Here is a 51,068-nt window from a genome sequence, read left to right as displayed (position 1 = left end):
GGATGTGTTCGTGTCACGGTGAACGCGCAGCGCTACGAACCTGGCGACCCGGGTTCGATTCCCGCTCACGGCCAATACCAGTGACGATTATCTGACCCGGTCCTGGGCTTCCCCTAGGTCGATTCAGCCTCCAATGAGTACCTGGTGCGGTGTGTAAATATCGACACTGGGGAGACAAAGGTGGCCGGGCGTGGTGCTGGCCACGCACCCCCTCGTGTAACGTTCCGGCCTTCATAGGTGCTCGCTAACAGCACTTGCCCCTACAGTCTGTTAAGGCTACACGGGGGATCTTTGTCTTTTTGTGTGTGTATATGTATGTGTGAGGACACGTGTGTGTGTGTAAGGACACGTGTGTGTGTATACACGTGTCTGTGTGTACACGTGTGTGTGTGTACACGTGTGTGTGTGAGGACACGTGTGTGTGAGGACACGTGTGTGTGAGGACACGTGTGTGTGTGTACACGTGTGTGTGTGAGGACACGTGTGTGTGTGAGGACACGTGTGTGTGAGGACACGTGTGTGTGTGTACACGTGTGTGTGTGAGGCCACGTGTGTGTGTATACACGTTTCTGTGTGTATACACGTGTGTGTGTGTATACACGTGTGTGTGTGGACACGTGTGTGTGTGAGGACACGTGTGTGTGTACACGTGTGTGTGAGGACACGTGTGTGTGTGTGTACACGTGTGTGTACACGTGTGTGTGTGTACACGTGTGTGTGTGTGTACACGTGTGTGTGTACACGTGTGTGTGAGGACACGTGTGTGTGTGTACACGTGTGTGTGTGTGTGTACACGTGTGTGTGAGGACACGTGTGTGTGTGTGTACACGTGTGTGTGTACACGTGTGTGTGTGTGTGTACACGTGTGTGTGAGGACACGTGTGTGTGTGTACACGTGTGTGTGTGTACACGTGTGTGTGAGGACACTGTGTTCTTCACAAGTTGCGAACCCCGCCCGACTCGGCCCGAGGCCCGGAGCTGTGAGTGAGGAGAGGCGGAGGGGAGAGGGAGGGGGAGAGGGAGGGGAGTAATCCCCCTTCCAGGGGACTCTAGCGACCCCCTCCCCCCACCCTCGTGTCGCTAGACTCCCTTCGTCTCGGGGGGGGCTGCATCAAGGGACCCCCAAACTTGCTACCCAGGGCCCCTTAGAACAAGGGGGACCCCGGCTTAATGGGATCCAGGTCGGGTTAATGGGATCCAAGGTCGGTTTAATGGGATCCAGGTCGGTTTAATGGGATCCATGGTCGGTTTAATGGGATCCATGGTCGGTTTAATGGGATCCAGGTCGGTTTAATGGGGTCCATGGTCGGTTTAATGGGATCCATGGTCGGTTTAATGGGATCCAGGTCGGTTTAATGGGATCCATGGTCGGTTTAATGGGATCCATGGTCGGTTTAATGGGATCAATGGTCGGTTTAATGGGATCCATGGTCGGTTTAATGGGATCCATGGTCGGTTTAATGGGATCCATGGTCGGTTTAATGGGATCCATGGTTGGTTTAATGGGATCCATGGTCGGTTTAATGGGATCCATGGTCGGTTTAATGGGATCCATGGTCGGTTTAATGGGATCCATGGTCGGTTTAATGGGATCCATGGTCGGTTTAATGGGATCCATGGTCGGTTTAATGGGATCCATGGTCGGTTTAATGGGATCCATGGTCGGTTTAATGGGATCCATGGTCGGTTTAATGGGATCCAGGTCGGTTTAATGGGATCCATGGTCGGTTTAATGGGATCCATGGTCGGTTTGAAGGGATCCATGGTTGGTTTAATGGGATCCATGGTCGGTTTAATGGGATCCAGGTCGGTTTAATGGGATCCAGGTCGGTTTAATGGGATCCATGGTCGGTTTAATGGGATCCATGGTTGGTTTAATGGGATCCATGGTCGGTTTAATGGGATCCATGGTCGGTTTAATGGGATCCATGGTCGGTTTAATGGGATCCATGGTCGGTTTAATGGGATCCATGGTTGGTTTAATGGGATCCATGGTTGGTTTAATGGGATCCATGGTTGGTTTAATGGGATCCATGATCGGTTTAATGGGATCCATGGTCGGTTTAATGGAATCCATGGTCGGTTTAATGGGATCCATGGTTGGTTTAATGGGATCCATGGTCGGTTTAATGGGATCCATGGTCGGTTTAATGGGATCCAGGTCGGTTTAATGGGATCCAGGTCGGTTTAATGGGATCCATGGTCGGTTTAATGGGATCCAGGTCGGTTTAATGGGATCCAGGTCGGTTTAATGGGATCCAGGTCGGTTTAATGGGATCCATGGTCGGTTTAATGGGATCCATGGTTGGTTTAATGGGATCCATGGTCGGTTTAATGGGATCCATGGTCGGTTTAATGGGATCCATGGTTGGTTTAATGGGATCCATGATCGGTTTAATGGGATCCATGGTTGGTTTAATGGGATCCATGGCTGGTTTAATGGGATCCATGGTCGGTTTAATGGGATCCATGGTTGGTTTAATGGGATCCATGGTTGGTTTAATGGGATCCATGGTCGGTTTAATGGGATCCATGGTCGGTTTAATGGGATCCATGGTCGGTTTAATGGGATCCATGGTTGGTTTAATGGGATCCATGGTCGGTTTAATGGGATCCATGGTCGGTTTAATGGGATCCATGGTCGGTTTAATGGGATCCATGGTCGGTTTAATGGGATCCATGGTCGGTTTAATGGGATCCATGGTCGGTTTAATGGGATCCATGGTCGGTTTAATGGGATCCATGGTTGGTTTAATGGGATCCATGGTTGGTTTAATGGGATCCATGGTCGGTTTAATGGGATCCATGGTTGGTTTAATGGGATCCATGGTCGGTTTAATGGGATCCATGGTCGGTTTAATGGGATCCATGGTCGGTTTAATGGGATCCATGGTTGGTTTAATGGGATCCATGGTTGGTTTAATGGGATCCATGGTCGGTTTAATGGGATCCATGGTCGGTTTAATGGGATCCATGGTCGGTTTAATGGGATCCATGGTCGGTTTAATGGGATCCATAGTCGGTTTAATGGGATCCATGGTCGGTTTAATGGGATCCATGGTCGGTTTAATGGGATCCATGGTCGGTTTAATGGGATCCATGGTCGGTTTAATGGGATCCATGGTCGGTTTAATGGGATCCATGGTCGGTTTAATGGGATCCATGGTCGGTTTAATGGGATCCAGGTCGGTTTAATGGGATCCATGGTCGGTTTAATGGGATCCATGGTTGGTTTAATGGGATCCATGGTCGGTTTAATGGGATCCATGGTCGGTTTAATGGGATCCATGGTCGGTTTAATGGGATCCATGGTCGGTTTAATGGGATCCAGGTCGGTTTAATGGAATCCAGGGTTGGTTTAATGGGATCCATGGTCGGTTTAATGGGATCCAGGTCGGTTTAATGGGATCCATGGTCGGTTTAATGGGATCCAGGTCGGTTTAATGGGATCCATGGTCGGTTTAATGGGATCCAGGTCGGTTTAATGGGATCCATGGTCGGTTTAATGGGATCCATGGTCGGTTTAATGGGATCCATGGTCGGTTTAATGGGATCCAGGTCGGTTTAATGGGATCCATGGTTGGTTTAATGGGATCCATGGTTGGTTTAATGGGATCCATGGTCGGTTTAATGGGATCCATGGTCGGTTTAATGGGATCCATGGTCGGTTTAATGGGATCCATGGTCGGTTTAATGGGATCCATGGTCGGTTTAATGGGATCCATAGTCGGTTTAATGGGATCCATGGTCGGTTTAATGGGATCCATGGTCGGTTTAATGGGATCCAGGTCGGTTTAATGGGATCCATGGTCGGTTTAATGGGATCCATGGTCGGTTTAATGGGATCCATGGTCGGTTTAATGGGATCCATGGCCGGTTTAATGGGATCCATGGTCGGTTTAATGGGATCCATGGCCGGTTTAATGGGATCCAGGGTCGGTTTAATGGGATCCTTGGTCGGTTTAATGGGATCCATGGTCGGTTTAATGGGATCCATGGTCGGTTTAATGGGATCCATGGCCGTTTTAATGGGATCCATGGCCGGTTTAATGGGATCCAGGGTCGGTTTAATGGGATCCTTGGCCGGTTTAATGGGATCCAGGATCGGTTTAATGGGATCCATGGCCGGTTTAATGGGATCCTTGGCCGGTTTAATGGGATCCATGGCCGGTTTAAGGGGATCCAAGGTCGGTTTAATGGTATCTAGGTCGGTTTAATGGGATCCAGGTCGGTTTAATGGGATCCATGGTTGGTTTAATGGGATCCAGGTCGGTTTAATAGGATCCATGGTCGGTTTAATGGGATCCAGGTCGGTTTAATGGGATCCATGGTCGGTTTAATGGGATCCATGGTCGGTTTAATGGGATCCATGGTCGGTTTAATGGGATCCATGGTCGGTTTAATGGGATCCAAGGTCGGTTTAATGGGATCCAGGTCGGTTTAATGGGATCCATGGTCGGTTTAAGGGGATCCATGGTCGGTTTAATGGGATCTAGGGTCGGTTTAATGGGATCTAGGGTCGGTTTAATGGGATCCATGGTCGGTTTAATGGGATCTAGGGTCGGTTTAATGGGATCCATGGTCGGTTTAATGGGATCGAGGGCCGGTTTAAGGGGACCGTGGTCCACGCGCCTGGCGCATGGTGGAGTTCATGACACCGCGCTCCCTAATAATACCCACGGAGAGATGAGACCCCTGCCAGAGGCCCCCTCCCAGCGGGGTACTTATCGGATACCCCCCCCCTCCCCCCACGTGTGTACATACACACACACATACACGAATAGACATACACACGTGCATACACACGTGCATAACGTAGACACACACACACACAGATATATAAAGACACACAGACACATACATACAGAAATACATAAAGACACAGACATAGTACACACAAGGACACAGACTCCGCGCCAGGAACTCATTTGTGGCTGAGCCGACCTAGAGGAGGCGCAGGACCGGTTCAAATATTCGTCACCGGTGTTGGCCGTGAGCGGGAATCGAATCCGGCTCGCTGGGTTCGTAGCGCAGCGTAGCGCTAACCACTGCACCTCCACTCCCCACAATGTGCACAACACACAAAAAGATCCCCCGTATAGCCTTAACAGACTGTAGGGGCAAGTGCTGTTAGCGAGCACCTATGAAGGCCGGCACGGCACACTAGGGGGTGGGTGGCCAACACCACGCCCGGCCGCCTTTGTCTCCCTAGCGGCGATGTTTACACATCGCACTAGGTACTCATTTTAGGCTGAGTCGACCTAGGGGAGGCCCAGGACCGGTTCAGATAATCGTCACTGGTGTGAGCAGGAATCGAACTCGGGTCGCCGGGTTCATAGCGCAGTGCGCTAACCACTACACTACCGCTCCCCACAACACACAACACACACAGAGACGCGCAAACAGAAACACAGACACGCGCCTACTGCAGCAGGTCTTTCTTGCTGTGGTAGTCCCACCTGATGACGATCGCTTGTGTTGCGATCGAAACGTCGGGATATATTATTATTATTATTTTTTTCTTCTTGGTTCTTTCGGTAAAGTAACGTAGAAAGGAAAGTAATATTTTATTATGTTTTTTTATTGTATTACTTCCCTTCTACGTGACTTTACCGAAAGAACCAAGAAGATGAATCCCTGCAGTCACGAAAGCTTTAAATCGAGATCTATTATTATTTCTCTACCTACGTGACTTTACCGAAAGAACCAAACAGAAACACAGACACGCGTACGCAAAGATTTGCTGTTCGCCACTAAATGGTGGTGACGTCGGCATGGCGCTTGTGCCAGGCTAGGTGCACACCTTGAGACCACGTTTGGTGTCGAACGAGGTAATTGGACAGACCCAGGTGCCATGGGTTGACTGACTGAGATGACTGGCAAATGCACCACCTGTGCCCACCGACTGTGCCAACTTGCTGCTCTTTAGACGCCCAGCGCTCTGCGCGTTGTTGTGAGCGTCGCCCCTCTGTCATCCGCTGTTGCTGGAGGGCGACTGCCTCCAATTGCCCAGTCGTGACGCCCTTCACGAGCCTCCTCGACTCATTCAATCATCTCCACCGTCCTCTTGTACCCGATCAGCTCATCTCTTCTCAAGCCTGTGCACTCATTCACCCACCCACTTGCTCGTTCATCAGCTCACCTCTTCCGCAGCCCGTGTCGTGCAAGCCGAACGCGCGTGTATACAAATACACCCACAATTCGCCACTAAGTGACGGTGACGTCACCACGGCGCCCGTGCCAGGCCAGGTGCACTTTGAGGCCACGTGAATTGTCGAAGGCTCGCTGACAGGAGGTCTCGGGACAGAACCAGATGCCATGGGTTGGCTGACTGACATGACTGGAAGATGCACCAGCTGTACCCCCTACTGTGCCAACTTGTTGCATTTTATCCGCCCGGCGCTCCGCTCGTTGTTGTGAGCGTCGCTCCTTTGCCCTCCGTTGTTGCTGGGGGGCGACTGCCTCCAATTGCCCAGTAGCAGCGTCCTTCACGAGCCTCCTCCACAGAGGCCGATCTTAACACCGCTGGTACCGGTCATCAGCAAGTCCACTCAGCTCCACATCCTCCTGTACCACATCAGCTCCATCTCTTCACCAGCACCTTGCCGCGCCCGTTTAGCCCCATGTATGCGGCCAAACAGAAGCTGCTTGGGCATGCGGTGGCTGGGCATGCGGGTTACATGACCCAGCCAACACAGCCTTGCCTGCCAGAGGAGCTCACTGATGGGAATGTGTCCAGACCTTAAAGCATTTGTGAGCTCCTCACACAAACATGCTTGGTTAAACCCAGGATAGATCGTAGGCATGCCAGCCTGAATGTTTCTAACCGGCGCAAATGCACTATTAGAGGGGTCCACGTTTCACAAGCATAGATAAGGGACGGCATGACTGTGGCCGAGAAGATCTGAAGCTTCGTGTGGAGCAACAGACCAGGTAGCTCCACACACAGCACTGTGCAGCCGATGAAAATATAATGCCACCAGACTAATTCGGAGTGAGACCTCTGCTGTCAAACCGGAGCTGCTCATAAGCACACTGCCCCGGTAAGGGAAACTCTCCACTCTCTCCACAACTACTCCATCACCAATTGGGAGCTGAAGGGGAGGAGTGTTTGGTGGCACACAATACCGAGGCATTTGCTTAGTTTTGGTGGGGCTGATGGTAAGGCCCCACCGTTTAGTGGCACACTCCAGGTTCAGCAGCAACGCCTCTAACTCCTCCTCTGAGTGAGCAGCAATCACCAGATCAGCATACATAACATGGTTGACCAATAAGGAGCCATCCCTTGACCGCACCCGGGCATCGATCAGCCTCCCATTGAATCTGTACCAGATATAAATTCCTCCGGTACAGCCATAGAAAGCTTCTCGAACTATGTGGTCAAAGATAATGTTAAATAATGTGGAGTCCAGAGGACTTCCCTGTCGCACCCCAAGGTGAACAGGGAATGACTCCGACTCCCGGCCACGTAGATTTACCCGGGCCTGCTCACCATCATGAAGGTCCTTAATGATCGTGAGCAGAGGGTCAGGGACCCCGCAAGCACGAAGAACAACCCAGAGCCCAGGCCTACTGATGGTATCATAGGCCTTGACCAGGTCAATAAAGCAGAAATGTAGGTCTTGTTGGAATTCTCTACACCTTTGCTGTAGCAGATGGGCAGAGAATATGGCATCTGTGCAGGACCGCCCTGGTCTGAAACTACATTGAGGCTCCGCAAGTCTCTCCTCAGCGTACCTGGCAAAGTGATGTCGAACAATCCTTGCCAGGACCTTTCCCGGCACACTGAGAAGAGAGATGCCCCTTTCGTTGCTACAATCTGCGAGGGGGGTCCGCCAGGGCATCCTCCAATCCTGCGGAACCCGTCCTGTGGTCCAGACAGTTGTGATGATGTCATGTAGGGCAGTCTGCACACAGATGCCACCCTCCCTCAGCATTTCGCTTGGGAGATCGTCTCTGGCCGGCGCTTTCCCTGGTCTCGGACTTCGGATCACACTTCGAACGTACTCCACAGATGGCACCTCGTCGAACCATTCACAAGGGGTGGCTACTTCTGCCAATATTTGAGGCACGGCAGCCCTAGTAGGGTCGTCCCCACCTTGCCCCATGCTGTTGTCCGGGCTGAGGGAATTCCCCTCCCCCAAGACCTCACAAAAATGCCCTTCAAACCTGCAGACCTCTGAGGGTCGGAGATCCATGTACACCAACACACATGCACACAAAGATCCCCCCCTTGAGCCTCAACAGACTGTTGGGGCAAGTGCTGTCACAAAGCACCTGTAGAGGCCGTCACGGTACACACACTCAACGCACAGGCGCGTGTGTACACGTGTGTACACGCGCACACGTGTGCACACACGCACGCACACACAAGCGCAGAAAAACATTGTGTCTCCCACGAAGCTATTTGAATAATGTTATTATTCACATAATCATGACCCGCAAGGCAAGCACACGGCCCTCTTAAACACCCACAGCACGTGCCGAGCCAGGCGGTACACTTGTACACACTCACATACACAAACACACTCACATACATACACACTGACATGCATACACACTCACACGCATACACACTCACACGCATACACACTCACATACATACACACTCACATACAAAGATGCCCCGTACAGTATTGACATACTTTCGGGGCAAGTGTTGTGAGCGAGTAGCAACTATGGGTATCCAGGACCACGCCCGGCCGCCTTTGTCTCCCTAGTGACAATGTTTACACACCGTACCAGGTACTCATTTGAGGCTGAGTCAACATAGGGCAGGCCTAGGACAGATTCAGATTATTGTCAGTGATGTTGGCCACGAGCGGGGAATCGAACCCAGGTCGCCGGGTTCGTAGTGCAGTGCGCTGACCGCTGCACCACCGCTCCCCACAACCCTCACAACATCCACTCACTCACCCCTCATTCCACACAGACCGACACACTACACCCCCCCCCACACTCACCATACCTACACCCTATCCACACACGGACCCCCACACACACTCAACCCTCACACACTCACTCAACAACAACCGCCATTCACCATTAAGTGGCAGTGACATCACCTTGTGCCAGGCTATGTGCACGTTGAGGCCATGTAAAGTGTCGAACGCCGGCTGGCAGGAGGTCACGAGGCAGACCCAGGTGCCACTGGTCGACTGACTGAGATGACTTGCCGGTGCACCACCTGTGCCCCCTACTGTGCCAACTTGCTGTGCTTTAGCCACCCGGCGCTCCGCTCGTTGTTGTGAGCATCGCTCCTCTGCCCTCCGTTGTTGCTGGAGGGCGACTGCCTCCAACTACCCAGTAGCGTCCTTCACGAGCCTCCTCCACAGAGGCCGATCTTAACACCGCTGGTACCAGTCATCGGCAAGTCCACTCATCTCCACGTCCTCCCATACCACATCACTCCATCTCTTCTCTAGCCCGTGCCGCGCCCGTTTAGCCCCCTCTATTCGGCCGAACAAAAGCTGTTTACACGTGCGGTGGCTGGGGATGCGGGCTACATGACCCAGCCGGGCATCGATCAGCCTCCCATTGTATCTGTAATTCCTCCGGTACAGCTATCGAAGGCTTCACGAACTACGTGGTCGAAATATATGTTAAATAAAATGGGAGCCAGAGGACATCCCTGTCGCACTCCAATGTGAACAGGGAATGGCTTCGACTCCTGGCCATGTAGTTTTACCCGGGCCCGCTCACCATCATGAAGGTCCTTAATGATCGTGAGCAGAGGGTCAGGGACTCCGAAAGCACGAAGAACAACCCAGAGCCCAGGCCTACTGATGGTATCATAGGCCTTGACCAGGTCAATAAAGCAGAGATGTAGGTCTTGTTGGAATTCCCTACACCTTTGCTGTAGCAGACGGACAGAAAATATGGCATCTGTGCAGGACCACTCTTTCCTGAAACCACATTGGGGCTCCGCAAGCCTCTCCTCAGCCTGCCTGGCAAGGCGATGTTGAATAATCCTTGCCAGGACCTTTCCTGGCACACTGAGGAGTGAGATGCCCCTGTAGTTGTTACAGTCTGTGCAGTCCCCTTTGTTAAAGAGGGGGACCACCAGGGCATCCTTCCAATCCTGCGGAACCCGTCCAGTGGCCCAGACTGTTATTATGATGTCATGTAGCGCAGTCTGTGCAGAAATGCCACCCTCCCTCAGCATTTCGCTTGAGAGATCATCTCTGCCCGGTGTGTTTCCTAGTCTCAGACTCTGGATCGCCTTTAGTACTTCCTCAACAGATGGCACCTCAGCCAGCCACTCACAGGTGGTGACTACTTCTTCCAATATTTGAGCCAGGGCAGCCTCAGCAGGGTTATCCCCACTTTGTGACATGATGTTTTCCAGGCTGAGGGATTTCCCCACCCCCAAAACCTCACAGAAATGCTCAGCAAATCTGCAAACCTGTTCATCGGGGTCGGAGATTGGATCACCGTTCTTTCCTCTAATGATGGTGATAGGTGTGGTGCCACAAGTTACTTTGTTGATGTAATTAAAGAGTGATTTGTGATCGCGGGCCACCGAGGCAGATTTCTTGTCCTCAGCAACCCGTGACCACCACCCATCATCCTCGCAGCGCCTCACGGCTCTCCGAACCTCTGAGCGAAGGCTAAGGTAAGCCTCGTTCTCTGACGTGGGATGCTGTAGATGATGAGAGTGGGCCTGTTATTTTTTCTCAGCCAGCCTGAACACCTCCTCTGTCAGCCAGGGTCTCTGGGGAGGTCTGGACCGTGTACCGAAGGCAGCCATTGCAGCTGCATGAGCCACAGTCCTAAACCTCGCCAATTTCCCCTCGATATTAGAAGTGGGGGACGATGCCAACCCCAGCTGCAAGTGATGATTAAATTATTGCTTGCAACTTTCATCAGCTAGCTGAGACAAGGCCACTATGGGTTTGAATGGGGTTCTGGGTGTACACCCACCACTGGAGTAGAAGAATGGCAGGCACATCTTACAGATGACAAGTCGATGGTCAGTGGTCAGATCAGCTCCACAGTAGGTCCTGGTGTCAAGGACATGGGCCCGCATCTGCTGTTCCGTCACTATATAGTCCAGCAGATGTTCTTGCTTGGACCCAGCATGCATCCATGATGTTGTGTGGATGCGTCGATCCCGGAACAGCATTTTAGTAATTACAAGCCCATGGTTTGCTGAAAAGTTTAGTAGCGTCCTACCATTATTATTGAGCTGATCTGGCCCATGCCTTCCAATCACTCCAGACCAGGTGCAAGCATCATGACCAACTCGGGCATTAAAGTCACCCAACAAGATGACTCTGTCCCGAGGGGCCACTTTAGCCAGCACCTGTGACAGGAGGTCATAGAAGGCATCTGACTCATCGGCCTTGCCTGCATCTCTCCACGGATGTTCGTCTTCGGTGGGGGCATAAGTATCCACGACCACCACTCCTCGCCTCTGGTTGATGGGAAGGCGAGCCCAAAGTAGCCTAGGGCTTACAGCTTCCTACACCTCACCGCCACGCTCCCACGCCCCCTTCATTATTTTGTTCAGAAGAGCCACTCCCTGTTGTTTGGCAGTCTCCTGCCCCGAGTAGAGGACTGTCCACCCCTCATGGTGGCAGGAGCCAGAGCCGGTCCACCGGACCTCCTGAATACCACAGAGATCCAGGCGGTACCGGTCCAGCTCCCGACAGAGGAGTGGCAGCCTCTCTTCCGCAGTGAGCATTCGAACATTCCACGTGACCATCCGAAGTGACTTTTTGTTGTTTCTGGAGGCGCCCCGAGGGTAAGGATTCATTCTCCTGGCTCTGCCCAAATGGAGTTTGGCCAGTAGACGTCATAAACGCCCGTCCCCTCGGGGTCTCTGGCACAAGCTTAATACTTTTTTACATTGTAGTTTAGTGGTAGTTAATTGAAGGTGGAGGGGTTACCAGCCCCTCACACCCGTCCAGAGCCCCCATTTGGCCGCTGTGGTAGTTACAAAACGCCACAAAGGGAAAGGCCAATCTAAATCGGCCCTCCCCCCACGGCACTGCCCACCACAACGTTGCCGTCCGGCACCACGAGGAGGTAGGGGGTTGTTTTTGCCGGACCCCCACACACACTCACCCCCCACACACACTCACCCCACACACACACTCATCCCCACACACACTCACCCCCACACACACACTCACCCCCACACACACACTCACCCCCACACACACACCCACCTCCACACACACTCACCCCCACACACACACTCACTCACCCACACACACTCACCCCCACACACACACTCACCCACACACACACCACACCCCCCCCATACACACTCACCCTCACACACTCACCCCCCACACACACTCACCCCCACACAATCACCCCCCCCCCCACACACGCTCACCCCACACCCTCCCAACACACTCTAACTCCCCACACGCACCTTAGACCGCCCGCCCCACCACCCCTCCACCAGCCCCCCCACCACCCCCACCTCTCCTCCACCAGCCCCCCCCCCACCACCCCCACCTCTCCTCCACCAGCCCCCCCCCACCACCCCCACCTCTCCTCCACCAGCCCCCCCCACCACCCCCACCTCTCCTCCACCAGCCCCTCCCCCCCCCCGTACGTGAGGCGGGGGCCTCCCGGTCCCATTAGCGGCCCCGCGTGGCGCGGCGAGCACACAACGCCTCTCCAATTAATCCCGCGCCGTGGCCATAGCGACGGGGACACGCAGGGGGGCAAGGGGGGAGGGGAGGTGGGAGGGAAGGGGGGAGCAGGGGGGGGACGCATCCAAAACCTGAACCCCGACTCGAACTGTAACATTAAAAGGACCCCCCCCCCTCACACACAGAGTCTGGCCCTGACAATAATCCCGACAAGCCGCAAGCCCAGACCCCCCCTATCCCCCCCACGACTCCAACCCTATCATTGACACCCCTAATCCTAACCCTGAAACTAATCCTGAATCTGACGCTAATCCCAATAACCCTGACCCCCACCCCCCCCCCCCCCAAACACTGACACCCCTGCCCCAACTTTACCCGGGCCCGAACTCTCACCCCGATCCTAACTCGATCCTAACTCGATCCTAACCCCGATCCTTACCCCGATCCTAACCCCGATCCTAACCCCGATCCTAACCCCGATCCCAACCCAGATCCTAACCCCGATCCTAACCCCGATCTTAACCGCGATTCTAACCCCGATCCTAACCCCGATTCTAACCCCGATTCTAACCCCGATCCTAACCCCGATTCTAACCCCGATCCTAACCCCGATTCTAACCCCGATCCTAACTCCGATCCTAACCCCGATTCTAACCCCGATTCTAACCCCGATCCTAACTCCGATCTTAACCCCGATTCTAACCCCGCTCCTAACCCCGATTCTAACCCCGATTCTAACCCCGATTCTAACCCCGATCCTAACCCCGATTCTAACCCCGATCCTAACTCGATCCTAACCCCGCTCCTAACTCCGATCCTAACCCCGATCCTAACCCCGCTCCTAACCCCGATTCTAACCCCGCTCCTAACCCCGATTCTAACCCCGATCCTAACTCGGATCCTAACCCCGATCCTAACCCCGATTCTAACTCCGATCCTAACCCCGCTCCTAACCCCGATTCTAACCCCGCTCCTAACTCCGATCCTAACCCCGATCCTAACCCCGATTCTAACTCCGATCCTAACCCCGCTCCTAACCCCGATTCTAACCCCGATCCTAACTCCGATCCTAACCCCGATTCTAACCCCGATCCTAACCCCGATTCTAACCCCGATCCTAACTCCGATCCTAACCCCGATTCTAACCCCGATTCTAACCCCGATCCTACCTCCGATCTTAACCCCGATTCTAACCCCGCTCCTAACCCCGATTCTAACCCCGATTCTAACCCCGATTCTAACCCCGATCCTAACCCCGATTCTAACCCCGATCCTAACTCGATCCTAACCCCGCTCCTAACTCCGATCCTAACCCCGATCCTAACCCCGATTCTAACTCCGATCCTAACCCCGCTCCTAACCCCGATTCTAACCCCGATCCTAACTCGGATCCTAACCCCGATCCTAACCCCGATTCTAACTCCGATCCTAACCCCGCTCCTAACCCCGATTCTAACCCCGCTCCTAACCCCGATCCTAACCCCGATTCTAACTCCGATCCTAACCCCGATCCTAACCCCGATCCTAACCCCGATCCTAACCCCGATCCTAACCCCGATTCTAACTCCGATCCTAACCCCGCTCCTAACCCCGATTCTAACCCCGCTCCTAACCCCGATCCTAACCCCGATTCTAACTCCTATCCTAACCCCGCTCCTAACCCCGATTCTAACCCTGATCCTAACTCCGATCCTAACCCCGATTCTAACCCCGATCCTAACCCCGATCCTAACCCCGATTCTAACCCCGATCCTAACTCGGATCCTATCCCCGCTCCTAACTCCGATCCTAACCCCGACCCAGAGGCACGGGACGCTGGGGTGGCAGAGACAAAGGTCCCCCGTGTAGCCTCCACACGCTGTTGGGGGCAAGTGCAGTTAGCGAGCGGCAAGGCACACGGAGTTGGGGTGGTTAACACCACGCCCGGCCGCCTTTACAGACACTTCACATGCACCGCACCGGGTACTCGCTCAAGGCAGAGTCCCAGGACCCGTTCAGATATATTCGCCACTGCCACAGGTCGCGGTCGCGAATCGAACTCGGCCCTCCGTTGCTCGGCAGTCGCCCGAGTTCCCCAGCAGCAGCAGCGGCACGGAACGCGTCCCATCAGCGCCCCCCCCCCATCAGCGCCCCCCCCCCATCAGCGCCCCCCCCCCATCAGCGCCCCCCCCCCCATCAGCGCCCCCCCCCCATCAGCGCCCCCCCCCATCAGCGCCCCCCCCCATCAGCGCCCCCCCCCCATCAGCGCCCCCCCCAACTCCCCTTCCTGCAAGTCAACGGCCACAACAAAAACAAGGGTCGCTAGTAGCGCCACGTGAGCGATGTGCGGCCGTCACGTGGCACCCCCCCCCCCCCCATGGCACGTGACCTACCCACGAGCACGCGCGCGGTCTGGCCCCGTTAGCGTAGCGCTACCACAACCCCGGCGATCATCTGAATCGGTCCTTGGCTTCCCCCTAGGTCGGCTCAGCCTCAAACGAGTAACCTGGCGCGGTGTTCATCTTCTTGGCTCTTTCGGTAAAGTCATTCAGACTCTGTCTTCTCGACAGACCTGTTCTTCACCTGAGGACGGCTGCTTGCGTTGTGGCCGAAACGTCGTGAGAATTATTTTATTATGTTTTATTTTTATTATTTTATTATTTCCATTCTACGTGACTTTACCGAAAGAACCAAGAAGATGAATCCCTGCAGTCACGAAAGAAGCTTTAAATCGAAATTTAACTGGCGCGATGTGTTAAGCATCAACAAATGCGGCCGGGCGTGGTGTTGGCCACCCACCCCCTCGTGTGTCGTTCCGACCTTCATAGGTGCTCGCTAACAGCACTTGCCCCAACAGTCAGTTAAGGCTATACGGGGGATCTTTGTCTGTATAAGTGTGACCCATTGACACTGCTGGGGGCACAGGGGGCGCCGGGAATTCAAGAAACGTGACCGCGGGCACGCAAGTGGACGGACTGGGACGAAAACAAGAATCCTGCCCGAGGCATTTTGTAAACACGCCAGGCCCCCCCCCAAAAAAAGTTGCCGCGTGATCTTCACCTGACCCATTTGGTACTGAACTCAACCAAAAACAAACGGGGGGGCGAGTCGGTGCGGAAGAATCTTTGGGGCTGCCGAATATGTGACGTATTGGCAACTGAGAGCGTAACTAAGCAATGCAGCGTGCAACATTCGAGGTCATAAAATATAGATTTTTAATTAAAAAATGTTTATACTGTAATCACATTTGGCAATTTCCCCCACGCAGACCGCCCCCACCGGGCCCTCGGAATGGACCGGCCCCACCGGACATTTGCCCTATGAACTGCTGCCCTATGAACTGTTGCCCTATGAACTGCTGCCCTATGGCCAGTCCGCGCCTGGCGTGGTGTCAACCTGCCCTGCCGGACAACGATGGTTTCCGAACCCGTGACCAGAGCCGTCCCTAGGGCACGACTGCCCCGGGCCCCGCGCTTTGGGGGGCAGGGCGCCGGTGTCAGGTGTTATACTTCCGGCTTCGTTTGAATTTTGAAGGCGTCGGGAACAGCCCCCACTTCGTGGGGGTTTGCCCCCCGCCCCGTCCCCTATGGACGGCCCTGCCCGCGACCTTCTGGGCTACAAGTTCAGCGTGCTGATGATGACCATTGCACCGGAGCCGGTGAGCTTAGGAAACGCGCACCACTGTTTCAACTGCCGCGCCCGGAGATCCACCCAGGGCGGTGTCCCATTGGTGGCCACCTGTTGACGGGGCTCTACAATCCCAGGGGAGGTAATGGGGGGGAGGGGAGCATTGATCGCGCCGAACGATCATTTGGGGGGAGGGGGGGTGTACACGGGCGAGAGAGATTTGGGTGTTGTTTTTGGAACCCCTAAATAAATATATAATGCATCCCAGAGAGTGAAGAAGAAGAATCATCGATCCCACGGCGACACGGAGGCAACAACAACAGCAGCAGCCGTAGGGGAATCGGTGCGGGGGCGTGTACACGGGCACACGTGTACCCCGTAGAAGAACAACAACAACAGTTTATCCCAATAGCACGTGTACCACAGAGCACGTGTGACAAGGAGCACGTGTACCACAGAGCACGTGTGACAAGGAGCACGTGTGCCATGGGACACGTGTACCAGGGAACACGTGTGCCAGGGAACACGTGTACCAGGGAACACGTGGGCAATGAGACACGTGTACCAGGGAACACGTGGGCAATGAGACACGTGTACCAGGGAACACGTGGGCCATGGAACACGTGTACCAGGGAACACGTGGGCCATGGGACACGTGGGTCATTAGACACGTGGGCCAGGGAACACGTGGGCCAGGGAACACGTGGGCCAGGGAACACGTGGGCCAGGGAACACGTGGGCCAGGGAACACGTGGGCCAGGGAACACGTGGGCCAGGGAACACGTGGGCCAGGGAACACGTGGGCCAGGGAACACGTGGGCCATGGGACACGTGTACCAGGGGACACGTGTACCAGGGAACACGTGGGTCATTAGACACGTGGGCCAGGGAACACGTGGGCCATGGGACACGGGTACCAGGGAGTACGTGTGACAAGGAGCACGTGGGCCATAGAACACGTGTACCAGGGAACACGTGTGCCAGGGAACACGTGGGCCATGGAACACGTGTACCAGGGAACACGTGGGTCATTAGACACGTGTACCAGGGAACACGTGGGCCATGGGACACGTGTACTAGGGAGTACGTGTGACACTCGAGGTTGTGGTGAGATGGTGAGTTGTGGTGAGGCGTGGAGAGAGCAGGCAGGGTTCACTCCGCCTGGAGAAGCCCGCCCCCTGTGGGCCGATGTCAGAACTGGCGACACGAGTGGTGAGGAGAGCTGCCCCTCCTCACCTGGTGAGTCTGGGTGAGCGCCCTGGCGCGGGGCGTGAGATGGAATTTAATCGCCGCGTTACCTCCACGTGATAAAGGATCCCTCACGATTCACAGTAACGATTCCATTTAAGTGAAGCGAGATGATGATGGGGGTCTCAGCCTGGTTACCGACGACTCACAGAGACCCATAGACTCACACATTGACCCAAAAGACACACAGAGACCCACTGACTCGCACAGAGAACCATAGACTCACACCGACACCCACAGACTCGCACAGAGACCCCATAGACTCGCACACAGTCCCACTCACACAGAGACCCATAGACTCACACAGACACCCATAGACTTGCACAGAGACCCATAGACTCACAGACACCCACAGACTCGCACAGAGACCCCATAGACTCGCAAAGACCCATAGACTCACAGAGACCCATAGACTCGCACACAGCCCCACTCACACAGAGACCCATAGATTCACACGAGACTGAGTTGCGTTTAAACCAGGTTCTCAAGTGCATCGAGTTAATTGTCTGAGTCTGGTCAACAATGACTGCACAAATAACCTTGCTCACATTGAATTCGCTTCTACACTTAATTTGTCCGAATTCCAGCTCAGAGATTTTAAAAAATTAACCCGTAAAAATAAAGTTTTTCACTATAAATCCTTTATATGCGTGGCGGCTAGAGTCCTCTCGTCCTCTAGCTTGAGATGGCTGCCACCTATGGGTCAGATGATTGCCTGCCACCATTAAGCAATTGGTAATTAAATATAAAAAAAAAAATCCTAAAAAGTGTAAAGTTATGGAAAAAAATTTTCACGAAAATAAATTGTCACACACAACGAGTCTGTGTGCAAAAATGTCAGCTCGATTGGATCACGGGAAGTGGGTTAAAAAACGACCGAAAGATTTACACGGTCGTAAGCGCGCAAGCAATCAAGCAAGTGAACTTAATATAAAGGATTTTAAAATATATCCATGGGATTTTCTGTCATACGACCAACACAACTCATGGAAGGGGGGAAATGGAAGGTATACTGCCCTCTGCTGTGCGTGAACCGGAGTGTCACTTGAAGAATGAGATCCTCAGCAGCAGCTCTGCAATATTCACTTCCGTGGCCCGTTCTCTTCGCGAACGCTGCTCGGCGAGTTTTCCGTCTCGTGGCGTGACGTCGATAAGCAAGCGCGATCGGGATGACATCGGTGGGGGGGAAACGTGAAAGTAATTTTATTCCACAAACGCATAAATACAGGGTGCTTAAAAAATGTTTGTGTTAAAATACTTCTGAGAATTTGCAACGACATCACAAGAATTTCGATTTAAAGTGTTCGTGACTGCAGGGATTCATCTTCTGGGTTCTTTCGGTAAAGTGACGTAGAATGGAAATAATAAAACGAAAATAAAACATCATAAAATAATATAAAAAGTATTTTATTATGTTATATTTTAGTAAAATTGTAATTATTTTATTATTTCCATTGTACGTGACTTTACCGAAAGAACCAAGAAGAACATCACAAGAAGTTTGTCTCCGAGCTCTGGAGACCACCTGGAGAAGATTCCAGGCCACGCGTTGACAACGATGGCGAACAAGTTGAGACTCCTTGACTTTTTGAAGCCATTAACGTTACATTTGTTATCATGTAACAATGTATTATCGGTTCTTTTCCCCATTAAAAACGATAGCCCCATATAAGTGTTTTAAAAAATGTTCATCACCCTGTAGGGATCAAAGCATCGACCGAGCAAGTAACGCTTCGCAACCGTTGATGCGCGCGACTCTCCGTTGACAAGCATTAGCTTTGTTCTCACTATGAGACATCTCCTTTACCAGTGGCAAAATATAGTAATAGGTTTTTACCCTTTCAACTGGTACAAAAACTGACACCTTTATACAAGGCATCATGTTTGCAATAACCACAACACAAGCAGTCAAAATGCAAACAAAAAGAAACAGCTCTGATGATGATAATTATAAAATAATTCTCACGACGTTTCGGCCACAACGCAAGCACGGCTGCTTGCGTTGTGGCCGAAACGTCGTGAGAATTATTTTATTATGTTTTATTTTTATTATTTTATTATTTCCATTCTACGTGACTTTACCGAAAGAACCAAGAAGACAATGCCATTGTCAAGTTGCCACGGCGTGGCCGGCGAAAGACAACAAATGGAACAGTTCACGTGTTCGTCCCAGGAGAAACGCCGCTTAAGTGGTTGGGACTCTCCGTCAGGACGGTTCTGCTGCTGATGCCGCTACTCCTGCGACGACGGACTTTTGTCTTAAGATGCCTTCGGCCGATTCGTGACGAGTTGCGTCGTCATCCGCGTGGGGGAAGAAACCGGAGCGTGCGGAGAAAACCCACGCCGTGCGCTCGGAGGAGGGGGGGAGCAACGCTGTATACCCATACGGACAAAATAAACAGATGCCGATGAGTCTATACTAGCATAAAATGACTTTGAGACCCCCACCGCCCACACATTCCACAAGGAGTGGCTAATCCCATATCTGCATTTGTCATCAATATGCTAAATTCCTCTGTTGATATGTAAACTCCTTTGTCAAGGCTCTCTCCTCCTCCCACCCAGCTTAAAATACGCTGCCAACTTTAGCAGTGTCCATTAGAACGCTGTCTTTCCGACAGCTGTTTCTTCACCTGAGGACGGCTGCTTGCGTTGTGGCCGAAACGTCGTGAGAATTTTATTTAATTGTTCTATTTTTATTATTTCCCTTCTACGTGACTTTACCGAAAGAACCAAGAATATTAGTCTACACTCGCTGTACCGGCTTCACGGGGTACGGGCACCTCGAAGACACGCGCGGGAAGAAGGGAGTTTCACGTCGTCGGTGTGAGCTGATCCACCATCCCTCGCTACCGCCTCCATTGTGCCGGACTACAGGCCGCATGCGAAGCCACCACTGGATACCTGCGAAGAATAGCTTCATTGGCTCATCGGATTCCCACTGTCTAAATAAAGATTGAGATTCACGGCTGCCCAGATGAGAGGACGCAACGAGTGGCAACGTGACTGCTAGTGGTGGCGCCGCGGTGGCTAGGAGATGTTAACTCCTTCGCCTGGTATGCAGGAGGTTGTGGGTTCGATCCCGACCCTGAGGCCTGTATTTTTGGAGATGTTAACTCCTTCGCCTGGTATGCAGGAGCTCGTGGGTTCGATCCCGACCCTGATGCCTGTATTTTTGGAGATGTTGACTCCCTCGCCTGGTATACGGGAGGTTGTGGATTCGATCCCGACCCTGACACTTGTATATTTGGAGTTTACGTGTCTCTCTCCCCGTGATCGCGTGGATTTTTCTCCGGGTCCTCCGGTTTCTCCCTCCACATTTAGAATCAACATCACGCGTTTAGAGTATTTGGCTGTTTTTGATTCCATATGATAAGCCACTTCGTTGAGCTATCATTTGTGGCCAGGTCGCTTCTGAAAAAGAACTAGGGCGCTCAATTGGATCTGACCTGGTAAGATAAAAAAAACGTTTTTAATTGTAACTCTTTGAATGAAATTCATGGCCAAAAATCCCAAATGTAGCAGAACCCTCCTGGTTAAACATTTGAGGCTTTGCTGGGTAAACATTTGGCATTACGGTATTGTCTTTTTAAATCCTTTATATTAAGTTCGCTTGCTTGCTTAGGACCGTGCAAATATTTCGGTCGTTTTTTAACCCACTTCCCGTGATCCAATCGAGCTGACATTTTGCACACAGACTCGTTGTGCGTGACAATTAATGTTCGTGAAATTTTTTTTAAAATATTACACTTTTTAGGAAAAAAATATTATATTTAATTACCAATTGCTTAGTGCTGCCATGCAATCATCTGACCCATAGGTGGCAGACTCTAGCCGCCACGCATATAAAGGATTTATAGTGAAAAACTTTGTTTTTACGGGTTATACTTGTTTGCGTCGAGGAAAGCCACACCAAGCAGTTCCCTCCAATCGCTACCACTCCACCATCAGTCTCAACCACCGCCGTCTCCTCTTCGGGCCGGGACGCATCCTGCCCGAGGCCCCTCCTCGAAACTAAACAATTTTCATCTTATTTTGACTTAAAACTTTCGTAACTGCAGGAATTCATACTGGTAGGAACCTCCTGGTTACACCAGCCCACGGGATTATTGTGTCCGTCCGTCCGACCTGCATCCAAAAATGGGAGGGGTGGGGCTGGGTGGAGAGGGGAGGGTGGGGAGAGGCTGGGTGGGGAGGGGCTTGGTGGGGAGGGGCTGGGTGGGGTGGGGCTGGGTGGGGAGGGGCTGGTCACCCCGTGGTGCCCTTATAAAACTCAACGTTTAACCTTCTCACGCCGGCTTGTGCCCGCCCTCACAGTCGGGCATATTTGCGGAATACACCACGCCGCCGTTGACCCTGGCCATTAACCGAGCAACCCAACGTTCCTACCAGCTCCCTCCGCAGGAATGTGTTATATGGTTCTTTATAATTATGTTTTTCTATCTACGTGACTTTACCGAAAGAACCATAGAATATGATTTTTATTTTAGTTGACCAGGTAAGGCCAACTGAGCTATACAGCTCTTTATCAGAAGCGACCAGGCCACAATTAATAGCCCAATGAAATGGCTTATCAGGTGGAAATGTATCACATCCATATACTCTAAACGCATGTTTCTAAACGAGGGGAAAAACAAGAAACCTGAGAAAAATCCACGCGACCACGGGGAGAGAGACATTGCAAACTCCAAATATACAGCAGCAGGCGTCAGAGTCGGGATCGAACCCACTACATCCTGCATACCAGGCGAGGTAGTTAACATCTCCTAGCCACCGTGATGATGATGAGAGAGACGCAAACTCCAAATATACAGCAGCAGGCGTCAGGGTCGGGATCGAACCCACGACCTCCTGCATACCAGGCGAGGTAGTTAACATCTCCTAGCCACCGTGATGATGATGATGAGAGAGACGCAAACTCCAAATATACAGCAGCAGCAGGCGCCAGGGTCGGGATCGAACCCACGACCTCCTGCATACCAGGCGAGGTAGTCAACATCTCGCACCACCGCACCACCTCACACGAAGTTCGGCTTCCGCGAGAGGGAACCGGAGAGACACTCGGCACCGCTGCCATCTCCTGGCCACACCTCCCGGCGTCGCTTCTACAACACCTGGCAAGTCCTGGTGATGGTGGCGGCGGTCCCCCGATGCGAGTATAGTACGAGCCAGGCTCCATTCTGCTTCGCTTTCGAGATGCGCCGCACTTGGCACGAGTTGGTTGCTTGGGTGTTTTCCTGTTACAGCGTCGGTAATGAATGCTACGTTTTGTTACGAACTAGAATTTTTTATTTATTGCTCCGTCCCGAGTAACTTAACGCATGCGGCACGGTAATTTGTCTTCCTGAACCCCCCACTCGGGAGCCCTTGGTGTTGTTAAAAGAACGGCCCGCAGAAAGCGGATAACGCAGAGCTACCTCCGAGACATGTTCACGTGCTCTCTGGTGCACACACAGTAGGGGTCAGCACTTTCTCACCCACTCTACAATAGAGTAATGTTCATAAACACGACGGTAAAAGCAATATATCTTGTTTTATTACTCAAGAGTTGAAATGTAGCCAAATTAAGCGCATTACAATTTTTATTAATGGGATTGTTTGTTGTTGTTGTGCAGCCATTGGAGACACGGCTGCGACCATCAACTCACAACACTTGACAACTCTGTTTAATCACAACCCAGTCTAAGTCCATGGGTCTCTTTAAATCTATGGGTCTCTGTGTAAGTCATTGTTGACTGGGCTGAGCCCATCAACTCACTGCGTACCAAGAGCCCGGATTAATCGCAGATTTAATCACCTGGTTTCGAACCCAGACTCTCAGCTTTGCCAGCTTTGCGAAATTACATCTTGAGCCATCTGACCCACCTCAAGTGGAAAAGTGCTTTCCGATGCATAGATATTCAACATTTCAAACTTAACCATTCTGATCAAGAGTAAAAGTCAATTTAATAATCATAACTCCACACAATAAACAGGTTCGAAAAATCACGCACGCCCATCTGATTACACGCGCATCCACACAATTGGTCCACAGCAGAGGTCGCAAACGGGTTTTGAGTCCTTATCCGTACCCGGCCGCACCAGGGTCGCAAACGGGTACCCGTACCCGGCCGTACCCGTACCTGGCCGGGTATGGGTATCTGATTGCGACCTCTGGGATGAAGCCATGTTGTAGTAGCGGGTGGGTTGATTCTAGGAACTTGAATTGTAAGAGACAAGACGTTGGGAAATGAGTGACAAACGGTTACTCACCAGTAACTCACGGTCTACCCGTACCCGGCCGCACCAGGGTCGCAAATGGGTACCCGTACCTGTACCCGGCCGGGTACGGGTAGCCGGGTATCGGGTAGGGTACGGGTATCGGGTAGGGTACGGGTATCGGGTACCCGGTTGCGACCTCTGGTCCACAGTGCAATCCCGGGTGTGGGCTGGGCAGTTGGTGGTCTAACGAGAGGGCGGGGCTATGATGTAAAGGGGCGGGGCCAGACATACCGCGTCATCGACGAGCTGCAACTACTCGCCAAGACGCGGGCAAAGCTGTTACAGGCGGCGATTAAGTTGTGCGATTGCCAAGTAACGGTGCCCTCGTGTGTTCACACATTAGTGCAAGAATCATCCTAAATGCGTTTGCATGTGTCGCTGTTAATATAATTTTGTATTTGTCCAAACCATTGTTAGAGGAAACAATTTTATTTAACAGTGATTTACGTTTGTCCCCCGTTTTCGATTTCTTCTGTACCACTGCTATTTCTGTTCCGACTTCTAATTGGTTGATTTTTTGCTGTCCTTTGTTTTTGCTCTCGTCATTAATTGCGGCCCAGGTCAATCTCTCGTGCAAATGCGACTCCATCCCGGTCTCTCCGAGTTCTTACTTGGACGAAGGATTGTGGTCACCCGGAACGGAACCGTGCAACATGTAACGTCGACTCAACGCCCGATCCACCAATACGGAGGAGCCATCGTCAGTGACACCCCACTCTCTGCCACTCTTGACGCAATCATCTGGCTCAACCACCTCAATATAAAATTACAGCTGTTACTTGAAAATCAACATCAGCAACAGAAGATGTATAAATTCACACCGAGACGCATACTCACAAAGAGACCCACAGACTCAGGTCTATAGATTCACATACAGAACCATGCTCACACAGAGACCCATAGCCTCACACAGAGATCTACAGATTCCCACACAGAGCACCATAGACTCATAGAAATCTATAGATTCACATACAGAACCATACTCGCAAAGAGGGACCCCCACAGACGCACAAGATATATACAAGGAGGCATCATCTGAGCGGCGATGCACCACTCCGCTACTACTGACGCAATCATCCGGCTCAGCCACCTCGATGTAAAATGACAGCTGTTGCTTTACAGCGGCGTCAGTCACACAGAGAAGAAGAATTTCCGATTCAACAAATGAACACATTGGATGAAACTTGGGGTTTCGAGAGAGCGATTTGGTTCGAGCGACTGATCAACTCAGCGGTGGACAGCAAGTGACCAGTTCGGCAGACGGCTACAGACGCCGAAGCAGCAGTCCCCCCTCGCCAGGAGTTGATTGCGGACGATGGGCGAGCGCCGCCGGTTCATCGGTGGCGCCGGTGAGCAATGGCCGACCTCCGACCCGGGCGATGCTAGTCCAGTGCTCCTGGGGGCAAAGTGCAAGTGGAGGGAGAGAGATGACCGCTGGGCGCGTGACGATGATAACAACAATAACAAGGCTCCATACTGCTAGTTATTTCGGTAAAGTCACGTAGGTAAAAAATGAAATAAAAATTAATAAAAAAATAATAAAATCAGTCACGAAAGCTTCAAATCTAGAAACAATAACAAGGCTACGTATTTACGGGCCTTTGCTTTTTAAAAGGCACAGCGACCCAAAGCGCCGTACAGCCCGTTCACCTCTAACGCGTTGCTTTGATAACGCGAATTGCACATCACGCGACGAATGTAATTAGGGAATGCTTTTTTTCACAAGGCGGAAGCTAATTGGATATAACGCGCTTGAGTGAGCAGAACTGTGTCGAGCGATAGGAATAAGCGGTTTGTACGGCTGCCTCGGCGTAGCTTCGCACAAGGCGGGATGCTGCTGGATGCTTTTAGCCGCTACCCACGCACCTCAAGCTTTGTTCAGCCTGCGTACGCATCTCACGCGTTATCGCGGACTGTGCTTTACCACCCTGTATTATTTATTACAACGCAATTTTTCCATAACGCGGCGTTCTTCAGGAACGAAACAACCGCGTGATATGAGAACAGACGGTACGTCGCATCTCGCCTCGAACGTTGGAAGGGCGCACCCATTGGCAGCTGTCCATACACGGCAATCTGCGGGCAATTTTCTGGCAGATTTGTATCGCGGCGCGCGATGGCTCGCTTGTCACGCGAACTTTAACGCCCTCCAGGCACCGAGACGCGCGCGGTGCTCGCGGTTAAACGCACGCACTGCGGCGATTGTAGCGGGTGCTAATAGCTGTGGGGGGGGGGGGGGCACGCGAACTGACTGCATGCGTCGGACAAAAAAATACGCTAAACACCGGTATCTGGACGCACGAGTAGTAAACAATCATCGTCTCTTTTCTCCAAATGCTCTTACAACAACCTCCCTCGATTCAAGAAACCCCGCCAACTCTTTTATCAAATGATGGCTGCAAGAGCGGCGCTGCTCGTTGCTGGCCGCTCGACGTTTTGTGCCTGCGCCCAGAAAACTGCGAAATGAATAAAAATCAAGCTGTCAGCTCCTGGTGATTATCTGGGGAAGCAGGGACGGCCCGGATAACACACATCCGCAAATAACGCAAAACCTGCCATCAATTAGCCGCAAAATACACGCTGCTGACCCGAGCCACGGACACACGATCGCACGTCTTTATGCGAATCAATTGCGGTGTATAGGTGTGGCCGCGGCGTAGAAATTGATACCGCACGGGGTGCGCGTGACGGTCATCACTCGCGGGAGAGGGGCCCTGGCGAGACGCAGAACCCCCCCCCCACCACACCTGCCACCCCCGTGGCCCCTAACGCAAGCGGTGACCCATCTCCTGATCTCCTGTGGTTGTCGGCGATAAGTAACAATCTTAGGCGAGACGTGGAGCTGTGTGTGGAGCCTCAACGGAATACCTGGTGCGGTGTGTAAACATCACCACTAGGGAGACAAAGGGGGCCGGGCGTGGTGTTGGCCACCCACCCCCTCGTGTGCCGTGCCGACCTTCATAGGTGCCGCTCGCTAACAGCACTTGCTCCAACAGTTTATTAAGACTACACGGGGGATCTTTGTCTTTGTGCGTGCGTGTGTTTTGCCCGAGCTATGGCGAGCGGGCGAGCGTGGAGACGCGGCAAAGGAGGTCGTTGTTCACCTTCTAGAAACGCAAACTCGTCCACCGCATCCACCGCGTTGTCTGCGGCAGGAACGACGTCGAGGGCAGCGGCACCACAAAAAAAGGGAGACAAGGAGGAGGAGGAGGGGGTGAGAGCAGTCGGGGCGCAAACCAGAGGTCGCAACCAGGTACCCGATACCCATACCCTACCCGATACCCATACCCTACCCGATACCCGGCCGGGTACGGGTAGCCGTTTGCGACCCTGGTGCGGCCGGGTACGGGTAGGCCGTGAGTCACTGGTGAGTAACCGTTTGTCACTCATTTCCCAACGTCTTGTCTCTTCTCACAATTCAAGTTCCTAGAATCAACCCACCCGCGCCTGCAACATGGCTTCATCCCAGAGGTCGCAATCAGGTACCCGATACCCGTACCCGGCCGGGTACGGGTGTAGGGTACGGGTACGGCCGGGTACGGGTACTCGTTTGCGACTCTGGTGCGGCCGGGTAGGTATGGGTAAGGAATCAAAATCCGTTTGCGACCTTGGTGCGGCCGGGTACGGGTAAGGAATCAAAACCCGTTTGCGACCTCTGGCGCAAACACAACCTCACCGCACTCACGCTCGTAAAACGTGCGCACGCGTATTCTCAGCGGCCATCATCATCATCAGCCATAATCAATCCACTGTTAGATGAAGGCGGTGGTGAGATGTTAAATCCCTCGTCTGGTATGCAGGAGGTCGTGGGTTCGATCCCCGCCTGCTGTATATTTGGAGTTTGCGTCTCGTGTCTACCCGTGGCTGCATTGATTTTCTTCCGTGTCCGCCGGTTTTTCCCTCAACATTTAGAATCAACACGAGCTTAATATTTGGCCGCTAAAAAATTCCACATGAGCTATCATTTGTGATAGCCAGGTCACTTCCACAAAAAGAGCTACAGAAAAAACACTTTTACAGTTTAGTTTACTCTCCAAGCCACCGCCACCTGTCATGATCCTACGATCCAACGATCGACCCGGCACCTCGCTCCATCTCCTCCGCGGTGGTTCCTCCTGACGGACGGGTGCCGTTCCTTGGCTGCCGCTCCATTATTAGTCTCAACCGTCAGCCGTCATTGTCCCTTTTGGCCGCGAGGCGTCTGGCTCGAGTTCCCTGGACTTCTCTCCACCCAGCATAAGGGAGGTGACGGAGTAGTAAGGTAAAACAAAAATACTTCACCGGGTAAGTCCCATTGAGCTATAGAGCTCTTTTTCAGAAGCAACCTGGCCACAAATGACATTTATAGCAGCCAAATACTCTTCAACGCATGTTTCTAAATGTGGAGGGAAAAACTGGAGGACCTGGAGAAAAATCCACGTGACTACGGAGAGAACATGCAAACCCCAAACAGGCGTCAGGGTCCGGCATCGAACCCATGGCCTCCTGCACACCAGGCGAGGTAGTTAACATCACCACCACCGAGAGACCGGCCTGACGGCACACATCGTCCGCGTGGCGACGTCGCGCCGACCGCTGCGCCACCGCTCCACCCGGCACGAGGGAGGTTGGCGGCGGTGTGCGGCCTGGCGGCACATCGCGTCCACGTGGAGGGGAGAGACAATGGGCCGGGCGCGCAGAGCCGGGCGACGCCGGATCCATCAACAACCCTCGGAGCGTGCGGGTTTGAGTATCGCCTCGGCTGACCCTTTCTCTGGGAGTTGGGGGGGGGATGAGGGCACGTGGGGCGGTAATTTTCGGGTGGGGGGGGGATTTACGGTGTCATCGATGGCCACACGGGTGACGAATCCCTCGTCGCGAGGGAGATTTTTTTCCAGGTAATGTATTTCCATTCGCAAACAAAATACGAAGGTGAGTTGAGGTGAGCGTGGCGGCGTGACGCAGGATGCTCGTCGGCGAGGTTTGAGTGGGGCGAGCGATGATCGGGGTTGTGAGGTGAGCGAGGTTGGTGCTGGGGGATGGCGAGTGAGTTGGGCGAGGGGTCAGGTGAGGCTGGTGAGGCGGTAACTGATATCTGGCCATATGGGTGAGGCGCGCTGGGCGAGGGAGATTTTAATCGGCGGGTGGATCAGCTGGTAAGGCATGGGCGAGGTTAGTTCCGGGGTTGTCTGGGCAAAGCAAGCCGAGGTGAGGAGGGCGAGCTTCTGTGCTTGGTGAGGGTTGTGTACGCTGGTGCTGGTGCGGATGGCGAGGCGAGCGAGCCGGCTAACGTGAGCGAGGTGGTGAGTTCGTGTTCAGCGACCAATGCCGCGTGACATCACGCCCACCCCCCCCCAGAATGCCACGTGGTTTCCGGGGGATTTAACAAGAAGCGACGGTTCGATGGCAAGGGGGTGGAATTGTCAGTTTCATTGATTTGGTGAGGTGAGCTGGTGAGTGAGGTGAGTGCCCTCACCCAGGTCCTTCCTCTGCAGGGTTTTCCGCTTTCCCTGCAGCGCAAATCCGTAGGCGTCCTTGGCTATGGCCTCGATGAACAACTCCTGCCACGCGCGCACACAAAGACAAAGGTCCCCCGTATAGCCTGAACAGACTGTTGGGGCAAGTGCTGTTAGCGAGTAGCACCTATTAAGGCCGGCACGGCACACGAGGGGGTGGGTGGCCAGCACCACCCCCGGCCGCCTTTGTCTCCTTAGTTGTAGATGTTTACTACGCACCGCACAAGGTATTCATTTGAGGCCGAGTCGACCTAGGGGAGGCCCAGGACCGGTTCAGATAATCGTCAACGATATTTTCCGTGATCGGGAAACGAACTCGGGTCGCCTGTACACGCCACGCACATGTGCCAGGCTAGGTGCACCCCACAACACACGCACACACGTGTGCACGTGCCAGGATAGGTGCACAACACACGCACACACGTGTGCATGTACCAGGCTAGGTGAACCATACACGCACACACACGTGTGCATGTGCCAGGCTAGGTGTACCACACAAACGTCATCCGTATAGTCTTAACAGACTGTTGGGGCCAGTGCTGGTAGAGACGGTAGCATCACCTACGAAGGCCGGCATTGTGGCACACGAAAGGCGGCGGGGTGGGTGGCCAGCACCACGCCCGTCCGCCTTTGTCTCCCCCAGTGGCGAAGTTTATACAACACACCACCACCACAACAACACACCACCACAACAACACACCACCACAACACACCACCACCACAACACACCACCACAACAACACACCACCACAACAACAACACACCACCACCACAACAACACACACACCACCACCACATCAACACACCACCACCACAACAACACACCACCACAACAACACACCACCACAACAACAACACACCACCACAACAACAACACACCACCACAACAACAACACACCACCACAACACACCACCACAACAACAACACACCACCACAACAATACACCACCACAACAACACGCCACCACCACAACACGCCACCACCACAACACGCCACCACCACAACACGCCACCACCACAACTACACACCACCACCACAACACACACACACCACCATCACAACAACACACCACCACAACACACCACCACCACAACACACCACCACAACAACACACCACAACACACCACCACCACAACAACACACCACCACCACAACACACACACACCACCATCACAACAACACACCACCACAACACACCACCACCACAACACACACACACCACCATCACAACAACACACCACCACAACACACCACCACCACAACAACACACCACAACACACCACCACCACCACCACAACAACACACCACCACCACCACAACACACACACCGTGGCCTTGGCGATGAGGAAGACGGCCTCATGGGCTGCGAGCGCCACGTCGGGGTCTGCCTTCATGATGCTCTTGACGCGGCTGAGCGGGAGACGACTCAGCCTGGGCCTCTCCTCCTCCCCTACAACTACGACTGCCGCCTCCGCCATGGGACTGACTGTGGTGGTGGTGGTGGCCAAACCGATTCCTCGACTCGCTCACGACACCGCCGACACGCGAATCGATTCCCGGATTAGAAGCCCAAATTTAGACTTTGGTTTAGCCAGCGAGCGCATTCGAATCCGTGGCAAACTGTATCGATTATCTCGACGAGTCGAGGAGAATGGTGGCGGGGAAGGGAGCCAATAATATGCCCAAATGGTTTGTGTCAAAGAGAATCGATCACCAAAACGGAAATTAAGTCCGTGGATCGGAACGCATGAATCGGAATCGAGAGTCGTTGACGTTTACCCTCGCGCGGCCCCCCCCCTTCCGATCCCGCCACACGATTGGCTCCGCGCCAGCACGTGGTGCGCTCCAGTCTGCTTATCCGTGCTATGCAATGCAAAGTGAACGCTGCGCGGGGTCTCGTAGAGAACGCGACGACCTCGGAAGCGCGATTGGATTTTCTATCACGCATGAGCGCGGCCTATCGTGATTGGCCGGAGCGCGCGCGACATGAAAAAACGCGCGAAAGCCCAAAAACGCGGGAAAGCGTCCACGTGGTCGCGTGCGAGGTGCGTTCGTTGTGTCTGCAAGTGCTGAGCCGGTACTGTGGGGCCGTCCATAAATGACGTCACGCGATTTTTAGACGATTTTTGACCCCCCTCGTCACATGGCGTCACAAAAAGTCAGACCCCCCCTCAAATACCATATTTCCATTTTGAAAATAAAACATGCTTCAAATCGCTTTAAACTATTGTCATTGTGGTGCGAATTTAATGTGGCGCTGCACTCTGATGTCACATTTCTCAACCCCCCCCCCTCGTCACAAATCGTCACAAATGTCTGACCCCCCCCCCCCACCTAGGTGCGTGACGTCATTTATGGACGGCCCCTGCAGAGTCGGGCTGAACGATTAATCGATTTCAAATCAAAATCGCAATTTGAAACAATGCGATTAGTAAATTTCAAATTCTGCGATTTTTTGAGATTGAAAAGTCCTATTTCTTATTGGAATTGTTTTATTTCTTTTTATTATAACTTTATTTATTTAACTTAACAATTGTTCTATGTTTGATTGTTCTATTTCAATAAAAAAAATGTTCATGAATACATGTTGGAAGCAATTCATATCTTTAAAGTTCTCATCCTTGCATTGGAATATATAGGAGCAGTTCATATTTTGATGGTATCACGTGGTAATGCTCCATCACATGTTTTAAATCTATTACACACTGAATATTGAACTGAAGCTTGACTTTGAAAAAATTAATCGCAATATCTGTCAGAAAAATCGCAATTAGATATTTCCCACAAATCGTTCAGCCCTACTGTAGAGTCGTGGGAATTCCACGTTCCTATGACGGGGTGGAGTCCATCCACAGGCAGGGTCGTCTAAAGGGGGGTCCGGGACCCGGAGTAAATCTCCACCGTGTGGGGGGGGGGGGGTCCTCCGACGCCTTCAAACTAAACCAGAGCTGCTTTTACACTATGAGACATCTCCTTTACCAGTGGCAAAATATAGTAGTAGGTTTTTACCCTTTAAACTGGTACAAAACTGACACCTTTATACAAGGCATCATGTTTGCAATAACCAACTTCAAGGACAGTGCATATCATTATCAGAGTTGTTTCTTTTTGTTTGCATTTTGACTGCTTGTGTTGTGGTTATTGCAAACATGTGCCTTGTATAAAGGTGTCAGTTTTGTACAAATTTAAAGGGTAAAAACCTACTACTAAACCAGAGCTGTTGCATCTAACACCGTGACGCCGAAACGCCCCCTCCCACCCCCACCAAAGCGGCTCTCCTACGCACTGCGCACTTGTATCAGTCACAGTGTTGGTGAGCCCACAAGCTCTCGCCTCGAGCAGCCAGAATGAGTCAAAAAACAAACGTCGCCGGATGGAGAGCTTTTTTGAAAAGGGGGAAAGACACAATGATGACCGCCCCCCCCCCCGGTCCGTGATAAATTGTGTCTTCCACAAAACCGGTCCCTGGTGCCAAAAAGGTTTGGGACCGCTGCTCTAACCCCACGTGTTCCTCTTTCTGCCTCCCAATGTGAACATTTATTAATTAATAATTCCCTAAGCCAAATACCACCACGATTGATTACGGGCGTTTTTGTATCGTGGGTTTTACAATGTGTATTTCTATTGTTTTAACTTGATTTGGCACACACTACTTATTTCGGCTGCGAAGTCTAGTTTTGTTTGCCGTGTACCGAACCCCATTCATTATTTAGGGAAAGGATGAAGTATTGAATATCGCCGTTTTGGCTTTCGCGGCACTTTCCAGGAATGTAACCCGTGCGATATTCAAGGGTCTCCTGTATATATATAAACAAATAGCATCCATAAGAGGTGTTTTGGATTAAATATAAACGTGTCGTTAAACCTGCCACTACCAGACAGCCAATTAGTAAGGGTTGTCACGTAAACAGAACGTGCCATTTCGTTACTAGTTCAGCACACCGGTGTGTTGGAGAGTAAACACACAACATTTACAATTTGAGGACGACATTTCGCCGGTAATTTCAGCGAGCATCATCAGGCGACAGCCAGAGCTGTGGATAATTTCTTCTGCTCGGTTCTTAAACACAGGGATACATGTGGTGTCGTCACTTGTGAGCAAATCCCGGGCTTTGTTGAATAAATAAATCTGCATATATGACCACGGGGCCCACCGTTACAAGTTGATCCTCATTGCCTCTGTCGGGTGGTGGAGGGCGATGAAAACGAAAAAAAAGGACCTACACAATAATTATACTCACACGACGATCTAACCCAACAGAAACTAATTATGAATCGTAACTCAGAGGTCAAGGCTCTGATCCTGTTGTGCATCGCGCTTTTGCCAGCACAGCTCTCAGATGATGGAACGCTTTGCCTTTGCTCGCAAGACAATCAGAATCGTTCGATATATTTGCGTCTCCCATGAAAACGCACCTCTTTAAACTGGCCTTTACCCCCTGCCTAGTTGTGGCCGTTTACCCCGGTTCTGGGAGAGTGGTTGCGTGGGTGGGTGAATGGGTGGGTGGGTGGGTGAGTGGGTGGGTGGGTGAGTGGGTGGGTGAGTGAAAGGGTGGATGAGTGAAAGGGTGGGTGGGTGAGTGAGTGAGTGAGTGGGTGGGTGAGTGAGTGAGTGGGTGAGTGGGTGGGTGGGTGAGTGATTGGGTGGGTGAGTGGGTGGGTGAGTGGTGAGTGGGTGAGTGGGTGGTTGAGTGGGTGGTTGAGTGGGTGGGTGAGTGGGTGAGTGGGTAGGTGAGTGGGTGGGTGGGTGAGTGGGTGGGTGGGTGAGTGATTGGGTGGGTGAGTGGGTGAGTGGGTAGGTGAGTGGGTGGGTGGGTGAGTGGGTGGGTGGGTGAGTGATTGGGTGGGTGGGTGAGTGGGTGAGTGGTTGAGTGGGTGGTTGAGTGGGTGGTTGAGTGGGTGGTTGAGTGGGTGGTTGAGTGGGTGGGTGAGTGGGTGAGTGGGTAGGTGAGTGGGTAGGTGGGTGAGTGGGTGGGTGAGTGAAAGGGTGGGTGAGTGAAAGGGTGGGTGGGTGAGTGAGTGAGTGAGTGGGTGGGTGAGTGAGTGAGTGGGTGAGTGGGTGGGTGGGTGGGTGAGTGATTGGGTGGGTGAGTGGGTGGGTGAGTGGGTGAGTGGTTGAGTGGGTGGTTGAGTGGGTGGTTGAGTGGGTGGTTGAGTGGGTGGGTGAGTGGGTGGGTGAGTGGGTGGCTGAGTGGGTGAGTGGGTAGGTGAGTGGGTGGGTGGGTGAGTGAGTCAGTTGGTGAGTGGGTGAGTGAGTGAGTGAGTGGGTGGGTGGGTGGGTGAGTGATTGGGTGGTTGAGTGGGTGGGTGAGTGGGTGAGTGGGTGAGTGGTTGAGTGGGTGGTTGAGTGGGTGGTTGAGTGGGTGGGTGAGTGGGTGGGTGAGTGGGTGGGTGTGTGGGTGGGTGAGTGGGTGAGTGGGTAGGTGAGTGGGTGGGTGGGTGAGTGAGTCAGTTGGTGAGTGGGTGAGTGGGTGAGTGGGTGGGTGGGTGGGTGGGTGAGTGATTGGGTGGGTGAGTGGGTGGGTGGGTGAGTGAGTCAGTTGGTGAGTGGGTGAGTGGGTGGGTGGGTGGGTGAGTGATTGGGTGGGTGAGTGGGTGGGTGGGTGAGTGAGTCAGTTGGTGAGTGGGTGAGTGGGTGGGTGGGTGAGTGGGTGAGTGGGTAGGTGAGTGGGTGGGTGGGTGAGTGAGTCAGTTGGTGAGTTGGTGAGTGGGTGAGTGGGTGAGTGGGTGGGTGAGTGGGTGAGTGGGTGGGTGAGTGGGTGGGTGAGTGGGTGGGTGAGTGAGTGGGTGAGTGGGTGAGTGGGTGAGTGAGTGGGTGAGTGGGTAGGTGAGTGGGTGGGTGGGTGAGTGAGTCAGTTGGTGAGTGGGTGAGTGGGTGAGTGGGTGGGTGGGTGGGTGAGTGATTGGGTGGTTGAGTGGGTGGGTGAGTGGGTGGGTGAGTGGGTGGCTGAGTGGGTGAGTGGGTAGGTGAGTGGGTGGGTGGGTGAGTGAGTCAGTTGGTGAGTGGGTGAGTGGGTGAGTGGGTGGGTGGGTGGGTGAGTGATTGGGTGGTTGAGTGGGTGGGTGAGTGGGTGAGTGGGTGAGTGGTTGAGTGGGTGGTTGAGTGGGTGGTTGAGTGGGTGGGTGAGTGGGTGGGTGAGTGGGTGGGTGAGTGGGTGGGTGAGTGGGTGAGTGGGTAGGTGAGTGGGTGGGTGGGTGAGTGAGTCAGTTGGTGAGTGGGTGAGTGGGTGGGTGGGTGGGTGAGTGATTGGGTGGGTGAGTGGGTGGGTGGGTGAGTGAGTCAGTTGGTGAGTGGGTGGGTGGGTGGGTGAGTGATTGGGTGGGTGAGTGGGTGGGTGGGTGGGTGAGTGAGTCAGTTGGTGAGTGGGTGAGTGGGTGGGTGGGTGAGTGGGTGAGTGGGTAGGTGAGTGGGTGGGTGGGTGAGTGAGTCAGTTGGTGAGTGGGTGAGTGGGTGGTTGAGTGGGTGGTTGAGTGGGTGGGTGAGTGGGTGGGTGAGTGGGTGAGTGGGTAGGTGGGTGAGTGGGTGGCTGGGTGAGTGAGTGAGTGGGTGAGTGGGTGGGTGAGTGGGTGAGTGGGTGAGTGGGTGGGTGGGTGAGTGGGTGGGTGGGTGAGTGAGTCAGTGGGTGAGTGGGTGAGTGGGTGGGTGAGTGGGTGAGTGGGTAGGTGGGTGAGTGAGTGAGTGGGTGAGTGGGTGGGTGGGTGGGTGAGTGGGTGGGTGGGTGAGTGAGTCAGTGGGTGAGTGGGTGAGTGGGTGGGTGAGTGGGTGAGTGGGTGGGTGAGTGGGTGAGTGGGTGAGTGGGTGGGTGGGTGAGTGGGTGGGTGGGTGAGTGAGTCAGTGGGTGAGTGGGTGAGTGGGTGGGTGGGTGGGTGAGTGAGTCAGTTGGTGAGTGGGTGGGTGAGTGGGTGAGTGGGTGAGTGGGTGGGTGGGTGAGTGGGTGGGTGGGTGAGTGAGTCAGTGGGTGAGTGGGTGAGTGGGTGGGTGAGTGGGTGAGTGGGTGAGTGGGTAGGTGGGTGAGTGAGTGAGTGGGTGAGTGGGTGAGTGGGTGGGTGAGTGGGTGGGTGGGTGAGTGGGTGAGTGGGTGGGTGGGTGAGTGGGTGGGTGGGTGAGTGAGTCAGTGGGTGAGTGGGTGAGTGGGTGGGTGAGTGGGTGAGTGGGTGGGTGGGTGAGTGGGTGGGTGGGTGGGTGGGTGAGTGAGTGAGTGGGTGAGTGGGTGGGTGAGTGGGTGGGTGGGTGAGTAGGTGAGTGGGTGAGTGGGTGAGTGGGTGGGTGGGTGAGTGGGTGGGTGGGTGAGTGAGTCAGTGGGTGAGTGGGTGAGTGGGTGGGTGAGTGGGTGAGTGGGTGAGTGGGTGGGTGAGTGGGTGAGTGGGTGAGTGGGTGGGTGAGTGGGTGAGTGGGTGAGTGGGTGGGCGGGCGAGCGAGCGGGCGAGTGGGTAAATTTGTCTTCACTCGATGCCTAGTTCTGCCCGTGTTTATTTCCTGGCTTTTCATACACGGCGATGACCCATTGGTGGGATCTACGGATGAACTGCACCACTTTACAAAAGTTAATTATTATTATTAAATTGTGTTTACAAACGGACATTCCCTGGCCACACCTGGACAATATTGCAGGGTCGGAATGTGAGGTCACGTGCCCCCAAGGACGTGGAGTCTGTGTCTGCGTCTCGCCCTGCAATGGCATAGACAAACAAACCAAGGCTGTTAAAAACCGGTTTCATGTTTTCCATTACCGCTAACCGAATGAGAATGAAAACCGGTAACCAGAAAAACAGTTACCTGTTTGTCGCATGTACAGAATGTCACCAATCCCTCCTTTCAACGCAGAAGCGTTGGAAGGAGGTAAAAAGTTCCACGCGAAGCGAAAAGCGCGTTTTAGCGAGGCGTTACCTGAGTTTTACTGAATCACATTAGCACGATAACAACAGACTGCAGTGACCCCACTGCAGGACGAGGAACTGAGTGAGATGAGGGCACGGCTGCCGCGTTACGGACTGTAACATTCGGCATCTTGCATCGCACCGCTCAGCCGTGCAGCTCAAGAAAGTAGATCGAGAGAAACTACTTTGGGGTTTATTTTTTTGTTTCAATGTAATGCCCGAATTAATACGTTTTACATTTTGGGATAGTACCCCCACCTACCACCGCACGTGGTTGTTGTTGTCACGTGATGACCCCGTGCCCCGACTGGGCATCAGTGAGAGAAAAAATGAGCTTCATAGCTCATCGGATTTCTCCGGCATACATTTATTTATTCGGATTTATGATCAATGTTGTTCACATCCTGTCGCCTAAAGAGAGCATGGGGGGATGGAGGGATGGTGGAAGGGGAGAGGGTGGGGGTGTAATGGGAGGGGAGGGGGTGGGGGTGTATTGGGAGGGGGTGGGGGTGTATTGGGAGGGGGTGGGGGTGTATTGGGAGGGGGGTGGGGGTGTATTGGGAGGGGAGGGGGTGTATTGGGAGGGGAGGGGGTGGGGGTGTATTGGGAGGGGGTGGGGGTGTATTGGGAGGGGGTGGGGGTGTATTGGGAGGGGAGGGGGTGTATTGGGAGGGGAGGGGGTGGGGGTGTATTGGGAGGGGGTGGGGGTGTATTGGGAGGGGGTGGGGGTGTATTGGGAGGGGAGGGGTGGGGTGTATTGGGAGGGGAGGGGGTGGGGGTGTATTGGGAGGGGAGGAGGTGGGGTGTATTGGGAGGGGGTGGGGGTGTATTGGGAGGGGGTGGGGGTGTATTGGGAGGGGGTGGGGGTGTATTGGGAGGGGTGGGGGTGTATTGGGAGGGGAGGGGTGGGGGTGTATTGGGAGGGGGTTGGGGGATCACGTGGTGGGTGGGTGATGGGGGGGGGGCGAGGTATGCCAGACACCACCACCACCACCCTCACTCCCCCCCGAACGCATCGATTACATGAAATGTCCCCGAGTTATTCTTGGAAGCGAGCGATTGACGGGATAACGGAGTTGAAGGGGGGGGGGGTTGGGTGGGGGCTGCAGTGGAGGGGGGCAGTCCTCCTCGTCGTCACGTGCAATCGGATGACTCGCGGTGGCTGTGGACGACATGGGGTGGACGCTAAAGTCGACATTCATCGGCGGGAGTTGAACCTGCGGAGGTTCGATAATTGTTTTTTTACCCTTTTATTTGGCAACAAAACTGACACCTTTTTACGAGGAGTCATGTTTGCATAGACCACAATACCTGCAGTCATAATGCAAACAAAAAACATAACTCTGATAATGTATGCACTGTCCTTGAAGTTGATTGGTCCACACCCGAGACAGTTTTCCTTAGAGCCTAGTCTTACCCCGAGCTCTCATACTCTGATGGTGCATTGTCTTTGAGTTGTGCGCCTTTTGGCGTCATCTGGTCCAACACCATGTGAGACAAGGCTCTAAGGAAAGCTGTCTCGGGTGTTGACCAATCAACTTCAAGGACCATGTGAGACTAGGCTCTAAGGAAAGCTGTCTCGGGTGTGGACCAATCAACTTCAAGGACAGTGCATACATTATCAGAGTTATGTTTTTTGTTAGCATTATGACTGCAGGTTTTTGTGGTCTATGCAAACATGACTCCTCGTAAAAAAGGTGTCAGTTTTGTTGCCAAATAAAAGGGTAAAAAACTAATTATCATATTTTTTACTGTGGAGGTTCATCGGGTTGGGGGCATTCCTCCACTCCGTGCCAGAGGAGCCGCTGAGACCTCTCTGCTCCAGTAGCGATGCTGGGTAGAATCGCGACCTCCCCACGCCGCCATAGCAATGTGGAATTGCCACCACTGGCTCAGAGATGTAAACGGGAGATGGGCACCGATGCCTCAACGCTCATTTGAGCAGCGGAGCATCGTGACGACGGATCCTGAAAACACGTTTACACTTCCTGTGATCCCACTGTGATCCCACTTTGATCCCACTTTGATCCCACTTTGATCCCGATTTGATCCCGATTTGATCCCACTGTGATGCCACTGTGATCCTGCTATGATCCCGCTTGGATCCCACTGTGATCCCACTGTGATCCCGCTATGATCCCACTGTGATCCCGCTATGAACCCGCTATGATCCCACTGTGATCCCACTGTGATCCCGCTATGATCCCGCTATGATCCCACTGTGATCCCACTGTGATCCCGCTATGATCCCACTGTGATCCCACTGTGATCCTACTGTGATCCCGCTATGATCCCACTGTGATCCCGCTATGATCCCACTGTGATCCCACTGTGATCCTACTGTGATCCCGCTAAGATCCCGCTGTGATCCCATTGTGATCCCGCTATGATCCCACTGTGATTCCACTATGGTCCCACTGTGATCCCACTGTGATCCCATTGTGATCCCACTGTGATCCCACTGTGATCCCGCTATGATCCTACTGTGATCCCACTATGATCCCGCTGTGATCCCACTGTGATCCCACTGCGATCCCACTGTGATCCCATTGTGATCCCACTGTGATCCCATTGTGATCCCACTGTGATCCCATTGTGATCCCACTGTGATCCCACTGTGATCCCACTGTGACCCCACTGTGATCCCATTGTGATCCCACTATGATCCCACTATGATCCCACTGTGATCCCACTGTGATCCCATTGTGATCCCACTGTGATCCCACTGTGATCCCACTGTGATCCCGCTTGGATCCCTCCCGGGTCCCCAGTGCCCCTCCAGGGAGCGGGCAGCGCTGAGGCTGTGGTGGAGTGACGAGTGAGTCGCCACGGCAACCGCTCATACGTGTCACCATAGCAACCACTCAGCGCGACACAGCTCAGATGGAACACAACAACCACCACGACTAAGTGGCGGTGACGCGTGCGCCAGGCTAGGTGCACTTTGGTTGCGTGCTGTTATACACAACAAAGACAAAGACCCCCCCGCCCCCGTGTAGCCTTAACAGGCTGTTAGGGCAAGTGCTGTTAGCGAGTAGCACATACGAAGCCAGCACCACGCCCGGCCGCCTTTGTCTCCCCAGTGCTGATGTTTCTCCAGCGCACCAGGTACTAATTTGAGGCTGAGTCGACCTGGACGTGTTTAGAAATGCGTCATTGAGGCGCTGTGGACTCACCAATACACGAGCGCTCCCCATACACACAAAACAAAGATCCCATAGCCTGTAACATACTTTAGGGGCAAGTGCTGTTAGCGAGCACCTATTAGTTCAGTTAAATTCATGTATTAGGTATAGTCCTGTGAGCCATTCGGCTCTTCAATCGGGTGCAACCGCAACAAACAAACGTGAACAAGAAACATCTTCAAGTGACTACACGCAACAGAAAAATCCAGGAAAAAACAGCAAAGTCTTCCAGAAAAAAACACCGCATTTTAACGCTGTGTACAAAAATCCCAGTGGGATGCAAATCAAACAATAACAACCATTAGACAATTTAGATTAAAGTTATCAGGCTGACTCTGTACTACAACAAACAAATATGGCCAAAACGTTTTCGAAATCACCAAAATAAACCAATAAAAACAATGTAACAATGATCATAGGAACTGTGATTCAATGTAACAATTAACGATATTGTTTATACTGTACTGGTAGCACCCTCCTGGTTACACCAGCCCACAGGGGATTATTGTGTCCGTCTGTCCGTCGTGGGGCTGGGTGGAAAGGGGATGGTGGGGAGGGGCTGGATGGGGAGGGTGGGGAAGGGCTGGGTGGGGAGGGGTGGGTGGGGAAGGGCTGGGTGGGGAGGGTGGGACTGGGTGGGGGGTGGGAGGTGTGGGGCTGGGTGGGGAAGGGCTGGGTGGGGAGGGTTGGGCGTGGGAGGGGTGGGGCTGGGTGGGGAGGGGCTGGTCACCCCGTGGTGCCCTTATAAAACTCAACGTTTAACAAACTCACGCCGGCTTGTGCCCGCCCTCACAGTCGGCCATATTTGCGGAATACACCACGCCGCCGTTGACCCTGCAGGCCATTGACTGAGCAACCCAACGTTCCTACCAGCTCCCTCCGCAGGACAATGTGTTTAAGGCCGGCACAGGAAAAACAACAACAACAACAACAACAACCGCCATGGCCAAATACGTTGCGAGTGACACCACCGCGGCGCTTGTGCCAGCCTAGGAGCCCTCGACTTATTCACGTGGCCTCAAAGTGCACCTAGCCTGGCACAAACGGCGCGGGTAACGTCACCCGCCAATTGCGGTAGCGAATGACCGTTGCCGTTAATGTTTGTTTGAAAACTAATTTCTTTACAAGTGTTTTTGTGTGTTTAGTTTGTTGTCCTTCAGCCTCCCACCCCCCCGTGCGCACCTCCGATTAGCGCGGTTGGCTACGTACGGTGCGAAAGAAGTTCAACATACACGCGTATAGTGTGACTCCTGCCCGTTCACCTTTTTAACACCTGGTTCTGCCACATGAGCGAACTGTTATCTGCGAGCCTTTTGAGTCCATGATCCCAGAAAAGATGTTTCACATTTTAAGTTTATCTTTGTTTAACCAGGGTGAAATCAAATTTTCAAGAGTGGGCTCATATTAAATTCCCCTTCCAGCAAAAATCAGCTGGGAGCAGAATCACCTTGTACACGGTGGTCCAGATGTCTTGCGGCACTCCAATTTAATTGACCCCAAACATTTTTTTCTTTACCATATTAATTTCTGTTTTAAATAAAGCTTACTTTAAATTTGTTTTAATGTTATCGAATGTAATGGTTTCTTTAATCAAGGACATTTCACTGTCTCCAGATGATTTGCTTGTCAGCTTCGATGTAGTCTCTCTGTTCACCAAGGTACCTGTACCTGACACCATTGCAATTATTGAAGACTTGGTCCAACAGGGACTGAATCCTGATGTACCAACTTTGGTGAGGCACTGCCTTACCAACATTTACTTCATCTGGAATTGTACATTCTACAAACAAAATGAAGGTACCCCTATGGGTTCTCCCTTATCACCAGTGGTAGCGAATGTTTTCATGGAGAAATATGAAACAGATGCCATCCTGACATCCACCCTACGTCCTTCCCTGTAGAAGAGATTTGTAGATGACACTTTCGTCATCTGGCCACATGGCCAGCCAGCACTGAACCATTTTTTCAACCACATAAATTCCATACACCCATCCATCAAATTCACCATGGAAGTGGAAAATGATGGCAAGCTACCATTCCTGGATGTTTTGATCGAGAAGAGACCCGATGGCTCGTTGAGACATTCCATCTACAGGAAAGCCACCCACACGGATTCCTATCTAAAGCCTGACTCCCACCACCATCCGGCACAGAAGAATTCCCTCATCAAAACACTACACCATAGGGCCCCCGCTGCATCTCCGACCAGCGCCACCTCGCCAGTGAACTGGGGCACGTACACCAAGCCCTCAAGATGAATGGATACTCAGACCGCACAATCCGCAAAGCTCCAACCATGGGGAGACAACCATCTGAGGACCCAATCAAAACCATCACCTTGCCATACATAGCAGGTGTTACCAAAAAGATTTCCAAAATCTTAAACAAACACAAGATCCAGGTCCGATTCAATACAGTACACAAAATCCGTGATTTGATCCCATCTGTGAAGGATGTCATTCCTGACATGCAATACCCTGGTGTCTACAAACTAAGTTGTGTCTGTGGCAGCAGTTACATTGGGGAAACGAAACGACATGTCTCGGACCGTGTTCGCGAACACAAAGCAGATTTGAAACACGGCAGAAGCAATACCTCTGCAGTGGCTGATCATTGTTATAACGCAGTGGGCTCGCACGATATTGTTTTTTCCAAGACCAAGGTACTCTGCAAAGCTTCGGTGTACAATCAAAGATTTGTCCATGAAACCATCCAGATATATAAACACAGAGACAATTTCAGCCGAGAAGATGGGTATAAGCTGAGCAATCATTGGAAGGACGTTATGAACCAAGCAAAGCCGTCACTTGCTGTGGTGCTTCCATCCTTCCTGCCGTTTGGCTGTTGTCTCCGACTCTCTGAGTTGCATTGCCCTGTTGGGTGCCTCTGCATTAACGAGCTGGGGTCTCACTAACATGGCCACCACTGTTCCCCCAAACCTCGATGTACCGATGGTTCTGGCTGTGTGATGGGCTTTGTGTCTCACTGGCGCGACCACCGTTGTTGCGGTGGATCTCTTGCTCTTATGCGCTTGCCTCTCACAGCGCAGTTGGCAGCGCCGCAGTTTGTGTTACACACAGACATGACATTAACTTACTAATCCTCCTAATCTCCCTGCCTAATCTCTCCCATCAACATAGCGCTAATCTCCCATGAACACTGCTGTTGTGCGTGTAAGCGTGGACAATGCTCTTATGCGGTGACGGAAGCTCATCTCATGCTAATCTCTCTCCCTAATCTCTCTCTCCCTCATCTCCCCCATTAACACAACTGACGTGCTTGCGTCCGGGGATGGGATTCTTTTCCAGCTCAGACCCCGCTTGCTTGCCCATCGCCACACAAATAGCCTCTTGTTGTAACAGCTCTCTCGCTGGTTCAGCAGTTTCACTGCTGGATTATTTTTTCCGTCTGAGGACGACCGCTTGTGTCGCGATCGAAACGTCGTGATATATTATGTTTTGTTTTATTTTTCTACCCACGTGACTTTACCGAAAGAACCAAAGAGTATGGATTCCTGCAGTCACGAAAGCTTCAAATCAAGAAATGAATGCGTCGTGAAACCCGCCACCACCCGACACAGCCAATTAGGAAGGTGTTGTCACGTAAACAAAACGTGCAAATTCCTTACTCGTAAATCACGCCGGTGTGTTGGAGATAAAAATACACAACACTGACATCGTCAATGTCAGGGGCCACCATACATTTTAAACCATTGGGTGTTTGACAGCCACAATGATGGGGGAGGGTGAGGGGTCTTACGATGCTGTGTATTGTCGGGGGGGGGGGGGGGGCGGCCCCTGGTGGCCTTGCAACGAAGAACACCGATACTTGGCGTGACGCTCAATAGTGCACCTAGCCTGGCACGAAAGCCGCGATGACGTCACCGGCGCTTATCTTGCCGATGGCTGCTGCCGCTGCTGCTGCTGTGTAACTGGGTTAAGGGTATTGGGTTAAAGGTCTCGCGCTCCTGCTCCTAGACCCGAGGCTGTTCCCGCAGTCTGAACGAGGTGAGGGGGTGGGTCAGCTGATCGATGACCCCCTGTTCTGAACAAAGGCGCGCACAAAGATCCCCCAGGTAGCCTTTAACAGGCTGTTCGGGGCAAGTGCTGATAGGGAGTAGCACCTATTCGGGTCCGAAAGGCACACGAGGGGGCGATTGGGGGGAGGGCAGCCACTATACCCGGCCACCTTTGTCTCCCCAGTGCTGATGTTTATATACCGCACCAGGTAGTTATTTTTAAGGCTGGGTCAACCTAGGGGAGAGGCCTAGGGCCGGTTCAGATACTGTACTGGAATCGCAACTGAAGTTGGTCGTGGAGAATAATTCGTGAACTCGGCTTTGTGCCAGATTTCGAGTGCAGCGTGCTAACCACTGCACCACCACTCCCCACACCGTACCGTGCACACACACAACAACACACAAAGACACACGCGTGCGTGCATCTCTTGCCAATCTAACGCTTGCTAATGCAGACTTCTAGACACCCGCGGTAGCGAGGTGTTAATTGCCTCGCCGGGCATGCAGGAGGTTGTGGGTTCGATCCCGATCCTGACGCCTGCTTTATATTTGGAGTTTGCGTGTCTCTCTCTCTCTGTGGTGAGATGTTAACTTCCTCGCCTGGTACACAGGAGGTCGTGGGTTCGATAACGACCCCGACGACTCCTGCTGTATATGTGGAGTTTGCGTGTCTCTCATCATCATCACGGTGGCTAGGAGATGTTAACTACCTCGCCTGGTCTACAGGGCGTCGTGGGTTCGATAACGACCCTGACGACGCCTGCTGTATATTTGGAGTTTGCGTGTCTCTCATCATCATCACGGTGGCTAGGAGATGTTAACTACCTCGCCTGGTATACAGGGGGTCGTGGGTTCGATGACGACCCTTACGACGCCTGCTGTATATTTGGAGTTTGCGTGTCTCTCTCCCCGTGATCGCGTTGATTTTTCTCCGGGTCCTCCGGTTTTTCCCTCCACATTTAGAATCGACACCACGCGTTTAGAGTATTTGGCTACTGCAATACATTTCGACATGATGATGATGACGATGAGCCCGCTTCGTCGAGCTGTCATTTGTGATAGCCAGATCGTTTCTGAAAAAGAGGTGAGTAGCTCAGTGAGGCCTTACCCGGATAAAAATTAAAGACAAATTGTTTCGTTTCGATGTAAAGCTTTCGTGACTGCAGGGATTCATCTTCTTGGTTCTTTCGGTAAAGTCACGTAGAAGGGAAATCAGAAAATAATAAAAATTAAACGCTGTCTTTCCGACAGACCTGTTCTTCACCTGAGGACGGCTGCTTGCGTTGGGGCCGAAACGTCGTGAGAATTATTTTATTTTATTATGTTTTATTTTTATTATTTTATTATTTCCCTTCTACGTGACTTTACCGAAAGAACCAAGAAGACAAATTGTTTCGCTTACTCAGAATCACGCGCGAAAGTACAAACTCACGTCAGGGCGCGGTGCATTTGCCCTCGTTTATCAGTCAAAAAAAAAACGGGTAAAGCAGCAACTGTCGAGACTCGGAACAGGGAGTCGAACCGGAGTTCTCCGGATGAGCGGTCCATTGGCCCATCGCTCTGCTCCTCAGTTGCGTGGCGGCAGCCGTCTTTGTATCTTGGTGCAACAAACAAAAATCCGGAACACGTGCCGCGTTTCTTGTTCCGTCGACATTGCGTATCTGTGCCGAAAACCGGCGTGAAGAAAAGCGGTAATAACCGGTTTTCGTAAAACCCGACGTTAACCGGTTTGCTTTGTTAAACCGGGGATTTTTTTTTCTCCGTGCGAGTTCCAGGTATTTGAGGACGTTTGAACGATGCCAATTTGTAACCTGGCGATGATCTCAGCTGGTCTACATCTCATGTCATCAGTATACAGGCGAAGTGATGCAACTCAAATTATGTATGCGCGTTGAACTTCTTTCGCACCGTACGCAGCCAACCGTTGCTGATCGGAGGTGCGGAGAAGGACCACAAACTAAACACAAAAAACAGTTCTAAAGAAATGGGGTTTCAATCTAGATTTAAAAGTGCATAACTCCAGTGCTTTATAGTGATAGGTTTTTACCCTTTCAACTGGTACAAAAACTGACACCTTTATACAAGGCATCATGTTTGCAATAACCACAACACAAGCAGTCAAAATGCAAACAAAAAGAAACAACTCTGATAATGATATGCACTGTCGTTGAAGTTGATTGGTCCACACACGAGACAGCTTTTCTTAGAGCCTAGTCTCCATTGGTGTTGGACCAGATGACGCCAAAAGGCGTACAACTCAAAAACAGCGCACTATCAGAGTATTGAGAGCTCGGGGTAAGCATTTACACTATGAGACCTCCTTTACCAGTGGCAAAATATAGTGATAGGTTTTTACCCTTTCAACTGGTACTTGTATAAAGGTGTCAGTTTTTGTACCAGTTGAAAGGGTAAAAACCCTATCACTATATTTTGCCACTGGTAAAGGAGGTCTGATAGTGTAAATCCAGTGTCTACTCATACAACTACGAACCATATTGTAAACTCATAGGTAAATAGAGATATACAGAGATACATTGCGACCCATAGGAACTCATCGAGACCCACAGAGATATGTACGTAAGAGACACACATAGATACAGAGTTACATAGACACCCATAGAGATACAGTACGTCTAAGACACAAGTCACAGTGGTGCGATTGTGGCCATGCAACCCACACTGTGGACCACACAGTAAACCCATACAGACTCACGGAGACTCATAGAGATGCATAGAGATACATAGAGACTCACAGAGACTCGTAGAGATACATAGAGACTCACAGAGACTCATAGAGATACATAGAGACACATTAAAGACACAAGCCACAATGTGGCCATGCCACCCACACTATGGGCCACACAGTAAACCCATAGAGACTCACAGAGATACATAAAGACTCATAGAGACATTTCGATTTAAAGCTTTCGTGACTGCAGGGATTCATCTTCTTGGTTCTTTCGGTAAAGTCACGTAGAATGTAAATAATAAAATAATAAAAATAAAACATAATAAAATAATTCTCACGACGTTTCGGCCACAACGCAAGCAGCTGTCCTCGGGTGAAGAACAGGTCTGTCGAGAAGACAGTCTGAATGACACACTCCAGGCTTGGAGCGACTATTTAAGCCTGGAGTGTGTCATTCAGACTGTCTTCTCGACAGACCTGTTCTTCACCTGAGGACGGCTGCTTGCGTTGTGGCCGAAACGTCGTGAGAATTATTTTATTATGTTTTATTTTTATTAGTTTATTATTTCCATTCTACGTGACTTTACCGAAAGAACCAAGAAGATCATAGAGACATATTAAAGACACAAGCCACAATGTGGCCATGCCACCCACACTACGGGCCGCACCGTAACCGCACTGTGGTCTACACCCTTCAAGGGAGCAGCAGGAGGAGGAACAGCAGCACCACACGAACTCTCTCTCTGCCGAAGCCCTCTCGTCGTGCTCGCAGCAGCAGCACCTCCACATTGACATCGAGATCCTGGACATCATCGCTGCTGCCATCAAGCGCAAGAATAGACCAGAGTGGTTGATGATTGAGTGGTGGTTTACACGTGCGTCACGCGTGCCCCTACATTGACGCTTGCGTCACGTGTGCCCCTACATTATGCATAAGCATCACATTCAACACCGCGGTCGACGCGTCTTTTTGCCAAGGTCGTGTGTCATGAAACCCTGCGTTGGGACGCGAACCGACCGGCTGAACTGTGGAGCCACGGAACGAGCACAATACAGTTTGATTTTACAATAGTATTATTACTACTAATAAGAACAAATTTTCTTGGTTCTTTCGGTAAAGTCACGTAGAAGGGAAATAATAAAATTTAAAAAATAAAACATAAAATACAATTCTAACGACGTTTCGGCCACAACGCAAGCAGCCGTCCTCAGGTGAAGAACAGGTCTGTCGGAAAGACAGCGTCTGAATGTGGAAATAATAAAATAATAAATATAAAACGTAATAAAATGCAATTCTCACGACGTTTCGGCCACAACGCAAGCAGCCGTCCTCAGGTGAAGAACAGGGCTGTCGGAAAGACAGCTTTAAATCGAAAAATAAGAACAAACGTTTTTCTGGCTGACTGGCTGGATGGCTGGAGGGACAGACGGTCAGACCCGAAGGACGTGCAAGCTGCTGTAGTTATTATCACTGTGTGCAAGGTAGCCACGGGGGATAAATAGCAGGGAGCCTAGCTGCCCAGAGTTAGGGTTATTGTACGTACGTTGAACATCTTTCGCACCGGGCGTAGCCATCCGTTGCTAATCGGAGGTTGGGGGGGGGGACAACGAACTAAACACAGAAAGTAGATTTGAAGATTTCCTGCAAAAACGCCCTCGGCTCCAGTGTACAGCTGCGCTGCAATCCGATCGATTACCCAACCAATTATCGGTTCGATTGCTCGGCTAGTAGGTAATTGGATAACGCGGAAATACGTGGGGGCGGGGGGGAGGAATAAGCGTCACCTCCGTACCCACGTGTGCCGCTGGACGGGAGGTGACGTGCTGGGATTGGTGATGTCGTCTGCATCGTCGGCCGTGTCTCGCTGGGCCTGGGTCCCCTTGGGGGGTTCACGCCTTCGGGGGCGGTGGGGGGCGTGGTGATGTGGGGGAGGCCACCGTTTTTAAAGGGGGGCTCCAAGTAATCGTTGACTTCCCTACAAAGTGTCGCGGTTCCACCAGGGTTTCGCAATCTCACACGCGCACACCGATATCTCAATATATGCATTTGAATCGGCTGTACGAACGGCGGATAGCGCCAATTGCTAGGCGCGTCGCGTGGGACGCGTTGAACAATCATCGGGCGCGTGCAGCGCGAGTAAATTTGGTGGGGACGCGGTGGAACCGTAACCAACTCCGCTCCACTTGGATCTCAACTCAGAGGAACTGCCGGCCCACGATGGTGTCCACGGAGATGCAGGGCACGGATCGAATTACCTCCGCTGTTTCCAACATTTTGCCCACCTTCCTTGGCCCATCCCTCCTGTCCCAGAGTCTCAACTCCCCGTGCCCCCCCCCCACTGCCCCCTGCACCAATGCTCATTGTGCCTGACGCAGCCATCTCCCCACCACCACCACCCGTTCGTCCAATGCCCCCCCCCCCACCCCCACTCATCGTCACGCGCCACGTGGGAGCACCGCGTGCGCGATTGCGCAATCGCTGGGACGCCGCTCACGTGACGCGGCGCTCAGCTGACACCGAGGCCACGCGGACCGACTCCGACTGCCCCGCGCCTGTCTCCCCCCCCACCCATCACCCCCCACCCATCACCCCCCCCCCCACCATCACACGACCCACGATAACCCCACTCCCACCCCCCATGACGACCACGCCACCACCCGTCCTCCGTGTTCCTGTCCCCCGCTGACCCCCCCCCCACCGTATCGTTCCGTTCCTCCCCCCCCACTTACCCTGCCCCCCCCCTTGTCCTCTACACCCTCAATGAATGAGGGTCCCACTCAAGGCCAACGTGTCCCCGTGTCCCCTTTTCCTCTCTGAGTGAATCAATAACTGATGATCCAGATTAGGGCCCCATGTATCCCAGGGTCTCCTTGCCCTGTGAGTGAATGAGGGCCTATTCGGGTCCCATGATGCCCCCTGTCCTGTGAATGAATGAATGAATGAGCGCCCGTTCAGGGCATATTTATCGCGATGTTTCACGTTTTTTCTCCCCCCCCCCCTGAATGAACGAGGAACCACATGTCTCATTAATCAATTTTTATGAATTGATTAATGAGGACCCATTTAGGCACCTGATGTCACATGCTCTCGGTCACCCTGAACGAATGAGAGTCACAGTCAACGCCCACGTGTCTCTGTGTCCCGTCCTGTGGGTTAATGAATCAGGGCCCACTTAGGGTCTTATGTGGTTCCGTGTCCCCTCGTCCTATGCATTAATTATGGTCCACTTTTTTTTTTCTTCTTGGTAAAGTCACGTAGAAGGGAAGTAATAAAAGAATAAAAATAAAACATAATAAAATAATTCTCACGACGTTTCGGCCACAACGCAAGCAGCCGTCCTCACGTGAAGAATGAAACACCACCAAGCTTTCATTCTTCACATGAGGACGGCTGCTTGCGTTGTGGCCGAAACGTCGTGAGAATTATTTTATTATGTTTTATTTTTATTATTTTATTACTTCCCTTCTACGTGACTTTACCGAAAGAACCAAGAAGATGAATCCCTGCAGTCACGAAAGCTTTAACTCGAAATTTATGGTCCACTTGATTCACACGTGTCCCCTGTTCTATGAATGAATGAATTATGGCCCACTCCTGGTCTCCGTGGCTCCGCGTCAGGCTGTCCTCACGAGGGCCCATTCAGGGCCCACGTATCCCCCGCGTCCCCTCGAGGTCTCTGTGTGAGTCGCATGCCTGAGATTGTACAGAAAGATCGCTTGAAGCGCTTCACGCCGCTTGGACCGAGTGTGAGCTGTACTGTGCAGGGAAGGGAACACGCGTGTGTGTGTGTGCGTCTGTCTTTGGGAGCGGTGGCGCAGTGGTTAGCGCGTTGCGCTACGAATCCGACTACCCGAGTTCGATTCCCGCTCACTGTCAGAATCAGAATATAAATTTTAACTCGAGGAATCCGATGCGCTATAAAGCTCTTTTTCACAGATGTCCAGAAGGTCAGTGGCTAATATCTGAACCGGTCCTGGTTGACTCAGCCCTCGTTGAGTACCTCGTGCGATGTGGGAGACGGAGGCGACCAGGCGTGGTGTTGGCCACCCACCTCCTCCGACCTTCATAGGTGCTA

General features: G+C 52.4%; 1 protein-coding gene across 1 annotated transcript; it reads right to left on the bottom strand.

Annotated features, from left to right (window-relative positions):
* Positions 1-23,394: 23,394 nt before the first annotated feature.
* Positions 23,395-30,720, bottom strand: POLE4 (DNA polymerase epsilon 4, accessory subunit). The gene is made up of 4 exons (XM_078876801.1): positions 30,551-30,720; positions 29,182-29,266; positions 26,831-26,872; positions 23,395-25,122 (listed from the first exon to the last, which is right to left on the bottom strand). The coding sequence occupies exons 1-4, from the start codon at positions 30,698-30,700 to the stop codon at positions 25,109-25,111; spliced, it is 291 nt and encodes a 96-aa protein (XP_078732927.1). The 5' UTR covers positions 30,701-30,720; the 3' UTR covers positions 23,395-25,108.
* Positions 30,721-51,068: the final 20,348 nt, after the last annotated feature.

Source organism: Lampetra fluviatilis, chromosome 46 (assembly GCF_964198595.1).
Source record: "Lampetra fluviatilis chromosome 46, kcLamFluv1.1, whole genome shotgun sequence".
Lineage (NCBI taxonomy): Eukaryota > Metazoa > Chordata > Hyperoartia > Petromyzontiformes > Petromyzontidae > Lampetra > Lampetra fluviatilis.
This window is presented reverse-complemented; position numbering and strand designations above follow the sequence as displayed.

Coding starts and splice junctions, on each gene's coding strand:
- POLE4 (XM_078876801.1), bottom strand. CDS start 30,700: ATGGCGGAGGCGGCAGTCGTAGTTGTAGGGGAGGAGGAGAGGCCCAGG. Junction 29,267..30,550: donor TCCTCATCGCCAAGGCCACG/GTGTGTGTGTTG, acceptor CGCGCGTGGCAG/GAGTTGTTCATCGAGGCCAT. Junction 26,873..29,181: donor CCTGCAGAGGAAGGACCTGG/GTGAGGGCACTC, acceptor TTCCTGCCGCAG/ACAACGCGGTGGATGCGGTG.